The sequence below is a fragment of the Solea solea genome, chromosome 2 (assembly GCF_958295425.1).
Source record: "Solea solea chromosome 2, fSolSol10.1, whole genome shotgun sequence".
NCBI lineage: Eukaryota > Metazoa > Chordata > Actinopteri > Pleuronectiformes > Soleidae > Solea > Solea solea.
In genome coordinates, this window is record NC_081135.1 from 14,324,047 (window position 1) to 14,396,135 (window position 72,089).

At 37.2% G+C, this 72,089-nt stretch overlaps 2 protein-coding genes, 1 long non-coding RNA gene and 1 pseudogene across 4 annotated transcripts; 3 read left to right on the forward strand and 1 right to left on the reverse strand.

Moving 5' to 3' along the window:
- LOC131455268 (uncharacterized) overlaps window positions 1-499 on the forward strand; it is a 19,306-nt pseudogene extending 18,807 nt beyond the window's left edge.
- Window positions 500-12,405: 11,906 nt separating this feature from the next.
- On the forward strand, window positions 12,406-13,154 carry LOC131440859 (uncharacterized). Its single transcript, XR_009231548.1, has 3 exons — window positions 12,406-12,439; window positions 12,866-13,004; window positions 13,086-13,154. It is a non-coding gene; the product is annotated as an uncharacterized LOC131440859 (long non-coding RNA).
- Window positions 13,155-13,266: 112 nt separating this feature from the next.
- LOC131455275 (uncharacterized) lies at window positions 13,267-18,325 on the forward strand. Its single transcript, XM_058622809.1, has 13 exons — window positions 13,267-13,627; window positions 13,763-13,858; window positions 13,942-14,171; window positions 14,388-14,566; window positions 14,665-14,752; window positions 14,972-15,319; window positions 15,436-15,553; window positions 16,018-16,109; window positions 16,200-16,287; window positions 16,396-16,485; window positions 16,932-17,093; window positions 17,595-17,774; window positions 17,867-18,325. Exons 1-13 carry the CDS (start codon window positions 13,375-13,377, stop codon window positions 18,070-18,072), a joined length of 2,130 nt encoding a protein of 709 aa, XP_058478792.1. The 5' UTR covers window positions 13,267-13,374; the 3' UTR covers window positions 18,073-18,325.
- A 15,076-nt stretch (window positions 18,326-33,401) lies between these two features.
- On the reverse strand, window positions 33,402-42,629 carry LOC131476730 (uncharacterized). Of its 2 annotated transcripts, none has more exons than XM_058654780.1 (10): window positions 40,588-42,629; window positions 40,221-40,361; window positions 39,936-40,072; window positions 38,559-38,698; window positions 38,359-38,452; window positions 38,153-38,252; window positions 37,774-38,033; window positions 37,476-37,662; window positions 36,354-36,419; window positions 33,402-35,847 (listed from the first exon to the last, which is right to left on the reverse strand). In XM_058654780.1, exons 1-10 carry the CDS (start codon window positions 40,655-40,657, stop codon window positions 35,732-35,734), a joined length of 1,311 nt encoding a protein of 436 aa, XP_058510763.1. In that variant the 5' UTR covers window positions 40,658-42,629; the 3' UTR covers window positions 33,402-35,731. The 2 variants fall into 2 exon arrangements, 1 of the variants encoding a protein (XP_058510763.1); XR_009243109.1 differs by having other exon boundaries at window positions 35,817-35,847; window positions 36,354-36,471; window positions 40,588-42,628.
- Between the last annotated feature and the right edge of the window lie 29,460 nt (window positions 42,630-72,089).

The window sequence follows — 72,089 nt, forward strand, 5'->3', positions numbered from 1 at the left end:
ACATCAGAAGGATACGGCCTCTCCTAACCCAGAAGGCGGCACAGGTTCTGGTCCAGGCTCTTGTCATCTCACGCTTGGATTACTGCAACTCCCTCCTGGCTGGTCTCCCTGCGTGTGCCATACGACCTCTGCAACTGATCCAGAATGCAGCAGCTCGACTGGTTTTCAACTTACCAAAATTCTCCCACACTACACCGCTCCTCCGCTCCCTTCACTGGCTTCCTGTAGCTGCTCGAATCCGCTTCAAGACTCTAGTGCTTGCGTTCCACGCTACAAACGGATCCGGTCCAGCCTACATCCAGGACATGATCAAAACCTACACCCCAGCCCGCCCACTCCGCTCTGCATCGGCAACCGGCTTGCTGCCCCCTCACTGAGAGGATCGCAGAAGTATTCGCAGAACTCAAGACTGTTCACTGTCCTAGCTCCCAAATGGTGGAACGAGCTCCCCATCAACATCTGGACAGCGGAAAGCCTCGACATCTTCCGCCACCGACTAAAAACACATTTCTTCCGACTCTACCTCGACTAAGACGACGACGACGATGACAAAAAAAAAAATTATCACACTTGCACTTCATAGTTTGGCTTACTTGAAGCTCTTACTTACTTCTAGATCTTATTTGTACCCAAATGTTTAAATGCACTTATTGTAAGTCGCTTTGGATAAAAGCGTCTGCTGAATGACATGTAATGTAATGTCATGTAATGATACAGAGCACGTGTTGAAGGGCATGGACACTGTGTGTGATTGACAGCTCTGCATTTTATAGTTGCATAGTTGCAGTTATAGGTGGATGTGTAGTGGACAAGCTTTCAGGCTCCACCCCTTGTCTTCAAACTATGGTTGTTTCTGGTTTCAAAAACCAACATGGTGTTGCCCAAAATACTAATCTCTAACATTTAAACAGGGGAGTTTACCCATCAGTGACAACCCAGTTAGTTGACACTTCCCAACCTCATGAGAACCTGCCTCCCAAATGTGTGTGTGTGTGTGTGTGTGTGAGAAAGAGGAACCAACTTGGAATGGACTGCCTGATTTAAACAATGTTCAGGTCATTGTCACTTGAAAGTCTTTTCCCTGTTGGCTTTTTATTATATGTTTTGTAGTTAAATCATTTTTCTACATTTTCAAATGAAGCATGACACGGGTTAAAGTTTAAGAAAAAAGAAAGTTTTGATCACCAGCTTAGCCACTCCTCCCTCTCCTCCAGCAGTCGCCGCTCTAACCATACCCCACTGCCACAATGTGCAAAAAGGCAAAGTGCCAAACTCAACACAGCATTATCGGGCAAGTAATCACATACAGTCCAATATAAACACACATATGGCAAAACTCAACACCTAACCGATGAACTAAACCCCCCTTTTTTGAACTAGGAAGATCAGAGTAGACTGCCTTCACTTCCAGTGAGACCAGGGCGCATTCTTGCCCTCTATGAACCTAAGGACCCACCCCTAGCTACACTACACTCCTAACGAGAACTACAAATCTGGATAGCGTCTTGGCGGCCTCCCTCTGGTGAAACAGCCGGAGCAGAATGAACAGGCGCTTCATTCCTTGCTGACTGAACGTCGGAGCCGTCCAATCCTTGGAGATTGCCGGCCGACTTGGAATGCACGACTGGAGCCACGTCGCAGACCGGAGTCTGTCTCCCTTAGAGATGTAACGATATGAACATTTCATATCACGATTATTGTGACCAAAATTATCACGGTTATCAATATTAAAACAAGTTTTATTTAAAAAAATATATTTTATGTTATATGATGATTCATCAGTCATCATCTACCGCTTTATCCTCCGCCAGAGGGTCGCGGGGGGTGCTGTGCCAATCTCAGCTACATCGGGTGATAGGCGGGGTACACCCTGGACAGTTCGCCAGTCCATCGCAGGGCCACACACAGAGATAGAGACAAACAACCATTCACTCTCACACTCACTCCTATGGTCAATTTAGAGTGTCCAATTTACCTAATCCCCACATTGCATGTTTCCATAGTTTGAAGACAAGGGGTGGAGCCTGAAAGCTTGTCCACTACACATCCACCTATAACTGCAACTATGCAACTATAAAATGCAGAGCTGTCAATCACACACAGTGTCCATGCCCTTCAACACGTGCTCTGTATCATTACATTACATTACATTACATGTCATTTAGCAGACGCTTTTATCCAAAGCGACTTACAATAAGTGCATTTAAACATTTGGGTACAAATAAGAGCTAGAAGTAAGTAAGAGCTTCAAGTAAATCAAACTATGAAGTGCTAGTCATAAGTGCGATATATATATTTTATTTATTTATTTATTTTTTTTTTTTTTTTTGTCGTCGTCGTTATCGTCTTAGTCGAGGTAGAGTCGGAAGAAATGTGTTTTTAGTCGGCGGCGGAAGATGTGGAGGCTTTCCGCTGTCCAGATGTCGATGGGGAGCTCGTTCCACCATTTGGGAGCGAGGACAGTGAACAGTCTCGAGTTCTGTAAATGCCTCTGCGATCCTCTCAGTGAGGGGGCAGCGAGCCGGTTTGCCGATGCAGAGCGAAGTGGGCGGGCTGGGGTGTAGGTTTTGATCATGTCCTGGATGTAGGCTGGACCGGATCCGTTTGTAGCATGGAACGCAAGCACTAGAGTCTTGAAGCGGACAGTCTTGTAAAAACAATACATTAGCTAGTTGATCAGTTCTTATGTAAATCTAATTATTACGTTTTTAAAATATTAACGACAAAATGCTATGCTATTTATTTAAATTCTCTAAAACAAAAAATAGTGTAATAAATGAAGGGCTCTGATTACTTTTCAGATTCACTGTATTTTCACACACTTCACACATTTTGAATTTGAAAATACTCAGTGGGACCTGAGGAAGTGGACCTGAGGTGGACCTGCAAAGGGGAAAGTAATCATCACAGCAGGCTCCCTGCTAAATGAATGCTAAATTAAAGTAAATATTTTCTAGTTTCTGTAATTTTACAGCTTCTTAAATGTGAATATTTTTGACTTTCGGTTGCAATTAACTGAAAGTCTTTCCGGGCTGTCAACCGTCTCTCCAGTGGTCACTAAACTGTTCTTGGTTGTCAGTCAGTCTATTCCTAGGAGTGACTGGCTGTGCCAGGTATGAATGAGGCAAAAATTCAAAGTATGTGAGCATTTCACCAAAAATAAACGATGAAACAAGTTGAAAGCTTCTGTTAATCATTCTTTCTGATAATAAAGCTCCTTATTATCTCTCCAGTGTTAAGATATTCCAGTAATAAACGGTCCAGGTGTCTCTGTGGCACAGAACAGTATTTTTTATTGTCAGCATCGGAAAACAAATCATCACTCAACATTCAGAAATTCAAGGAGAATAGATGTTGCACACTTGAGTTATTGTTCTCTTTCTCTCTCTCTGTCTCCCTCTCTTTTTTCTAGGACCGGTTGTTCTTTGTGATGGAGTAACACACCTGAGTGACACAATACACCAGAGCGACACAACACACCTGAGCTACACAACACATCTGAGTAACACAATACACCAGAGCGACATAATACACCAGAGTGACACAACACACCTGAGTAACACAACACACCTGAGTAACACAACACACCTGAGCTACACAACACATATGAGTAACACAATACACCAGAACGACATAATACACCAGGGTGACACAACACACCTGAGCTACACAACACACCTGTAAAGGTTCTATCTTCTATGATCCAATGTAAAAGCTGAAATGTTCATGTTTTCATGTTTTTCATGTTTTCTCTCTGCTCTGTGATTGGCTCTCACTGACTCTCTGCTCTGTGATTAGCTCTTACTGACTCTCTGCTCTGTGATTGGCTCTCACTGACTCTCTGCTCTGTGATTGGCTCTTACTGAATCTGCTCTGTAATTGGCTCTTACTGACTCTCTGCTCTGTGAAAAGCTCTCACTGACTCTCTGCTCTGTGAAAAGCTCTCACTGACTCTCTGCTCTGTGATTGGCTCTTATTGACTCAACATTGAGTGGTCATCAAGACTAGAAAACCATTTACCATAAATACAACAGACATTTTAGCTGTTTCCTCATTCTCTGTTTTTATTCACATTTTTCTGGAAACAGTTTCACAGAAATAAACCGCTGCTATCGGGAAGATTCCTGTCTGGCCATAAATGGTCTTCATGTTAGAGTTGCAGCCAAAAAGCCATACCTCCGACGTGGAAACAAGGTCAAGTGACTCAAGTATGCACAAAAACATAGGACCTGGGGTGCAGAACAATGGCAGCAGGTGCTCTGGACTGATGAGTCAGTTGAAATATTTGGCTGTAGCAGAAGGCAGTTTGTTCGTCGAAGGGCTGGAGAGCGCTACAATAATGAGTGTCTGCAGGCAACAGTGAAGCATGGTGGAGGTTCCTTTAATGTTTGGGGCTGCATTTCTGCTCAGGATTAATGGTGTTGTCAATGCCGAGAAATACAGGCAGATACTTATCCATCATGCAATACCATCAGAGAGGCATATGATTGGCCCCAAATGTATCCTGCAGCAGGACAACCACCCCAAACATACATCCAAAGTCATTAAGAACTATCTTCAAGAAGTACTGGAAGTGATGGCGTGGCCCCCACAGAGCCCTGATCTCAACATCATCAAGTGTGTCCGGGGTTACATGAAGAGACAGAAGGATGTGAGAAAGCCTACATCCACAGAAGATCTGTGGTTAGCTCTCCAAGAGGTTTGGAACAACCTACCAGCCGAGTTCCTTCAAAAACTGTGTGCAAGTGTACCGAGAAGAATTGATGCTGAGATTTAGAGTTCTCTTTCGTTCATTCACTGTATTTTGTTGATCGATGAAAATAAATGTGTTATGTCCACAAATTCACATACACGACTGTGTGCTCAAGGAGATTTATTTACAACGTGCACTCATAACAAACTACAGGCTTCTCTCTATTATGACGTCACACTCATGCGACTTCGCTAACCTATAGAGTGGTTTCACCAGTCTAAGACGGCTGGCATGCCAGCGTGAACCATCAGCCAGGCGAAAGGTCGCTGGTCCCAGCTGTGCGGTGATTTGCTGCAGTGCAGACCAGAATGAAAGAAGCTTATGGGACCGACTGGGTCGACAGATCCGGACCCAATCTAACACACCAAGTGAAAGGCCCTTCACCCGATGCTTCCTGTCAAAACGCTGCTTCATGCAACGCTGCTGCTCTGCCACTCTCCTGCGTAGTGAGGGTGCTGCTGCTGGAGTGTCACCCCTCTGAGGACGTAGGCAATCCAGGGGAAGCTGCATTTCACGTCCCAGCATCAGGAGGGCTGGAGAACTGCCCATCGTGGCGTGCGATGTAGCCCTGTAATGAAGCAGGGTGCTCTGTAGTGCTGATAAGAACGGGAGGCCGCCTGCTAGGTGTGCTCTGAGCCCATTCTTGAGGGTCTGGTTGAACCGCTCCACGCCACCATTGGCCTGGGGGTGGTAAAAGGCCGTCTTAATGTGTTTAATTCCCCTCCCTGCCAGGAAGGAAGAGAAATCGGCCGAGATGAACTGGGGCCCATTATCAGTCGTGACGGTATCGGGCACACCCCAACGGGCAAATAGACAAGAGAGGAAACCGGTGACCACACTGGCAGTGACGGAACCTGTGGGCAGCACCTCAGGCCACTTAGAGTGAAGGTCGTAGACCACCAGGAGGAAGCGTTGGTGCTGAGGGACGCCGTGAAGTTCACCGCAGATGTCCACCTGGATGTGGGTCCACGGTGTTGGTGGCCACGGCAGGGGCTGCAGCGGCGGAGGCGGGGAAGGCCTGTCTTACCGCTGGTGAGGCAAGCTGTACAGTCTTTCACCATAGTCTCCACGTCCCTGTCGATGCCTGGCCACCAGACCAAGCCCCTGCATCGTTGCTTGACTCTGACAACACCCAGGTGACCCTCATGCACCATGGCAAGGATGTGCGCCCTCAAGGCGCTTGGGACCACTGTGCACAGCCCCCTTGCCACGCACACATCATTCCAGCACGAGAGATCGTCCTTGACGCGGTGAAAGGGTGCCAGTTCCTCTGAAACTTTGCTGGGCCAGCCCTCTCGAATGAAAGTGCGGAGCTGATTGAGGACGGAGTCCTGCGCAGACGCGTCTTGGAGCTCCCGCAGGGAAACGGCTCCTTGGAGGGGCGTGTGCAGCATGAGGACAAGCTCCGGCTCTGAAGGGTCCTGAGCAACGTCTCCAACAGTCTTAAGCTTGACTCTGGAGAGCGGGTCCGCCACAACGTTGTCCCGACCAGGTGTGAACTGTGTGGTGAAATTGTATGCCTGCAACCTCTCAGACCACCGGTAGAGGCGCAGTGGCTTGTGTCCCGATCCCGTCGTGGCCAGCAGGGCTGTAAGGGCCTGGTGGTCTGTCCGCAGCGTGAAATGACGTCCGTACAGGTACATATGCCACCGTTCACATGCCCAGACACAAGCCAGTGCTTCCCTCTCACCGACAGAGTACTTCTGCTCAGCTGGAGTGAGTGACCTTGAAGCAAACGCCACTGGGCGTTCGCCCCCTTGCTGAAGTTGAGACAGAACAGCGCCAACTGCAGCATTAGAGGCGTCACAGGTCACAAATGTGGGGCTCTGTAGATCAAAGTGGACGAGCACCGGTGGGGAAGTGAGCTGCGATTTGAGCCTAGAGACTGTGGTGGAGCAAGCAGGGGTCCAAGACCAAGCTGCATCCTGCTTGAGACGGGCACGCAGCGGTGCAGTGGTTTCGGAGTAGCGGGGAAGGAAGACCAGATAGAAGGCAGTCATCCCCAGGAATGATGATAGCTGTGCAGGGCAGGAGGGCTCAGGCAGGCGCAGGATGGCATCGACGTTTGAGTGGAGTGGGCTGAGGCCAGAAGCAGTTAGACGGAACCCCACAAACTTGATGACAGGCACTGCAAAGATGCTCTTCTCCCCGTTCACCGTGAGGTTCTGGCGAGCGAGCACATTAAGCACTCTGGAAAGGCGGTCCTCATGTGTTGCAGCTGTCTCCCCATGCACCACGATGTCATCCTGTTACATGACCACACCCGAGATGCCAGCGAAGATGGTGGCCATGATCGTCTGAAAGCAGCTGAGGGCGGAGCTGAGACCGAAGGGCATGCGGGTGTAGCGGAAGACCCCCATGTGCGACACAAAGGCAGTGAGGTTGCGTCTGTCAGGCTGTAGGGGAACTTGCAAGTAGCCCTGGCGAAGATCAAGTTTGGAGAAGACCTTGGAGCCATGGAACTGAGCAGACAGCTCCTTCATCGTAAGCAGTGGATATTTGTCTGGGATCACAGCTCTGTTTACCTCAGACAGGTAAACAGAGGTCGCAGTGTCCAACAACAGTGGCAGGCACACATCATCCAGCTCCACGGTGCACCACTTAAATGCCTTGACACTGGAGCCAACAGAGTGGATCGTGGATTGCTGGACGGGCGGGACAGACGAGGTCGGGGGTTTGTAGAGGTGGGCACAGAGCGGCACACTCTGGAGAAGTGGTTCAGTCTACCACAGCGTTGGCATCTCTGTCCTGTGGCTGGACAGGTTGGTGCGCGTGTGGGGTGAGAGGAAGAACCACAGTTACCACAGGGGCGACGTGCTGTGGCGCTCTGCCTTCCTGCGACATTCACCTCGAGGTCATCATGTGGAAAAGCGGGGCCTGAGAGCTGAGTTGCAGGCACCACGGCTTGTGCCAGTGAAGCAGAGTGTGAGGGGGCGGGGTCGGAGGCTGCCAGATGCGAAACCAACAGAGCGGCAGACTCCAGCTGGAAGGCAAATTCCACCGCCTTTGACAGCGGCAGGTCATCTGGGGACATGAGCAGCCTCTCCCACAACTTGGGATCAGTTGTGTGCTCTGCTAGCTGGTCCCGAATCATCTCGTCTTCAAACCGTTCAAATCTGCAGAGGCTAGCCAAACAGCGGAGATTGGCGATGTAATGCTGGACCGACTCACCTGGCTGTTGGCGGCGCCGCCGGAAGATAATCCGCCGAATGATAACGCTCTGTGGAGCAGCGAAATGTCCGGTCAGTAAGGCGACACAGTCTGCATATGTCTGCGCGGGTCCGAGAGTGCGGAAGATCCGTTGCCCCTCACTCCCCAAGCTGTGGATCAATATGGCTCGGCGTCTAGCATCGCAGCCGTAATGAACATCTCGAACGAGTCGTGCCAGCGGGGACGAAGGAACGAAGGTAACGGCAAAAAGGGAAGCTCCATCCTTGTCGCCAATGTTATGTCCACAAATTCACATACACGACTGTGTGCTCACAGAGATTTATTTACAACGTGCACTCATAACAAACTACAGGCGTCTCTCTATTATGACGTCACACTCATGCGACTTCGCTAACCTATAGAGTACAGCCGTATGGTACAAAATGATTAACACTTCCATTTTTGAAAGCATTCTTTGTTTACAGCATTTTTTCACAACTGCCTAAAACCTTTGCACAGTACTGTGTTTTTCTTTAATTATGAAAGTCAAACTGGTTTGACCCTGGAAGCGGTCTGCTGCAGGTCAGGTGCCATTACCTGTCTGTGTGCACCTTTCAGTCATAATATCATTGTCAACCAATAGCAAACACACAGTGGGTCCAATAAAAGCAACACACGGTGCAAATCATCACCCATTGTGATGGACAATGTAGTGCAGGCTCAGACTGTTTGCTCCCAGAAATAATTATGATGGAACAAAAGTCAGACTTTTATCTTTCCGCTGCGTTCTCTCCGTGAATTTTAGGTTTCAATCTGTGTTTGAGTTTTCTCGTCATGTAACCTGTGTGTGTGTGTGTGTGTGTGTGTTCATGTTCAATTTAGAATTAAGTTCAACGTACAAGGGTGGATGACGTTCATAGAATGACACAGAAATGATGGTCGGCTGTTGAATTAACAATGAAAATGTTTTGGGGTGTGTCTACATTTTCACTAAATAGTATCTTGGGAAATTGTATGCTAAAAGTGTGCAAATGTTCAACAAGAAATTATTACAGTACTCATTTTATTCAGTCAGACCTAAAACATGCATAACAGTAGCCTATAGAGTTTTGTACACAACCACGACCAATCAGTGGCCGACGTCACACATAGTATCGCCTCAGCTCGGAACCTCGACAGAGCAGGCAGTAAATTGTGATTTAGGTACTGATCCGTGTAGTGCTTTTTTATTCTCTTTTAATTCAAATATGCCCCAAATGTTTTTTTTATCACAAGCCCACACTGCTTTATTGCACAAAAGTGGTAGAGACTACGACACAATGTGATTGTGCAACCCTAAAACTATAATGGATGGCTGTGTTATCTGGTCAAATCATGTTATGCATCCAATATTATAGGATTGTCTTTTGACTGCTCAACTATGTGGGCCTTCAGACCACATATAAACAACAACAGCTGATTGGAAGGAACATTAACAACTTACACAACAATCAATCAAACAGGATTTTCTTCTCACCAGCTGCTGAAAAGAAAACAATCCAACTCCAGGTATTGATTCTTATTTTGTGTGTTAATATGAACTCAGGTTTTTTTTTTTTCAGTTAGTAAATAAGTAATAATACGTTTGAATATGGAAAGTTGATGACATTGTAATAATGTTTACCACTTAAAACAAACACTAGGTCTCAGAAGAAGCACAGGTCTCAACAGTGGTAACCATGGATAAGTAGCTGAAATACAACCCCACTTCAATAAACCGGCACTTTAACGGCGTGAAGAAAAGATGAACGAGAAGAATCGGAGTTTAAAGAGAGAGATAGGTTGCTATGGAAGCACTTCCACACCCATAGAGCCTGAACAGACAGAATATTTTATTTAGCTGAAGAAATTCAATCACTTCTAAACCATTAAAATAAATTCACATCAATATTTTGTGTGAAGTTTCTTTGGTTTTTTTTTAACTTGCTTTTTTAGTAAGAAGTTCAGTTTTTTTTGTTTTTTTTACTGGGCCTTGTGTAACAATTCTGACACCAGCCATAAAACATTAACAGTGTCATGTTAGAAAGTTGATGCCACCCACATTTGCTTTTGTCAAGTAATAGTCTACAAAATAATTTCTGTGTAAGTCACGTCTGTTGCATGTGTGAATTGATATCCAGAAGCCCACATTTTTCAAAAACAGAGAGCAAGAGTGGTTATTTATTTTTCCATCACTTAAGTTTCTCAGATTGCTGCTCTCTGAAATATCCAAACATCCAGTTCTGGTCTTGTATTACAATGTGTCTCATTCAGTGTGAATGAGACACATTGGATGTAAGGCATGGTGCACCCTGGACAGGTCACTGACAGGTCAATGTCGCTCCCACGTATATAGAAAAGAAGCCTTCACGTAAAACGAGCGCTGACAACGTAAAGGAAAGTAAGACTTCTTGAAGTGCGTGTAAAAGAAAGAACATAAAACAGATCATAAAAGATAAGCATTATAATCTATACATTAGAAATGATATGCACATACATATGGATTATAACATATACATATATAAATGACCCTGTAGCTATAAGCGGTGTGTCATCTTTTCCATTATGTACATTTCCACTACAATCTGTGTCCATTGATCCTGTGTAGGGGGGTCCTCTTTCCCCCATTTCTTTGTAATTTTACCAGCTATTATCAATATTTTAGCCAAATAACTGTATTTTATTTGGCTACAATAATATTTTCTTCAATAAAGTAATATAGGAATAACATAGGAATCGTATACAAAAGTATATTCAGTAATGAGTGATACATCATTTTCCAAAACTCTATTATTTTTATCACTTTCCCAAAAAAAATGTGAGAGACTTTCATTAAATTCTCCGCAGGCTCTCCAACAAGGTACATTTTTGTTGAATTGAATTTTTCCAGGAGAACTCACTCCAGACCCGAGAATTAGTGGATGTGTGATGTATTCTCCATATGTTTAGCCAATCTTCATCACTAATATTTATGTTAAATTCTGATTCCCATCTTTCTTTTATGTATTGAGTAGCAATTTTTTATATAGTTCCAAAATAATTGTAATTTTGGTTTCTTTGTATGCGTTGATTATGATCTGGATCACACTATTCACTTCTCAGGAGGGGTCCATCCTGATCTCTTTCATATAGTAGTCTCTAAGTTACAGGAATCCACAGAATTCATGATTGATTATCTCAATCCTATTTTTCTCTCATATTTTGGAAACGCTCCAGCTGTCCATCTTTCACAAACACACCATGCTGTGATTCCCTTGGTTGTCCACTGTTGAAATCCTTTATTGTACCTAGTTGATGTAAAATTGCTATCATATGATATCCACTTCAATAAATTAGTGTCTTTCTGTATCTTATATTTTTTATTATGCTGAACCATATTTTGTATGTGAACATTGTGATTGAGTCTATTTGGTTTTGAATCTTCTTGTATGTTTCTTCATCCCCAATTATATTCTGTACTGGGTTTTCTCCAAACTCTTTTCCATTTCTTTCCACTGTGCCATGTAATCTGGTTTGCACCAACCTACAATATATCTCAATTGGGCCGCATGGTAGTATTCCTTTAATTTCGGAAGTCCCATCCCTGCTTCTCCTTTTGGCAGCTGAGTTTCCAATCTTATTCTGGGTCTTCTGGCACCCCAAATAAACCTTGAATTTTATTCCAGCTCATAAATTGGGGTTTGGGGGACCTCTCTTGGTAGGGCTTGGAATAGGGCAACCCAGTCTCATAGAAAAACGTACCCTGGCTACGTTGGTCCACAGTGCAAAAACGTAGAGGGGTTACAATAATGGCCCTGGAATTGTATGACTGTTACATTTTTTTCTGCCTATTCTTTTGCGTCCAGGTCACGTGACTTTCAAGATTCCGGCCGTGAGAACAAAAACATGGCGGACATTTCTCTCATTTTTAGTGAAAGAAATCAATATTTTGAGTATGATTCTGCATAAAAATGCGTTTTGATTACATTTCTAGCGAGAAATATATATTTTAATTTCATAATATTCACTTAGTGAATGTACATAATCACTCGATTGCTCGTTGTTGCGAAGATTATTCAGATCTCGCCAGAAAAATGTGAAACTGATACGTTTTGGTTGTGGCCCCAGATTACACATAGGACACCCTTGCGATCTGACGGATCAAACCCTTGCGATCTGACGGATCAAACCCTCGACAACTACATGCCTTGCGTCTGAGGTTGATTTGCCGATCGACACATTATTCTGTGGCAGCGGGAGAAACTAATATTGACAAAGTGACGAGTTACGATCAAATGTCCGCTGTGTTTAATTTTGGAATCTACCGGATCCTGTAACTTCCTGTGTGGTGCGATCTCATTGATGGGGTTTGGCGCGTCATGGGCCTACGAAGAATAAGGGGACGAAGAAGAAGAAGACGACGAAGAAGAAGAAGACGAAGAAGAAGAAGAAGAAGAAGACGAAGAAGAAGACGAAGAAGAAGACGAAGACGAAGAAGAGGAAATATTCCTGGTTGATGCGTTCCTGGATGAATGCAAGGTAAATAACATCTCAGTGTCCCATGCTAATTACTTGCTAATTACAATGTCTAAGGCCGTAATAGACTCTGATGTATAGCAAGGAAAAAGTATCAAGGTACAAAACTGAAAACACTCCAAACAAATAACTATTCAGTACCTGGTTCAATGTCTTTATTCACATGCAAGCTATAGTGCTGAGCTGAGTTCATACTTAGAGCCAGTTAGAGATTCATTCAATATACTGACAAAATGTTTCACTTTCTTTTCTTTTTTTTCAATGTAGAAAGGGTTTTTTAGTCAGTACAGATCTTATCTGTCAGTACAGATCTGAGTTTTTACAATGTAATATCATTATATATAACATTGGTTATATAATAAGATGTTTGTAGTTGGTGATAAACCTTGGTGGGTGGTTGTTCATTCTGTGGCTCTATTGATTATTTAGGTGGATCAGCATGAACACACAAAAGAAGGATCAGAGAAATCCACAAAGTTGTGTGTTTGGCTTGATGAGGACAAAGATGGTCAACCTCTGCCAAAAAGAAGTAGAGCTGGGGAAAAACGAAAGCGAGATTCAGCCACTGGTTAGTAATTTTGTTTGTTTGTTCATCAGTAGTTGCATTAATTGATTGAGCAATTCTAAATGGATATTCCTATTTTTGCAGTTTCTTCAGCAAGTGAAAAACCCTCCTGTTCTCACTCTCAAGACACAACTGGAGAAAATGTGACCATCGGAAATTTAGGTTTTTCCTTTTTTCCCTTAGTACTTGTTTCCTCATTTGTTATGTGGTAATTGCCCCGATTTACCATTGCCTTCTCCCCTCTTCATTTTCAGATTCCCTCGTTCAAGATGTGCGAGACCTCTTAGGAAGTGGTCCTGAACAACCTCTGCCCTCGCACTGGAGGAACAGGCAAACTTCCTCTCTGGAAAATTGGACAGTGCTGAGGCCCTTCATGGTGAACAATATGTTGTCATCTGAGAAGCCCAAGGAGGGGGTTTGCCATCATTGTGGACACAACGCTGCAGTAGTGATGTGTAGGGACTGTTTACCACGATCACTCTACTGCACAGCCTGTGACCTTTCCACACATGAGGCCCTGGTGCTTCATAACAGAGCATCCATGGTGGAGGGGTTCTTCAGACACCTGCCACCATCCACTTTTGTTCAGCAGCATGAGGGAGGGAAATTCTCCTATCATGAAAAAGGTAGTTTTTAAGTCTCAGGTTATATAGGCTGTTTTACATTTTACACAAACCCTGGTTTACTCCAACAGGAACAATCCTCACTGTTGAGTTTTTGGTTTCATTTACTCTAATGTGTAAACTTATTCTGCTTTTTAGATTGCATGTTACCAATCGTTCCTCCCTGCTGTGACTGCTCCACTGGGCAAACAAGCTTTTCCAAGGGAAAGCCAGTTATTTTAATTGGAATGAATGGTAACATTTTTGTTATTATTTCTTCATATTGTGTTTTTTGTTTCTTGTGAACAAGAGATAATTGTTTTTCTCTGACATTACAGGAAGATACAACCTCTTCCTTCCATCAGTAAACTGCTCCTGTGGAAAAACCTTGTCAGTGACTATAAGCGATCTGGTTGAAAGTGGTTACTGGCCAGCCACTGTCAATTTTGAGACCTTGTACATGGTGGACTTGTTCACCACGTATGAGGATCTAAAAATCACTGCCCCAGGGATGTCACGACAAGCTTTTGTCAGCATGCTCGAGTGTCGAACGAAACTCTTCGGGCGAGTGAGTGAATTTGTCGTTTAAATTTGGATCACCTTTTAAATAACTGATTAATTGTTAGGACTTGTTCTTACAATCCTCAAAATTTCAGCACACATTTCTTGACAGAGCCCTTTTTTCGCCAGTACCACAGTCTGAAGCCAACCTTCGATATATCATCAGTTGTGTACTAACTGCGTACTGTTTGGTTTTGTTTTGTTTTTTCACTTTTGCTCTCAGAGTGGTAAGATATGTGGGGACACAATGCAGAGGGCCTTCCTCGAATGGGCCTATGCCAAATTTGAGGTTGAAAAGCTGTCTCAGGTCCAGCATTTTCAGTGCCCTGCAAGCACACCCTCCATGTTGGCAGTTGCAGTGGATGGGAACCGCAAATTATATCGTTTCAAAAGCCAACCAGGGTGTGTAACATTCATGTACAATGAAATGCTAGTGAGCCAAAAATTAAAAATGACTTTTATACTGTAAATGTAACCCACATCTATATATTTCTTTCAAGACCTGATGGGTTTTTTGATGGAGTCTTTTTGGCCAGTGATGCTGAGGTGTCCTCCTTTGTTGATTACATCCATGGAACAACTGGACATGTAAGCTAAATTTATATTTCTTCATGTGTAACACCACAATTTAAAACATTTATGAATGTTTGCCTGTTATTTTCAAAATTTAAACATTATTTGGTGTATTTAAGTAAGTGGAATTATTGCATCAAATGCCATAATACATAATATATACATAAAAGATTTACAGCTTATTTTGTATAATGTAACTGTATAAATGTCTGTATTTGCCCTCATCTGTTTAAGAATCCAGGGAAAGGGAGATGTGGTGCGGGTCAGTGGACAGCAGCACGAGAGTCTGCCAGCAAGTCTGCAAGCAAACTAGACGAGGAAGGTGTTGAAGTTGCTGTCTGCCGTCATGGGGTCTTGCTGAAGGGACTGAATATGTTCCGTGGAGAAATATTTGCATACCCATTATATCTCCAGAAACAGCTAGCTTCACAGACCGTCCAGTTTTTTTGCTCTGATGTGGTCTGCAAATATTGGCCATATCTGCAGAGAGTTGTGGACCACTGTCCAGAGTTGGAGGACTTGCTGAACATGCGCCCATTTCTCTCCATCATGCATGCAAAAGCGCATTCTTGGATGTGTGAGGTAATAATGACAATTAGATGTATTTCTTACCAATTTGTACCACACATTATGATTGTCTGTCCACTGCCCCTACTTTTTGTTTTCCAAATGATAACATTCATCTAAATGTATTACAGTTAAAATGGGGGGGACGCAATCAAGAAGGAGCTGGAACAACAATCGGGGAGGAGGTTGAACAGGTTAACAGCTTCCTCTCCCGAGCAGCCATCTGTTCCAAGTACATGTCAAAAGCCGGTAAGCATTCTTCATGTATAGTTGTGTCCAAATTGAGACCACAAGCCGACATATCATCTCCACATAGACCAAACCAGAAGGTGTAGCACCTCTCTACAATAGAGTGCTTCCTGGTGGTCAGGTGGAGTCAAATCTCTGCAGGTGTCCAACTCCAGAGAAGACAAACAGCACCAGACTTAAATATTTCCCATGTTCCCCCTTCTGAGAAGGGGTTTGAACACTGATGCTCGGCCTTTGCATTTTAGATTTCCATGCATAGGTGCTCCCTTAATAATTGAAAATAATTGTCTAGTCAGCACTTTTATACTGATCAAGATTCTCTTTATAATAATTTAACTTCTGACACATTAATTAAGTGTATTCTCTCCAGGTTTATGTAACAATATTAGAGAATGATCAATGTAGTATCTGACCTTTGGTCCTCACTGTGGACCTAAATTACTGCATATACATTGTGTGTCAAGTTCGCACAGACATGCTGACAATCCAGGCAAGTGGCTGGAACAAGCGAAAGGCGGAAAACCTTGACCGGACACTGGCCAAAAGATACATCAAGGTACTAACTAGGCAAATAGGCAAATATGTATAATAACAGTTTTTAAATTGTGTCTCAGCATTTGTTAACACAGAAATGTCTTTCGGACAGACTGTACAAAGGAAACTCACCGCAGAGTTGTCTATACAGCAAGACATAGTCCAGCAGTGGGTGTCTGATGTTCAGCAGTGGACCTCAGGTACTTTGAGAAAATATTTGATGGCTCTGCTCTTGTACAGCGGATCTGAAAAGAGGCTGATTGTAAACTGAGATGGGCATGAATTAATTTGTTTGTTGTCGTCCAAAGGAGCAACAACCCAAAATGACCTGCAGAGGACCATCGAGGGGTTATATTTGGGCATCAAACAGCGAAAATTTCAGCTGTATCGTCAGTCTGGTGAGAGCAGAAAAGGCCACTAGTAATGCAAATTTGTGAAAAAATGAATTCACTACTGACTTATACATAGTATAAACAGTCATTTATTTAAAAAAACAAACATCTTTTGAAGTAGGTTTACCACAAGTCAGAGCAGCATACTGAAAAACTGTCAAAATCATAATAAGTTTGAGTGCAATATCCAAATATTTCCAATATTTATGCAAAGTGCAGAGATGTCCTGACCTACAAATGTTGTAAAACACTTCATATTGTCTATTTCAAAAAAATATGAAGTGTTTTTACAATTTTTCAAATGATAATGAAACTTTTGATGCAAAAATGATCACACAGCATCTGTCACAATAATCATATACACATTCATGTATATTGAGAAGCCTTATTTTTTTATGGTGGTTTTGTGTGGTCATGGTGTGAGTGCACTCATTTTGTGTTTCTCATTGTAGGTGGGAATAAACGAAGGCATCAACTGAGAAAAAAGATTGCTCTTGAGAAAAAAGCCTTGGAAGTTGCCATCAATGACCATAATACTACTGTGGGGGAAGTTGGAAAACTCCCTCCTCCCAATGAACTCCTGGCTGTGGACAACTACTCCTGGCCATGGGAATGTAAGTACTTCCTCTGAAATGCACTGAATACCAATTGTTTGATGCACACATCTTGATGTACATATGGAATCTGATGTGAATCTTAAGACACTAGGCAATATGCAAAAAAATGAATGCAGTAATGTATAAATGGATGTTATCGAACCCCTTTTGCGAAGCGCTGAGGTACTATCACATCCTGTCAGGGTTTATTTCTCTATTGTAGGAATACACCCATAGCAGTAAGCAGTTTAGGGAAGGGTTGTGTATGAGTGGGTTCGCTGTTGGTGGATAAATAACACAAAGCATGATCATGAGATTATCACCTGTTACTAATGAATATGTTTAGGTGAATGATCCAAACAGGTGGTTTGGAGTTTTCAACAAATTTCCCCAGCTTGTTTGAAATTTGCTGCAGCCATCAAAATCACAAAAAAAACAATATGTATGCGAAATATCTTCTGTCACAATATTTTTATAGTAGTTAAGATGTAAGATAACACTTTATGTAATGTATTGCAGGTCATGGTGATATGGAGCGAAAAAAAAATGTTTTTGATAAGGTAATGCTGCTGGCTAGACTGAAAGAAGAAGAAGTCATTGTGGTTCGTGAAGTCAAACAGCACATGGAGTACATGAGGAGTGTTGCTGGACTGATTAAAGAGCTTACCTTTCAGCTCACTGAAGACACCAATGGCAAATGTAAGGACAATAAATAGTTTGTCCTTTTTTTCAATTTGCTTCTCTGGTAACCACTTGGCTTATTTATTTTTATTTTAATGTCACATTCTCAGGCAGTACAGAGGGATTGATGGAGAAAGGACATGAGGGACTACTCTGTGTGCTGAAGAAAAGATTGTGTGAAGTTGAAGCACAACTGGCCACAGCACGCACAACATACAATAGTATTCTTGGACTGCAAACATTGTCCTTAGATGACTTCTCTGAAGAGGAAGACTTGGAGAATACTTCTTCTACTGATGAGGAACTGGAAGACTAGTTATTAGGGACATGATGTGTATCAAACTAAAACAGTGCTGTAAATAACTTGTTTGTAAAACCTGAGGCAATTTTACTGCTGTTTACTGCAAATTCCTCTGAAACTGTAAACAACCATTATGTTAGTATTGTGCATCCTACATAGCTTCACTGTAGTTGTGTAGTTTACATAGCCTATGTATTGTTACTCTCTCCACCAGTGTGCTATTTGTGCTTATTTTTCCACATGTTAGTATATTAATTCTCTCTCTCTCTCTCTCTCTCTCCCCTTCACTCACTCACTCACTCTCACACACACATACACCTTCTCTATCTGAAGATATACAGTCTTTATTTTGAACAGGGCATAGTCTCTTGGTTTTAGAAAGCCTGCTTTATTAATTTCACCCAGTAAAGTGAACTGTTGTTTCAACTATAGTCATGTCTCTTTTGTTTGTTTCATGAATAGTTTTTATTTAAGCCAGTTTCCTGTTTTATCCCATTGTGTGAGTTGTTTCTTTCAGGTAAGTCTGTCGTAAGCATTAGGCCTATATTCTAAGGCAGGGCTCATCAACTACACTTGTCCAAGTGCTGGAATTTTTCTGACAGACACCATCAGGGCCAGACACTCTTTAATTTTACTATAATATAATAGGATATATAATTAAAATGAATATTGTACCCTAAGTAATATATTATTATTTCATATATCAATTTGCCTTTGAAAAAACAAGTTATTTTTTAGCCTTTGTCAGTGTTAACAGACTCATATTACCTATATGATAGCAAGCCACTAGTTGAGGCTGTCAACTGCTAATGTGGGGAAGGTGATTGTCGCTGGATGAGGTGGTCAATCACAGTGAACTGATTGACATCCAGGCCGCTGGTGACATGAAGGCTGCTCTCTATGGTACAGAAAGTTTTAGGGTGGCTTGTCCCCAAAAGTATGATATACAGAAGACATTGGCCATGCATGTGCTCACTTTGTTTGGATCAACATACATCTGTGAATTTGTGAAAAGTCAAGTAGGACTGCAGGCGCATAAGGCAAGCATAAAAGCTGTCAAGCCTGATGTTAAAAAGATAGTGTTGGAGGGGAAATGTCACTTGTCTTGCAAATAGTGTGATTATTGCCTATGTTTTGTCCTAATTATAAGCCTTCAAATATGCCCTGAGGTTAAGGTTCAAAGATCAATATCTCAAAGCAGAAATAATTAAGAGCCTTCAAATTGATATATGTTACTCTCAAGGTCAAGACAATTCCAGTGATGTATGACAAAGTTTATTTTTTTTACTTTTTGGACATGAGCCCTAACAGGCTCAGGTTCAGAGAGCACTTTGAAGTGTGTGTGTGTAAATAATGATCAAAATGAGGATTGGTTGAGTATTGTTTGTATCTTTATGATTTTGGAGGACTTTATGCCAGGATGAGGTAATACAGTAATTCAAATCATTTATATACATACATCAAAGGAGACAAAGGTAGAGTGACAATTAGTTAGACTAATAATAATAATTATGATAAGAAAGTAGGCCTTGATAGAGAGGCTACTAATTGGAAACAGTAGGCCACATCCAGTCTAGGTTGTCTGCATGCAAATTCACAAGTATTCCACTGTGTTTTCTATTAATTTGCTATTAAACATTGTGTTTCTGACATTCTTGACAGACCACCTCTATTTCAGTAGTTTTTGTTTTTTTACCTGGTTAAAAAATGACTGCAGTGCTGTGACTGTGCTCTTTTTCAGCCAAGTTACTCTGTCACACAATGCATCTAATGTTATAGTTAGATTTTAGTAGACAAAAAAGTGTGTGCAGTGCTTCATTGGAAAACATGGTTAACTAGTATTTTTGGATGACATAACCTCAGCTGCAGCCAGGCACCCTGCTGGAAATATAGCCTACAATGAAATAAATTATTATTTTGCAATCACAGATTATAATTTGCCCAAAAACAGAGATTATAGTGGTCTTTGGGTTCAGGTTATGGTAGATAGTCAACCTTTGAAATGGAATGACAACAGGTGATTCAGCCACAGCGGAGAGGAAGACAGAAGTGGGTGGAGGTCTGCCAGTATTTCTAAAAAGCATTATTGAGCCTGATGGAATGGTGTCAAATACAACTGCAAATTCTCATGGCATAACTGGAATATTATATGTTGATAGAAATTCTCAGTAAGAGAAAAGTCACCCCTCCCCGTTAAATAGCATAATCTGATTCTGTACCCAATTCTCAAAAAAGAGTGACTTGTTTTTATATAAAATATCTCTGTTATTCCAAATTAGATACGTGTGGGATGAGAAAGAAATAATAAATGAGATAAAAATAAATGAGAGACCATGCTAAAAGGACCTGTTTATGGAAAGTGGACAGTTCTACAGGGAGTTTGTCCAAGTTGTAATTGCAGTTCAAAATAAAGCTCAGACCACCAAAGTGAGAGAATATATAGTGGGGAATAAAATTCCCAATCGAGACAGGGTTTTGTAGAAAATACTTAGCCCAATTTATCTTAAAATCAGTGTCACAAAAGTGGCATCACGTTTTTACGCGTGGGTACATGGACGTGTGGGCAACGTAGCTGCGAGAGGTCGCTGATTGGCACGTGGGTTGCCCTATCACAGAGGCACAGAGGTCAGCAGATTGACAAGTGAGTGAGGGGTGTGTCCGCGCTCTCCGCCAACACCATTCATACTGTACATCCTCTAAGGTAGGTAATGAACACTCGTACTGATATCAACATGCTAACGGAACCTGAATTATAAAGTTAGTTAGCGCTGTCTAGGTCATAATTATTTAAACAACATGAATTTATAGTGATGTGGTCAATGACATAGGGGTTTATTATCCAGCATTATATTAGTCACCGCACTTAACGTTAGCTGCAGTTGGCGGCAATGTGCTAACCGAGGACAGAATGATGAGATTAGTTGAAAACTTTATTGATACCAAATTCACATGTCACTTCAGCAGAATCAAAATGAGATAGGAGCTATAGTAAGACAAGTGATAAAATCACATACACAAACAAAATACAGATATACCTAGATGAAAACAAAAATCAACTTGGAGCTATGTGAGACTATAGAGTATGGGTTAGGGTTGCATAGAATCTGTAGCCTTGTATTTGCTGCTAAGGATAATAGCAGTTAATTGGATGTGATGCTGTGATATGAACACCATTGAAACAGTGCTACATGAAGTGTTGATGTCTGACAAGACTAATAATGCTGAAGTAGGCCAAATTACAAACATTTGTAATGTGATAACACTTAAATAATGCAGTTCTTTTGTCACTTTAGTTATTAAATGTTGATTGTTTTATATTGTAGTTTGAAGATGCCACGAGGATCAACAACAACAACCTGTGTGACCTGCAGAGCAGCTATTGGTGTGGCCACCAAGACCTGCAAATATTGCCAGTCAGTACAACCCAGGAAGCAACGACTGGCAAAAAAACTCCAGAAATTTGAGGCCAGAAAGGAGATGTGGTTGAAAAACCAAAAAAAAAACCAAACCACCTCTCATGTTGTTGATGAGGCATCTGTCTTAGTATGTGTTTAAATTCTATAGTAATTATTTACATGATTACAGCCCATATAATTGCTTATATGTCTGTATGTTTTATATAATGTATATCTGTATTTTCAGGTAGAAAAGTTAAACACATTGGGCTACATGGCCGTAGTCTTTCTTGGAAAGAAAAGGAAGAAGCAGAACACCTGGTTCGCACAAGTCCTCCATCCAAAATGGCAGTTGTCAGAGCATTCTGACAAATGCCTTGACAGGATGAAGGCTCTATATGAAGTTTTACTTAATGGTAAGTGTGTGCGATTGTTTAAAATCTTACTCTACAGTCAACATAAATATAAATGTGCCACAGACACAGCAATTACAGTTGGGAATCTTCTTGGTACAGCTGTCATGGGGTAAACCACAGTGGGCCAAAAATAGCTTTTCACCTGTTGCTTCATTAAATTTTGTCTTTGCTTTATCCAATAGGTATTTCTTTCTGAGGTGCAATAATTAATTGATATTTGGGATTATTAATCAATTATACAATTAATCACCAACAAATTTGATAAGTGATGAATAGGTTTGAGTCATAAGTTAAGTTATGTCATAAGTAAAGTTAAGTTAAAAGAGTCTCTGCTTTCAGAGTCATACATATAAATATATATGTATACAGTATATACATCATCTTTGACTTTGGGAAACACTGGTCAGTATTTTTTAACATTTTTTTATGCCTTTTGGGCCAAACAACTAATCGATCCATTGAAAAAAAAAAAAAAATTGACAGATTGTAAAAATAACCATTGTTTGCAGTAGATCTGAAACAATTAATCGATTACTAAATGAATCAACAACTGTTTTAAATAATCGATGAATGGGTTCAAAGCTTTTTTCATGATTAAAACAAGATTTATGATTGTTTAAGCTTCTTAAATGTGAATATTTTCGTAATTTCTTTGCTCTTGATAACAAAGAAATCATTAAAAGTCAATCATTTTGGTTTGTGGACAACACAAGACATTTAACATAATCATTTCCAGGTTTGACGAACACTGCTCAGCATTTTTTAAGGTTTTCTGATATTTTATGGACCAAAGGATCAATAGATTAATCCAGAAATTATCGACAGATTAATCGATTATGAAAATAATTAGTTAGTTCCAGCTCTAGTTTGCAGACCTTGTTTCTTTTACTAGTCAGTGAGCCACATAGCTCACTGATTGTCTGCCATACATAGCAAAAGAGGCAACAGCAAGAGGCTTCAAAAAACTATAAACACATATCTCCACTTCACGAGAGCCTACAATTTGCATCAAAATCAGCCTCACCCCAGTTCAACAGAGAGCATAGATTCCATAGGGCAGCATTTATAGACAGAAGAATACAAAAGACATACATTTCCTTATGGATCACACTCACTGCTAGAAAAAAGAGGACATTTGTTCTTACTACAGGAGGTTAATACTTTCCTCTTTTTGTACCATTGAGGTTTTACTAAACAGCAGCCCACCACCAGTCCTCCAATGCAGCCCACCACCAGTCCTCCGATGCAGCCCACCATCCAGCTCAACACCAGTCCTTCCATCCCCACCATCCAGCCCACGACCAGTCCTCCGATGCAGCCCACCATCCAGCCCACGACCAGTCCTCCCATGCAGCCCACCATCCAGCCCACGACCAGTCCTCCCATGCAGCCCACCATCCAGCTCAACACCAGTCCTCCCATCCCCACCATCCAGCCCACCACCAGTCCTCCCATGCAGCCCACCATCTAGCTCAACACCAGTCCTTCCATCCAGCCCACAACCAGTTCCCCCATCCAGCCCTACCATCCAGCCCACCAACCACCTCAGCAGAAACATGGTAAATTCTGCTGATATTTTCAAATAGCATATAAATCATGATTCAATTACTGTTTCTTTTTCATATGTTGTTTAATCATGGTATACAAAACCATGTTAAACATCTAATCGGTCTCTCCTTCTTAATCTGAAATAATACTCTAAATGAAGAAATGTACCAGAACAGCTTCAATCTTTGGTGCCTCATTTTTAGCTGTATAGAATTCACTTCAGTCTACTGTATATATGGACAAGCTCAGTATGCGCACACACACACATCAAAATACATGGCCATAACAATTCACGTCCTATGCTGGTTTCTGTTATAAATGATAATCAACTCAAAATATTGTGTAACTTAGCAAGCTTTCATATTCTGTGGGGAGTGTGAATTTCTGTCATCATAATCAGTGTCTTATTTCTCAGTTTGTTCATATGTTTTTACATTTATAAATTAGGCCCCAGATGATCATACAAATCCCTATTCCAATTAATTTCCTATATTCAATGAATATATAACAAGATATTTATTGGTTTGTTTGCAAAGATTCACTCATTTTGAATGTCATGGGACATGGGTATGACATGGACACTATACACCCCATAGCATCACAGATGCTGGCCTTTGAACTTAGCGCTGATAACAATTTGGGAGGTCCTTTTCCTCTTTACCCAGAGGAACACGACATCCAAGATTTCCAAAAACTATTTTAAATGTGGTGACAGCACTTGTAGAACTTGTAATAGCGACAATCTGTGTTAACTGACAATTGTTTTCCAAGGTGTTCCTGAGCCCACATGGTAATATCCTTTACAGCAGTGATTCTGACTGTCACAAAGCATCGCCAGAAGGCTCAGTTATTCACAACCAAGGATGACTTGCTTGTGAATGAATTCCGGGGATGCCCCTTTTATGCCCAATCATGACACTCAAGTGTTTCCAATGAACCTGTTCACCTGTGGAATGTTCCAAACATTCCCAGTCTTCATCCTGTCCCAGGTTTTAAGGAGCATGTTGCAGGCCTCAAATTCAAAATCAGTTAATATTAGCTAAAAAACAATACATTTTATCAGTTTGAAGATTAAATGTCTTGTCTTTGTAGAGTTTTAAATTTAATATAGGTTGAAAATGATTAGCAAATCGTTGTATAATGTTTTTATTTTTGTTTTACAGTTGTCCCAGCTTCATTGGAATTGGGGTTTGTAAAACCCATTGAATCAGATTGACAGAATCTTCATACTTAGTAAATCATTCAGTGAGACCATGCAAGACACAACTCCCATCAATATTGAGATCATTATTATTATTGAGATAGTCTGTGTGGGAGGATCTACATTCATTGTTTTTCCCCTCATCTTTCAGTCTTTTCCTTCAATTGGTCACCTGTTTGTCCATCTTGTAGTCTATAACCCTTGGTAGAGCGAATAAGTGATCATACAGCATATGGTTAAACAATTTCCAAGTATTTCAATGGGTGCCCTGCAAAAGATTACAATATATATTTGAGCTGCAACTAACGATTATTTTCATAATCGATTTATCTGTTTATTGTTTTCTCGATTAATCGTTTGGTGATCAGAATATCAGAAAATCTTAAAAAAATGTTGATTGGTGTTCGTCAAACCTTGAAATGATGATGTTCTCAAATGTCTTGCTTTGTCCACAAACGAAAATGATTGACTTTTAATGATGTCTTTGTTATCCAGAGCAAAGAAATGTAGAAAATATTCACATTTAAGAAGCTTAAACAATCGGAAATCTTGTTTTAATCATGAAAAAAGCTTCAAACTGATTATTCGATTATCAAAATAGTTGTCGCTTAATTTAGTAATCGATTCATAATCGATTAATCGATTAATTGTTTCAGCTCTAATCTATATATTTACAATTGTAATGTTACATTTTATATTTGTTATTGGAATAGAGGTATTTAGACCAGTATTCATTGCAATAACAGCTCTTCACAGATACATTTCCTTAATCTCAACAGATGCAAAGAAAAAGAAGCAGAAGAATTCTGCAGCCTCAGTAGACATGTCTACAAGGAGGAAACTGAGGGGGAAAACATCACCCACAGGTTATTAAGCTTTCCTAGATTTACATTTCACCATTTCAAATCAGACTTCAGATACAGTAATAAGATATACCAGATATACTTAAGTCATATATATATCATGTGTTGTGTGTCAAAATAGCTTTTGATACATTGATGACGATGTATGAGGTCAAACTCAAGTACTATTTTGCTCTTTCAGAATGTAACCATGGGATCCTAGAAGGGGATCCTTACTACCCAGTGAAGGGGGTGATCCGCTGCAAATTGCTGAAGGTTAGCTTTACAATATTAAAAGTCTTAGATGTACTGGAATTGCAAGCACCCCAACTAGAAACCCCTTAAACTTTGATGTTTTTTCAGGGGATCCAAATGCAGTTGGTGGAGTGGGAGCCCTGTTCACTCTGGTATGTACAATTTCTCATAGTTTTGATTGGAATAGCCTAATTCTTAGTCCTTCAAACTTAGTAATAGCCTTGGCTTGTATTTGTGGGCGGCTGTGGCTCAATTTGTCGAGGTGTCCTTAGGCAAGACACTGAACCCACACTTGCCCCCCAGTGTGTCACTGGGTGTGTGAATGCGTGCATTGGGATGCTAAAGTAATAATAATAATAATAATGATAATAATAAATTAGATTTCACAAACACACATTGGTTTAATGACATTTACAAAAGTCCAATGACTTGGGACTATTATTGTGCAGAAAATTGCAGAGGTCTTTCACAATGGATACCTTCAGAGAAGAGGTATATGATTTAAAATAAACGGCTACACCGTAGGTAATGCATATACAAACCTTAACCAAAATATTACCATAGGCAGGTCATTTACTGTTAGGGTTAGGGTTAGTTTATAAACCTACTGAATGAAGTTGTGGCTTGCTGTTGCTCATTGCCCTTAACCTTGTCATGTTTTGAAATTAACTTATGGCTGATGTAAAGACCTAAATGAAAAATAATCTTTTTTTATTACAGTGGGAAAACTTGGCCGCCACAGTGGGTGAAGAAGGAGAACACCACAAATTAAGGAAAGAAAATATGTGTGTAATATGTGTGTGTGTATGTTGTTATAAAGTTTATTAAAAAACATTCAAAAGCCTGAAAGACTCCCACTTTGTAAGGAACCAGACAACACATACTGTTTGCAAAAGCTTGACAGATCATCTCAGATAGATAGATAGATAGATAGATAGATATTGCATATTTCCAATAATATAAGTACAATTAATTAACCTCCAAGCAGACAAAAACGTGATCATACAGAAATAAGTTATTACTAAGAACAGACACGTGGTGGCAGCACTGTGTATGTCATAAGAAACTTAATCAATGGAATGGAATATTTATTGAAATATCGTGATCGAGGAGTAATACCACAAATAACACGCTAGTCGTGAAAATATTCAGTTAACAATCAGACTCCATCAAGCAAGCTAAAATGACTTATTCTTCTTCTTCTTCTTCGTCTTCTTCTTCTTCTTCGTCCCCTTATTCTTCGTAGGCCCATGACGCGCCAAACCCCATCAATGAGATCGCACCACACAGGAAGTTACAGGATCCGGTAGATTCCAAAATTAAACACAGCGGACATTTGATCGTAACTCGTCACTTTGTCAATATTAGTTTCTCCCGCTGCCACAGAATAATGTGTCGATCGGCAAATCAACCTCAGACGCAAGGCATGTAGTTGTCGAGGGTTTGATCCGTCAGATCGCAAGGGTTTGATCCGTCAGATCGCAAGGGTGTCCTATGTGTAATCTGGGGCCACAACCAAAACGTATCAGTTTCACATTTTTCTGGCGAGATCTGAATAATCTTCGCAACAACGAGCAATCGAGTGATTATGTACATTCACTAAGTGAATATTATGAAATTAAAATATATATTTCTCGCTAGAAATGTAATCAAAACGCATTTTTATGCAGAATCATACTCAAAATATTGATTTCTTTCACTAAAAATGAGAGAAATGTCCGCCATGTTTTTGTTCTCACGGCCGGAATCTTGAAAGTCACGTGACCTGGACGCAAAAGAATAGGCAGAAAAAAATGTAACAGTCATACAATTCCAGGGCCATTATTGTAACCCCTCTACGTTTTTGCACTGTGGACCAACGTAGCCAGGGTACGTTTTTCTATGAGACTGGGTTGAATAGGTATAAGGGTCAGCGAGTCAGCAGCACCCAACTTTGGCTCTTTTTTCCCAAGAAAAATAAAAGAAAAGCTTGTAAAATGAATAATAAGCGTTTTGACGGCATTATGCTGAGATAAGGCTATTTCCGGATTTTTTTTCCATTTTTTACTGTCCCATAATATAAACCTCACAATTGAAGTGACCAACTACTAAGCCTTACTTCTGTACCCTCAGAGTGAGATTTTTTAATGATTTCATTGTTTGGAATTGTTTTTCTACTGATGTCCCTTTTGTGTGTGCATTACGCTGAGATAAGGCTATTTTCGTATTTTTATCTTTTTTGATGATTGGTGATTGGTTATGAATTTAGAACATTAATAATTAATTAATTATGGAATAATTAATCTCTTATAAAAAGTTGAGTCAAACTCAAATCGGGGCACCACTCCTCTCAAACAGAGGAGAACAATCGGTTCTGAATGAACCATTAATTCATAACCTCCAAAAACAGTCTCATAAATAAACGACTACCAATTTGGATTATGATTAATAATTAACTTAATAATTGGTAAATAACAATACTACATCAATAGTTAGGTGAATTGAAGGATTGGTGATAGTTCTACAGGGAAGAGGTTGGCAATATACACACTTGTTCAGTATTAATCAGACCAGACTGTATATTGTATAAAACATTTATTAAAAAGACATCAAAGATTTGAACAAGAATGTCTACTAAATAATAATAATAATAATACATTTAATTTAAAAGCGCCTTTCAGGTCACTCATGTAACTATATACAGTGTGTGTGTGTGAAAGAGAGAGAAAGAGGGAGTCTGTGTGTGTGCAGGTCAAATGGTCAAGTCAGATAGAGGTAGACTACAAATCAAGATGGCGGTTGATAAAGAAACTACAACAAGATGGCGGAATCAAAGATGGCTTCTTGACCGCATGGCTGCTGTGTTTCTTGGTTAACTACTTTTGTAAACTGAGATGCCAGGTTAGATGAGAGGTTAGAAGCATGCACATCTAGAGCTGAAAGCTAAGAGGAATGGACATCACCAACATCATATTAACCTTAATCTAGACATTGCAACGACACTTTATGTGAGCAAGTAGACTAAATACAACATTTCATCTATGCTTAGCCAAGTAGTGTAATGCTATGCTAGGCCCAGTTACCAAGTTACCAAGTCTTTAAAAGATGCAAAAGTGTCCGTTTGAGATGCTGTCTGTTGGTCCAGGAACGGTAGATGGTTGACTGTGTTTCAGGTGTCTGTGGCTCAGGTTCCTCCTTACAAAGTTTGCTACTTGGAGCTAACCTGGCTCTGGATCCTTGGTTGATCCTGAGGCAGGCTCTGGTGTCGCTGCCTCTGATGGGAGGATAGCAGGCTGCTGTGAGCGGGCTTGCTCGAAGATCAGCAGAGTGGATTCTCTTGCTGCTGGAACCTTGTTTAGCTCTGTGCTGAAGAGACTTCAGTTGAAGAGCTGATGTCTGTGTCCTTCCTGCACCCAGAAGGGCAGGGGAGAGCAGAGGAGCCTGTGTCCTCTGGTGAGATGGAGAAGAGAAGAGAAAGAAGGAGGGGAAACCTGGCTTTTGTATTGCCTGTTACATGGGGTCACATGTCATAAAGTGACAACTGAGGTGGGTTTCCCACTGATGTGTGGAAGATAAGGGATCTTTATTGACTAAGTTTTATGACACTCTTTGTCTTTGAGCAAGGGGCCATGTGTTCTCCATCCATCTTGAATGAGCTGATCCCCAACACCTATCATATAAACCTCACAAATTAAGTTAACATTTGATAAGATATACTTCTGTACCCTCAGTGTTTGATTTTGTAATCATTTCACTGTTTGGATGTGTTTTCCTATTGGTGTCTTTTTGTGTGCACATTACGCTGAGATAAGGCTATTTTCGTATTTGTATAATTTTTTACTGTCCTATAATATAAAACCCACAAATGAAGTTAACATCTTATGATATACTGTACTTCTGTGCCCTCAGTGTTTGATTTTGCAATGATTTCATTGTTTGGATTTGTTTTCCTACTGATGTCCCAACTCTGCCACAGACACCTTCTGTGGCAGTAGAGAGCTACTCTGTCCTCCTCTCTTGACTCTCTCTGTCCTCTTACTTCACGGCGGGTTAGTAAGTCCTCCCCAGCCCCGTGGTTGTCCGACTCAGTGCGTGCTGAGAGAGCCACGATACGGGCAGCAGAAAGGAAATGGAGGAAATCAAAACACCCTGATGACCTGCTTTCCTATCACTCTCTTCTCTCCACCTTCACTGCCTATATCTCTGCAGCCAAACAATCTTTCTATCAGACTAAAATTCAATCCACTTTCTCTAACCCCAAAAAACTTTTCTCAATCTCCTCTAACCTCCTTGACCCCCCCACCCTCCTCCCTTCTACCAATTCACTTTGTCAACTACTTCACAAAAAAACAAATTCAGCTCCTTCTCTATCCTCTTTCACCCCTCTATCTCAGGATCAAGTTCTTTCCCTAATAACCTCTGCCCGCCCCACCTCCTGCCCCCTTGACCCTATCCCCTCTCACCTTCTTCAGTCAATTGCTTCTGATCTTCTTCCTTTCCTCACCCACCTCATTAACACATCTCTATCATCTGGTTGCTTTCCGGACTCTCTTAAAGAGGCCAGAGTGACCCCCCTCCTCCTATCACAGCTACGCCGATGACACCCAACTCATTCTCTCTTTTCCCAGCCCCGACACACATGTAGCAGAACGGATCTCCGCTTGTCTGACCGACATCTCTCAGTGGATGTCTGACCATCACCTGAAACTCAATCTCGACAAGACTGAGTTTCTTTTTCTCCCAGGAAAGGGCTCTCCCACCACAGACCTAACCATCACCTTCGACAACTCTGTGGTAACTCCTTCTCATACCGCAAGGAACCTGGGTGTGTCACCTGAAACTCAATCTCGACAAGACTGAGTTTCTTTTTCTCCCAGGAAAGGGCTCTCCCACCACAGACCTAACCATCACCCTCGACAACTTTGTGGTAACTCCTTCTCATACCGCAAGGAACCTGGGTGTGACACTTGATGACCATCTCTCCCTCACTGCAACAGCTCGATCTTGCAGATACATGTTGCACAACATCGGAAGGATACGGCCTCTTCTAACCCAGAAGGCGGCACAGGTTCTGGTCCAGGCTCTTGTCATCTCACGCTTGGATTACTGCAACTCCCTCCTGGCTGGTCTCCCTGCGTGTGCCATATGACCTCTGCAACTCATCCAGAATGCAGCAGCTCGACTGGTCTTCAACTTACCAAAATTCTCCCACACTACACCTCTCCTCCGCTCCCTTCACTGGCTTCCTGTAGCTGCACGCATCCGCTTCAAGACTCTAGTGCTTGCGTTCCATGCTACAAACGGATCCGGTCCAGCCTACATCCAGGACATGATCAAAACCTACACCCCAGCCCGCCCACTTCGCTCTTTATCGGCAAACCGGCTCACTGCCCCCTCACTGAGAGGATCGCAGAGGCATTCGCAGAACTCGAGACTGTTCACTGTCCTCGCTCCCAAATGGTGGAACGAGCTCCCCATCGACATCCGGACAGCGGAAAGCCTCCACATCTTCCGCCGCCGACTAAAAACACATTTCTTCCGACTCTACCTCGACTAAGACGATGACGATGACAAAAAAAAAAAGAAAAAAGAAAAAAAAAAAACTTATACATCGCACTTATGACTAGCACTTCATAGTTTGGCTTACTTGAAGCTCTTACTTACTTCTAGCTCTTATTTGTACCCAAATGTTTAAATGCACTTATTGTAAGTCGCTTTGGATAAAAGCGTCTGCTAAATGACATGTAACATGTAACATGTCCCTTTGTGTGCGCATTACACTGAGATAAGGCTAACATCTTAGAAGATATACTTATGTACCCTCAGTGTTTGATTTAGTAATGATTTCACTTTCTGGATGTATTTTCCTTTTGGTATCTTTTTGTGTGCGCATCACGCTGAGATAAGGCTATTTTTGTATTTTTATCTTTTTTCTACTGTCCTATAATATAAACCTCACAAATAAAGTTAACATCTTAAAAGATATACTTCTGTACCCTCAGTGTTTGATTTTGTAATGATTTCACTGTTTGGATGTGTTTTCCTATTGATGTCTTTTTGTGTGCGCATTACGCTGAGATAAGGACAGCTAGGGAAACTTGGCTTCGCCAACAAAAGGGGGACCATTGACCATTGCGTCCACCAGAGGGAAAAGGATGAGAAGTGAGCTCCGTCTTGGGGTGGATTCGCAAATGAGACAATTGACCCAACTCACGGGAGACTTTGTTAATGAGACAATTGACCCAACTCACGGGAGACTTTGTCAATGAGACAATTGACCCGACTCACCGGAGAATTTGTCAATGAGACAATTGACCCAACTCACGGGAGACTTTGTCAATGATAATTGACCCAACTCACGGGAGACTTTGTCAATGAGACAATTGACCCCAGTGGACGGTATGGTAACTAAAATTCAAAAGTAAAAAAGGCAGGAAAGGCTTTTCTTCAATAGTTCATATAAATGCATTGAGCCAGGGTTCTGATCTTTCAGTATGATTATCGGGAACTAAGTCAGAGTTACGGACTGTTCTGACCTTCGGAAGGGTCAAAGGTCAGCCATTTGGGTGTGTTTTTTGTAATAATTCATAAATGCATCAAGCCAGGAAACTTTTCTGACTTTTTGGATGACATACCAAGGTATGACATTTTTGTCACATTTTGGACAACCAACTGAACTATGACATTTTTGTCACATTTTGGACGACATACTAAACTATGACATTTTGGTCACATTTTGGACAACATACTAACCTATGAGGTTTTTGTCATATTTTGGACGACATACTAAAGTATGACTTTTTTGTCACATTTTGGACAACATACTTAACTTTGACATTTCTGTGACTTTTTGGACGACATACTTAACTATGACATTTTTGTCACATTTTGGAAAACATACTAAACTATGACATTTTGGTCACAATTTGGACGACATACTAAACTATGACGTTTTTGTCATATTTTGGACGACATACTAAAGTATGACATTTTTGTCAAATTTTCGAAGACATACACAGTAAATTTTGAAGTGTTAAAGTAACACTAAAAGAGTTAAATTTAACACTATTTCTGAGTGTATTTGGTCCCACTCAGAATTGGAGTTAAATGAACTCTTTTCAAAGTGTTAAAATTTTAGAGTTAAATTAACTCCAAATAGAGTTAAAAATTAACACTCGTATACACTGTATAGTGTTATTTAAATTTAACACTGAAGGTTAAACAACTCTCTAGAGTGTTAATATTATTCCCAGCAGTGTTAATAAATAACTCTTCTGTGATAACAAATCAACTCTGATGGTGTTAATTTGAATGCTGATTGACACTGTATTGAGTTATTTGAAGGTAACACTGGGCAGTAAAATAACTCTGGCTAGTGTTGATGTTACACACTACTGTGTTGTTAAGTTACTCTATTGCAGTGACAAAGTAGCTCTGGCTAGTGTTGATGTTACACACTACTGTGTTGTTAAGTTACTCTATTGCAGTGACAAAGTAGCTCTGGCTAGTGTTGTGTTACACACTACTGGGTTGAAAGGTTACTCTCGTGCAGTGAAAAAACAGTAAAAGTAGAGTAAAATAATGACACTAACACAGCAGTGTCATTACAACTTCTGAATGTTCTAGTTTAAATTTAAAAAACAGAATATTTAAAAATGACAAATTATCAGAAAATAATGCAGTTCAACTTCTTTATTTTAGTGCAAACTGTCAGGCGGGCATGCTTAAATCTCATGGCGGAAACAGACATTCAAAATCATCAAGGGCTACATAAAATGGCAATATGGAATAATGTACTTTGAGGAATCTATTTTTCCATAAGTCATTTGAACATTAAATGGTTTAAAGTAACATCGCTCATCAATGTGCAACACTTTTCGAACATTGTCTGGATGCAGTGAGACCTTAATGCATGGTAATGATTCTCAAAACAAACAGTTTCCATCAGTTTTCCACAGAGTAATACATTTTCATCCTTCACAGCAATAGACTCTATCTTACAAAACACAGGCATCTCAAATGCTACCTCAGTACAGATAATGAAGTCACGGCGGTACTCGGTACCATGGTATTTAATCCATTTGGCAGAAAAAATACTGGTTGACAATTCAGCTCCAAATTTGGAAGCAATGTATGGGCTGTTTTTGAGCTCACTTAGTGGAAGCATTTTTCCTGGGACTAAAGTTAGTCTTTACTTGGTAAAGGATTCTCGATAGAATGCCATACAACTCTGGTGCTTTTTGGCTAATGTTTGTGTAATGTTTTTAAAGTTTTTTAATTGTTTCTTAAAGAAATTATGTTTGGCTTCATAACGCATGCACCACATGTGCAGAATTGGGCCAATGGTCCTTATAATAGGAGGGTAATGAATCATGAAATGATGCTTTGGTAAAAGATTGAGCTGAGGAAATAACTGCTTGAAGAGTTGATGATGATCAATGATTAAGTGTTTGAGGTATATGGTCATGCCCTCTGAGAGGACAGGTGATAAAACAATGTTAACAATCTGTAGAAGCAAAAGTAGAAGACACCAATAACCATCACCTGTCTGAAATAAATCACCAAAAAGCAACGGCATGTTGCGTAATATGCACCAGTATTGTATAGCATTCAGTCCAAAATCATTACTTACATCAAGCATTTTTACTCTAGGTGGTCGATTTCGCTGTTGATTATAACCATAGTCAAAAGCATGTATTCTACCAGCCAGTTGTTCGGCATTCAGGAAGTTGCCCTGAATGTACTGTAAAACAAGTTTGACCTCAAACTGAGCAACCCCTTCTAAGAAAAGAAAAGTTGTTTGATGTGTTGAAATACTGCAGTGTATTCAACAGACAAGTGCGTTTCACACCATATGTATGAGGTAGCGTAGAGTTAGTTTGTAAAGTTTGACAGTTTGACAGTTTGCTGGGTGTGCATCTCAATAGTTCTTAATACAACTTCAGGATTATCTTCACAGAACACAGTTTGAAAACAAGTTTTCTCAAGGAGACAGAAACGACAGCAATAGCGAGCACTAAATGATTCCACAAAGCCAAACAGACAATGCAAACCCAAATTATCCCCAGTGACCTGGACAATGGTACCATAAATAACACTTTCAGACATGGAAATGTGAAGTCCCTCTGTCTCAAGTACTTTTATATCATTCACCAGTGGTTCAAGTATCAGATTAAAACCATAACGTTTGATGTCCTGTGCGTGGAAAAGAGCACATAAATGAATATTAATCAAAGCCGAATTAAAGATTGGGGGAACATTTCTCAGAGTAAAATATATAGCCCCTAATTTATGCATACCCTTTTTAGAGCCCAAGGGATTTGCTGTCTCAAAGTCGTCATAAAACAGTTGAATCTGCAATGCATTGTTCTCTTTAGAAAATAACAGATTTTCTTTAAAATAGTTGGCATCTTTTATGTCTGTATAAACACCTTCTTTGGGAATGTGCCTGGGCTTGAACATGTTGGTCAGTTCTAGGTTATCAAAAATGTTCTTAAGCGTTTCTAGGATGGGAACATATGAAAACTTATCTGTTATAATGACCTGGTCATATGTCCCAGTAGATTTGTTTCTTCTGCTGTCAAATCTTGTGCCGAGCACCTTTTCAACAGGTTCAACGTTTCCCCATTTCTCTTTGAAGTTTTTGTTTCGTTTGGTTTCTGTATTCAAAAAAAGTACCGAACACAGATCCACATCCAGTCTGAACACATTTAAGGCGAAGGTTTCTTCCAGGCAAGTAACCATGAACTAAACGTAAGTGCCTAACAAGCATACTGGAACTTTTTAATTCAGCCTGACAAACAAAGCACCTCATGATGGAGGAAAAAGCTCAAGCACTAATTGAGTAACCTTGCCCTTACTTCAGCAACACGAGGACTCTCCTTGACTTTCCCAACATCGATGTTGTACACCGTGGTCTGGATGAACATGTACATGTTATGGAGCATGGAGTTGTATGATGTGCCGAACACAAAATGTGCCTTAAACAGCTCATCGAAAGCCCCTAGAGGAGAAGTTGACCTGCAAGGTATGGCACTCCTATCCAGAATGATGAAGAACTGGTGGACTGCATCCTTCCTTAATCCAACAGCCAGGAGATATGGTTGAGCGCTGGTAGTAATGGTGTCGAGATGTTCTTGGATGCTTGTTCCAGTCTGAGAAGATACACATACACAGACAACAAAATTAACTTGGTTGTTATGTAATAATTAAATATTTTGTATATATTATTGGGAAGAAATATGCATATATAGATGATTAAATAAACATGGTAGTAACTTCAGGCAGTGTTTTCTTGCCCTGTGGACTATATGTGTAATTTCACTCTTTGACCACAAGGTGGACTCTAGTAGTATTTTGTAAATGTACCTGTTGCTTTGTTTCTTTGATTTACCCTTTGATTATTCCCTGGAAGCTTCCAGAAGTTAGTTTGAGCTAATTGTATGTCTGTATTTTAGTCCTATGGTGTTTGGGTGTGATGATGTCATGGTGAAACGTGTTGGCAAGCTGAAGAATGCAAGAATGCAGCTGTTTGAAGACGACAAGTGCGACATTAAACATCTGTGAAAAGAACCGAGTCTTGCGTGTATCAATGGACGTTACAATGGATGCAATATTATAATAATGAATAATCTTTATATTAATTAGGAAAAATATTAACCTTCTTGAAGATGACAAGATGCTTCTCTGCTTGGGACGCGGACACTTTCCCTGGTCTCTTCCGTCCCTGGGCAGACGGTGGAATCAGGTGTGACAGCAGTAAAACCGATGAGAGGTCACTGTCCCAACATGTAACACCAGTTTTATGTTTACAGGCTTGAATTGTGTGAACTCTTTACATTACAATTCATCTGCAATGTAAGCATTTTCACAAAAAAGAATGGATAGCCGTTTTAAATCGGCAGAAAAAGCTGCCACAGACTAGAAATCTTGCCAACTCTTTAATTTGAAACTTTGTTGAATATACTGTACCAGTCAAAAGTTAGAATGCATTTTCTCATTCAAGGGAATGCCATTTTTGACTTTTACTGTATAGAAAAATGTCTGACATTTTTTTATAAAGGCATTGCTCCTTAAAATGATTGCGCTTGTCGCTACACGAAGTGAGGAGCCTGCACGATATGAGGTGCGCATGCGCAAAATGGCCACCATCTTTGACAGTCCACTAAGGCTTTTATATGTACATGTTATATCTCTATATGTCCATTGGCAACAGCATATGCTCTTTATGCCTAATACTTTTATTTACCGCAGCGCTTTCTAGACAGTCGCCTAGGCAACGCTCGTCTGCGTCCTCGGCTTACCCCTCCCCCCTCGGACACACACATACAGTCCGTGGGTCAGTGGCCCAAAGTGTTTGAGAGATACAGACTGCACTAAAAACAGACTGTAACTCGCTGAATTCTGAACCGATTTTCATGAAATTTAGTTTGTTATGAGGATAGAAAAATTAAACATGATACTGATTACATGTTGGAATTAAATTCAGTTACGGGGCCGCTGACCCACGGACTGTGTGTGTGTGTGTGTGTGCTCACGGGGAACTTTAGTTGGGGTGAGGACGCTGACTTGCGTTGCCTAGGCAACCGCGGGCTTTCCAAGATGGCGGCCGTTCTGCGCATGTGGTCCTCAGATCGTGTAGCGACAGCGCTGACTGCCATCTCCCATAAGGTAAAATACTAACTATGCATAAGTGCCCTATGCAACACGAAAAATACTGAAGTATCCTTTTAAGCCTACAAGTCTAGTACACTCAATACCAGTATGTTTACAGATAACTTACCTAAGTCATCGTCCAAGTCAATGCCATCCAGAGGAGGATCAGCTGCCAGCAGGAGTTCTTCAAGCTCACTGATGTTGGGAAGCTTTCTGCATTGTTGGATGATCTTTTCCTTGAATGTGCCTGGACATCGCTCCAGAAACTTGTCGGACCCCCCCTTACCCAACATCAGAACAAAATCCTGTTCAACCTGGATTGGGGCAGTGGGTGAGAATTTTAGGACCTCATAGGTGCTAGTTGTTTGACTATGAAATACAATTTATTTGTTATACTCCTGTCAACAGTAATAATGGATAATTACCAAGCCTTTGACGTCTTTGAAACGTGGAAAGTCAGATAGTATGTTGCTTGACTGCTGGGGGTCGAGGAGCATGTTGCGGCGATGGAAAAATGTCAGCTTCATCTTCTTCTTGACTAAGTCCTCGTCAGCTGAATGTCTCATCAGTGACATTACTTCCTGGCACTCATCTTCACTTACGGATGCCTCAGGAACAAATTGGGTCTGTCTTCTGACCGTTGGTCCTCCAGACATGTCTTTACCTGATGATCCTTCCACTGATTCTATGTATGTTTAAACAAATGGAAAAATATGTATCTTGAGAAATAATGTACAAAGAGGCAATAACTCATCTTGTGATTATTTCTGTTTACACATTTAGCCAGTTTTATTACAGGTTTACCTCCAAATGATGATCGTCTGTCTTTAGCAGTAGATCTTTGAATGGTTTTAATCCTCCAAGCCAAGTACCCAGTGCCACTCTCCCCATCATAGTAATGCTCCTTGGCAGAGGAAAGGATAACAAAAATACAATTAATAAAAGCTGGTAGGATTTAAACTTTAATACACTATTTTACATTGCAAAAACTATGACTGTACACAACTCACATAGCCATTCTTAGCGTATGGGTCACTGAGGTAGGGGAATAATGTCACAATTCCTCTGGCGTACTTTTCTTTCAACTGTCTGGGAGGTGATGTTCTACAACAACAAAAAAGATTTGTTACTCATATTCCCTAGGTTCAACTTACCCCCAGAAAACTAGATAAAGGACATAAGGTCTGACTAAAAACAATCATCAAATTACCCATTCTTCTCAGTCAAGTCAGCTGCCAGTATGTTGACCATTTTCCTCCTGGTTTTCGTCCACCAAAGACTTGGTTCGATTGTATTCTTGTAGTATACATTCCCCTCCAGGTTTTGTGGAAAGGATGGACTCTTAAACAACTTAAAACACAATGCAAAATTCAGCAATATTGGAAAATATCGACTTGAATTCAAAGTTAAATCTTAATGCTTTAAATAAATAACATTATTGCTTCTACAAAGTCTTCAACCCATGTAATATACAACCTCCATTTGTGCTAATCTGAACTAAACTCTAAAAAAATATTCAATAACAGACCACACTGTTTCACAAGAAAGTTTGTGTGTCAACTAGAGTTGTTCCGATTCCGATACCGGTATCGGAAATGCCTCCGATACTGCCGAAAATGTGGGTATCGGTATCGGCGAGTACTGGAGTCCATGCACCGATCCGATACCACGTTATTTAATAGAGCTCCGTTAGCTCTGACGCAGTTCTTCTTCGCCGCTCTTGAAACAGTTGCGCTGTGCTGTTTTAGAGGCGTGAAGAAGAACGGATCACCCGACACCTGTAGACAAGGAGCTAACGTTAGCTCATCATGTCGGCGGTTTGGCAGTATTTACCAGTTAGCTCCGTTAGCGTTGTTAGCTGCGCTAGCTCCGTTAGCGCGTCTAACGTCAAACTGGAGCGGCCCGTTTATTAAACGAAAAGAGCAGCGCTACATTTTGGTCATGTCAGTTAGATCACTCATCATCACACATCATCTTAGTGTAGTTTAAACAATACACATAACCAAAAGGGAAAGCCGGAGAAGCAAAAGCTTATCTAGTCCCGTCTCCATTACCCACAGAATACATATTTTCATCATACAATACATCATTTTTCTTTTTCTTATGACATTTTGACAAAAACATGTTTCAGCATCAGGTAGCACTCAGAGATGCAGTCTAGCTCTAGACAGTCAATCAGACTCCATGTATGTCAGCTGTTGTTTGGTTACATTTGCTTCCACTGCCGTATCCTCACGGTGTCTACAGATTTCTGTCTCTGACCTTTGTCATACTTTCCTCCTGGGTCATTCTGTATCGATTAATGGTCATCTCTACATACTTCTTTTTAAATACACTCCGTTTTGCTGATTTTTTCATCTCCTCATCCAGATTATTCCACTGTCTGACACCCGTGACTGATACGGTAAAGGATTTGGTGATGATAATCATATCACAGTCATGCAGGCGTAGTATGATATATATTTTTTTATAACACACTGGTATCGGTATCGGTACTCGGTATCGGCCGATACCCACAGCACAAGTATCGGAATCGGTATCGGGAGGGAAAAAATGGTATCGGAACATCTCTAGTGTCAACTGTTACTTGTTTAGCTTCTGTATCAACCCTCTGGTGTTTTCTGGAAGGGCTCTCTGTAAGGATAACTGTATCCTGCGAGTCAGACAAATCGAGTGATGATGGTGGGGAGGGCTCAGAAGAGGATGCCACTGTGTGGACAGGTTCTAACCATGATTGGAGAAGCAGAATAAAGAAAGAAAATTACACACTTTTTTCGTAGAGCCTTACCATATCTAATCAATAATATAAGCTTCACATTACAAATACATAACTTGTGAATTATATATAGATTAATGTTTTACTGAAACAAACCTGTGTCATACTTGATGGTTAGTACCCCTGTTGAAGGATCCTTTAGTATGTCCTCAAACACATCTTCATCCAATTCAGTGCCTGAACTGTCAACCACTTTCACACCTTCCGTTGCTGGAGGAACACCAAACTTCGCAAAAGCTAGGAAACAAAAATAAAAGCTTTTGTAAAGAGAGGGTTATTTCAAATGAATCTACTATTCACTTTCACTAAATCTGTAACAGTTTCAGGTGAAATAAAACGACTTAATTGCTAAAATGTAGCATCATAACTGCAGAGCAATGTGTGCATCCAAAGCCATGTAGATATAAATTTAAGTCACTTAAAGCTGATCACAAATATCAATTCCATTAAGTCAAAAGCTTACCTGCAATCAGAAACTCTCCAGTTTGATTGCCAAATTTTTGGCAATCACCCAGTTTTACTTTCAGTAACATTATCCCTGCAGAGAAAAAATAAACATTTCCCAATTAATGTCTCAGGCTTATTATTACAATCAAAATACATAATTGGCTGCAATTTTTGACACACACAATGTTAAGGTCCATAATATATTTCAGCATCATTGCAAAGTTTAGTCGTTATAAACTTTATATTTTAGTGCAACCTGAAATGTATTATAGCATAGCTGTGTGTCCAAAATGCACAAAAATGTATATATATTATAAAAATGTATAGAATAATATGCATTCATACAGAACTGTTTACTTTTTGGTAACCAAGTATCCTTCACCGCAAATACCCATGCAATGTAAAGCAAACGGCTTGAAAATCGGTTGAAAATTCAGCAAGTAATGATGATTTAGATTATTGATAAATGTCTGCCTCCACCGATGGCTATCCTGTGACAAAGTGACAGGCAAAAGCAGCGCGTTGTACTTGGATGTGCTGTTCCCGATGGCGGACAAAGCAAAATGGTGGACTTTGGCGCGCGCGGAACGTGAGCACAAGACAGTGACCATAAACTGAAGACAAGCACTGTGGCTGCAAACCATGTTCTTTGACGTGCAATAAGCCTGTTTCAAACTGTCCGGTAACTGCACCAAAATCATACGTTAAAAACGGTCAAGCATCAGAAAGAGAATGCCTACACTTTAAGCAGAGGTGAAAGTAATTAACAGTAACTTTATTTGGATAACTTTTACAGTAACTTGAAAATCCGAAATTAATTTACAAAGTTAATATTAGAGTGGCTAGGCTAGTAAGGCTACACAATTGCCCGCGCAATTTGGTCCACTTCCCACATATGCGTCTTCCCATTTTACCTACCGGAGTCTAAAACTATTACAGGATAACCACCAATGCACTTTTTATAAACCTTCATAATATTAAGGTAACCTCTTACCGACTAAATCCTGTTTATGGTAGCAGGTTAGCCGAAATCAGAAGCTAGGTACTGCTTATTTGTTCAGCGAGCCACAACTGGATTTTCTAGTTTTACATTACAAAACTAACTGCAGTACATGGTAAATGACAATAAGGCAGTTTAAAACATTAGTCATGTAGATATGCTAAATGTTTGGTTAAATGAAAGAAGAGGAGAAACTTACCAGACTTCCTCGACATGACGAAAGCTGCTGAAAATGGCGGACTGCAGAGTCGGGGAATTTTGAAATGAGACAGGGGTGGCTTTATAGAGGTGGCTTTATAGAGTACTTTTACACCCCGTCTTTTAACTACCGAAATTGACACCAACACTAGGGGGCATTCTACTCCAGCTGTTGTTATATTAACTCAGATAGAGTTAATGGAGTTTGACACTGCATATTTAACACTGGGGAATTTACTGTGTACTAACCTATGATGTTTTTGTCACATTTTGGACAACATACTAAAGTATGACTTTTTTGTCACATTTTGGACAACATACTTAACTTTGACATTTCTGTGACTTTTTGGACGACATACTTAACTATGACATTTTTGTGACTTTTTGGACGACGTACCTAACAATGACATTTTTGTGACTTTTTGGACGACATACTAAACCATGAATTTTTTGTCACATTTTGGACGACATACTAAAGTATGACATTTTTGTCACATTTTGGACGAGATACTGAACTTTGACATTTTTGTGACTTTTTGGACGACATACTAAACTATGACATTTTTGTGACATTTTTGTTGACAATACCCAACGATGACATTTTTGTGACTTTTTGGACAACATACTAACCTATGATGTTTTTGTCATATTTTGGGCTACATACTAAAGTATGATTTTTTTGTCAAATTTTGGGCTACATTCTAACCTATGACGTTTTTGTCACATTTTGGACAACATACCAAAAAAACTTTGACATTTTTGTGACTTTTTGGACAACATACTAAACTATGAAATTTTTGTCACATTTTGGACAACATACTAAACTATGAAATTTTTGTTACATTTTGGACGACATACTAAACTATGATATTTTTGTCACATTTTGGGCCACATACTTAACTTTGACATTTCTGTGACATTTTGGACGACATACTAAACTATGACATTTTGTGACTTTTTGAACGACGTACCTAACAATGACATTTTACTCAAATTTTGGAACGACATACTAACCTATGACGTTTTTGTCATATTTTGGACAACATACTAAAGATGACATTTTTGTCAAATTTTCGAAGACATACTAACCTATGACGTTTTTGTCACATGTTGGACGACATACTTAAACTATGACATTTTTGTCACATTTTTGACGACATACTAAAGTATGACATTTTTGTCACATTTTGGACGACATACTAAAGTATGACATTTTTGTGACTTTTTGGACGACATACTAAACTATGACATTTTTGTGACTTTTTGGACGACATACTAAACTAGGACATTTTATTCAAATTTTTGATGACATACTTAACTTTGACATTTTTGTGACATTTTTGACGACAATAACAAACCAGGACATTTTTCTGACTTTTTGGACGTCATATGAAATTTTGGTCACATTTTGGACAACATACTAACGTATGACGTTTTTGTCACATTTTGGACGATATACTAAAGTATGACTTTTTTGTCTCATTTTGGACGACCTACTGAACCATGACATTTTGTTCACATTTTGGACGACATACTAACCTATGATGTTTTTGTCACATTTTGGGCCATACTTAACTTTGACATTTCTGTGACATTTTGGACGACATACCAAACTATGACATTTTTGTGACTTTTTGGACGATATACTAAACTACGACATTTTTGTAACCTTTTGGACGACATACTAAACCATGACATTTTTGTGACTTTTTGGACGACATACTAAGCTATGACATTTTTGTCACATTTTGGACAACATACTTAACTATGACATTTTTGGCAAATTTTGGACGACATAGTAAACTATGACTTTTTTGTCACATTTTGGACAACGTACCTAACAATGTCACTTTACTCAAATTTTGGATGACATACTAAACTATGACATTTTTGTGAGTTTTTGGACGACATACTAAGCTATGAAATTTTTGGCAAATTTTGGACGTCATACTAAGCGATGACATTTTTGTCACATTTTGGACAACATACTAAACTATGACATTTTTGCCAAATTTTATACAACATACTAAACTATGACATTTTTGTGACTTTTTGGACGACATACTTAACTATGACATTTTTGTGACTTTTTGGACGACATACTTAACTATGACATTTTTGTCACATTTTGGACAACATACTAACCTATGACATTTTTGTCATATTTTGGACGACATAGTATGACTTTTTTTGTCTCATTTTGGACAACATACTAAACTATGACATTTTTGTCACATTTTTTTTTGGGCGACATACTTAACTTTGACATTTCTGTGACTTTTTGAACGACATACTAAACTATGACATTTTTGTGACTTTTTGTACGACATACTAAACTAGGACATTTTATTCAAATTTTTGATGACATACTTAACTTTGACATTTTTGTGACATTTTTGACGACAATAACAAACCAGGACATTTTTCTGACTTTTTGGACGACATACTAAAGTATGAAATTTTGGTCACATTTTGGACAACATACTAACGTATGACATTTTTGTCACATTTTGGACGACATACTAAAGTATAGCTTTTTTGTCTCATTTTGGACGACCTACTGAACTATGACTTTTTGTTCACATTTTGGACGACATACTAACCTATGAGGTTTTTGTCACTGTTACGACTGTCGTCGTTATGGTGCTGTGTGTGTGCTTTGTGTGTGTGCCCTGTGTTTTTTTCTGTCAATCTCCTAGGGAAGTTGCTGTGTGTCCTAGCCGTGCCAGGATTGGTGGACTGTTTTGGGCCCTGCCGCTCGATTGGCTGCACTTGATTACCACCTGGTACATAAGGAGCCAAGATGGTGGACGACGGGGGGCAAACGCGCAGCATGGCAGACGGCAGCACAGACACTTCCTCATCCTCCTCATCTCCCAACCGGCCACACTTCCACCATAGTTTTGTCTTTTGTATAGTTTAGTAGTTTTTGCAAACAGTAGGGGTGGACTGCCATTTTTGTTACAGCGTTTTCTCCTGTTTATTTAGTTAGGGAGGTAAGTTCCTGTTATTTGGTTTGTTCAGGTTGATTAGGTAAGATTTATTGTTTTCTAGACAGGGACCTTTTTGTTTGTTGTTTTGGCCTAAGTCCACCCTGAAGCCTAGACCTTAGTTCAACCATTTTGGAGTAATTTATCTTCCTTTTGTAAATAAATCGTTCTTTTTGTAAATACAACACTAAAAATCGTTTGTGGTCACTTGGGACTTGGGGAAGATGAGGCCTTATCAGGTTATGTCCTAGGCCCCCTAGACTGGGGCATAACAGTCACATTTTGGACGAAATACTGAACTATGACTTTTTTGTCACATTTTGGGCGAAATACTAAACTTTCACATTTTTGTGACTTTTTGGACGACTCACCAAATTATGAAATTTTTGTCAAATTTTGGGCGACATACTAAAATATGACTTTTTGTCACATTTTGGACAACAAACTAAACTGTGACTTTTTTGTCACAATTTGGACAACATTCTAAACTGTGACTTTTTGTCACATTTTGGGCCACATACTTAACTTTGACATTTCTGTGACATTTTGGACGACATACTAAACTATGACATTTTGTGACTTTTTGGACGACGTACCTAACAATGACATTTTACTCAAATTTTGGACGACATACTAACCTATGATGTTTTGTCATATTTTGGACAACATACTAAAGATGACATTTTTGTCAAATTTTCGAAGACATACTAACCTATGACGTTTTTGTCACATATTGGACGACATACTAAACCATGACATTTTTGTCACATTTTGGACGAGATACTAAGCTATGACATTTTGTCACATTTTGGACATGATAAACTATGACATTTTTGTTACCTTTTGGACAAATGACTAAAGTAAAGACTGTTTTGTCACATTTTGGGTGACATACTAACCTATGAAGTTTTTTACAAGTTTTGGACGACATACTAAAGTACGACTTTTTTTGTCAAATTCTGGACGACATATAAAAGTATGCCTTTTTTTACAAATTTTGAACGACATTAAATATGACTTTTTTGTCAAATTTTGGACGACATACTGAACTATGACATATTTGTGACTTTTTAGACGACCTACTAAACTGACATTTTTGCCAAATTCTGGACGACATAGTAAACTATGATATTTTTGTCAAATTTTGGGCGAAATACTAACCTATGACTTTTTTGTCACATTTTGGACAACGTACCTAACAATGTCATTTTACTCAAATTTTGGACGACATACTAAACTATGACATTTTTGTCAAATTTCTGACGACATACTAAACTATGACATTTTTGTCAAATTTCTGACGACATACTAAACTATGACATTTTTGTGACTTTTTAGACGACATACTAAAAACTATGACATTTTTGCCAAATTTTGGACGACATAGTAAATTAGGTCATTTTTGTCAATTTTTTTGCGAAATACTATGACTTTTTTGTCACATTTTGGACAACGTACCTAACAATGTCATTTTACTCAAATTTTGGACGACATACTTAACTATGACATTTGTCAAATTTGTGACGACATACTAAACTATGACATTTTTGTCACATTTTGGACAACATACAAAACTATGACATTTTTGTGACTTTTTGGCGACATACTTAACTATGACATTTTTGTGACTTTTTGGACGACTTACTAAACTATGACATTTTTGTGACTTTTTGGACAACATACTTAACTATGACATTTGTCAAATTTCGGACGACATCCTAAAGTATGACATTTCTGTCACATTTTTGCTGCCATACTAAACTATGACATTTTTGTGACTTTTTGGACGACATACTAAGCTATGACATTTTTGTGACTTTTTGGACGACATACTAAAGTATGACATTTTGTCACATTTTGGACCACATTCTAACCTATGAAAGTTTTGAGACTTTTTGGACGATGTACAAAGGACATTTTACTGTAAGACCTGAGCAGCATGGTGGCGTTATGGTTAATACGTCTTAACTGCAGTACTGTTGCTGGGTTCAATCCCAGGTCTCACATGTTTCCGGTGTGGACGACAAGTATGATTTTTTTTCTCAAATTTTGGACGACATGCTTAACTATGACATTTTTTGTCACAAAAGTCTGAATTTTTTATATGTCGACCTTACCTAAGACCCTTATCAGTGTACCAGAGTCCCAACTCTGTAGACCCTCAACAAATATAACTAGCTCTGTGGAGTACCTATCCCAACAGGATAAAAAATCCTAACAGGAGGCTCTGTGGCACAAAACATAGTCACAAATCAGACTCCTGGCTTGATGCGTTTATAAATTATTACAAAAAACACACCCAAATGGCGTTGACGCTTCCGAAGGTTAGAACAGTCCGTAACTCTGACTTAGTTCCCGATAAACATACCGGAAGATCAGAACCCTGGCTCAATGCAATTATATGAATTATTGAAGAAAAGACAGTTTCCCGCCTTTCTTACATTTGAATTTTAGTTACTATACCACCCACTGGGGTCAATTGTCTCATTCACAAAGTCTGCCGTGAGTTGGGTCAATTGTCCCATTGACTAAGTCCCCCGATCGAGGTGGGGGGGTGCCTGTCTGACTTGACCCCAAACCACACAGTCTTGTCCACTGGGTCAATTGTCTCATTGACAAAGTCTCCCGTGATTTGAGGGTGCATAAGTATGTCTTATAAGATGTTATTTGTGTGGTTTATATGATAGGACAGTAGAAAAAAGGTAAAAATACAAAAAATAGCCTTATCTCAGTGTAATGCGCACACACAAAGAGACCTAAAGGAAAATACATCCAAAAAGTAAAAAAATTACAAAATCAAACACTGAGGGTACATAAGTATATCTCATAAGATGTTAACTCCATTTGTGAGGTTTATATAATGGGACAGTATAAAAAAGATAAAAATATGAACATAGACTTATCTCAGTGTAATGCGCACACAAAGAGACATCAATAGAAAAACAAATCCAAACAATGAAATCATTGCAAAATCAAAACTGAGGGTACAAACGTTTAGATGTTAATTTCATTTCTGGTTTTATATTTTAGGACAGTTGAAAAAAGATAAAATTACGAAAATAGCATTATCTCAGCGTAATGCGCACACAGAAAGACACCAATAGGAAAACACATCCAAACAGTGAAAAAATTACAAAATCAAACACTAAGGGTAGAGAAGTATATCTTATAAGATGTTAACTTCATTTGTGAGGTTCATATTATAGGACAGTAGAAAAAAGAAAAACATCTGGAAATAGCCTTATCCCAGTGTAATGGGCATACAAAAAGAGAACAAAAGGAAAACACATCCAAACAGTGAAATCATTACAAAATCAAACACTGAGGGTACATAAGATGTCAACTCAATTTGTGAGTTTTATATTAAAGGACAGTAGAAAAAAGATAAAAATACGAAATTAGCCTTATCTCAGCGTAATGCGCACAGAGAAAGATTGATGTCTTTCTCTGTGCGCATTAGGCTGGGATAAGGCTATTTTTGTATTTTTATGAAAACACATCCAAACAGTGAAAAAATTACAAAATCAAAAACTGAGGGTACAGAAGTTTATTTTATAAGATGTTAACTTCATCAGACTTAATTCCTGATGAACATACTGAAAAAATCAGACTCCTGGCTCAATGCCTTTATGAATTATTACAAAAAACTAAGGTTTAAGGCTGAATATCACAGATTGCCACCAAACCGGCTGACCTTTAACCTTTCCGGTGGTCGCACAAGTCCGAAACTCTGCACACTGAATTAGCCTTAGTTCCTACAACACATACTGAATCAAGAAAATCATACTAAATGTAGATATAGTTTTGTTTTTATGGACGCCATACTAAAGTATGACGTTTCTATTGGGCGACATACAAACCTATGATGTTTTTGTCACATTTTGGACAACATACTAAACTATGACGTTTTTGTCAAATTTTAGACGACATACTAAACTATGCTATTTTTGTTACTTTTTGAACGATATACTAACATATGACTTTTTTTCAATTTTTAGACGACATACTAAACTGACATTTTGTCAAATTATGGGCAACATACTAACCTATCACGTTTTTTTCACATATTGGACAACGTACTAAACTATGACATTAGTACATAGTTTAGTACGTTGATAATGCTATTTTCGTATTTTTATCTTTTTTCTACTGTCCTATAATATAAAACCCACAAATGAAGTTAACATCTTATGAGATATACTTATGTTTTATTTTTCCATTATTTACTGTCCCTTAATATGAACCTCACAAATGAAGTGACCAACTACTAAGACTTACTTCTGTACCCTCAGGATTTGATTTTGCAATGACTTCATTGTTTGGATGTGTTTTCCTGTTGGTGTCTGTTTGTGTGCGCATTCAGCTGAGATAAGGCTGTTTTCGGATTTTTTTCATTTTTCTACTGTCCCATAACATAAACCTCACAAATGAAGTTAATATCTTAAAAGATATACTTCTGTACCCTCAGTGTTTGATTTTGCAATGATTTAACTGTTTGGATGTGTTTTTCTATTTGTGTCTGTTTTTGTGCGCATTCAGCAGGGATACGGTTGTTTTCTGATTTTTTTCTTTATTTTTCTACTGTCCCATAACATAACATCACAAATAAAGTTAAAATCTTATAAGATATATATTTCTGTACAGTCAGTGTTTGATTTTGCAATGATTTCACTGTTTGGATGTGTTTTTCTATTTGTGTCTGTTTTTGTGCGCATTCAGCAGGGATACGGCTGTTTTCTGATTTTTTTCATTTTTCTACTGTCCCATAACATAAACCTCACAAATGAAGTTAACATCTTAAAAGATTTATTTTTGTACTTTGTGTGTTTGATTTTGCAATGATTTCACTGTTGGGATGTGTTTTTCTATTGGTGTCTGTTTGTGTGCGCATTCAGCTGAGATGAGGCTGTTTTCAGACTTTACTCATTTTTCTATTGTCCCATAACATAAACCTCACAAATGAAGTTAACATCTTAAAAGATTTATTTTTGTACTTTGTGTGTTTGATTTTGCAATGATTTCACTGTTGGGATGTGTTTTTCTATTGGTGTCTGTTTGTGTGCGCATTCAGCTGAGATGAGGCTGTTTTCAGACTTTACTCATTTTTCTATTGTCCCATAACATAAACCTCACAAATGAAGTTAACATCTTAAAAGATTTAGTTTTGTACTTTGAGTGTTTGATTTTGCAATGATTTCACTGTTGGGATGTGTTTTTTTATTGGTGTCTGTTTGTGTGTGCAATACCCTGAGATAAGGCTGTTTTCGGATTTTTTTCATTTTTCTACTGTCCCATAACATAAACCTCACAAATGAAGTTAATGTCTTAAAAGATATACTTCTGTACCCTCAGTGTTTGATTTTGCAATGATTTCACTGTTGGGATGTGTTTTTCTATTGGTGTCTGTTTGTGTGCGCATTCAGCTGAGATAAGGCTGTTTTCGGACTTTATTCATTTTTCTACTGTCCCATAACATAAACCTCACAAATGAAGTTAATATCTTAAAAGATATACTTCTGTACCCTCAGTGTTTGATTTTGCAATGATTTCACTGTTGGGATGTGTTTTTATATTGGTGTCTGTTTGTGTGCGCATTCACCTGAGATAAGGCTGTTTTTGGACTTTTTTCATTTTTCTACTGTCCCATAACATAAACCTCACAAATGAAGTCAACAACTTAAAAGATTTAGTTCCGTACCCTCAGTGTTTGATTTTGCAATGATTTAACTGTTTGGATGTGTTTTTCTATTTGTGTCTGTTTTTGTGCGCATTCAGCAGGGATATGGCTGTTTTCTGATTTTTTTCATCTTTCTACTGTCCCATAACATAAACCTCACAAATTAAGTTAACATCTTAAAAGATTTAGTTTTGTACTTTGTGTGTTTGATTTTGCAATGATTTCACTGTTGGGATGTGTTTTTCTATTGGTGTCTGTCTGTGTGCGCATTCAGCTGAGATGAGGCTGTTTTCAGACTTTACTCATTTTTCTATTGTCCCATAACATAAACCTCACAAATGAAGTTAACATCTTAAAAGATTTAGTTTTGTACTTTGAGTGTTTGATTTTGCAATGATTTCACTGTTGGGGTGTGTTTTTCTATTGGTGTCTGTTTGTGTGTGCAATACCCTGAGATAAGGCTGTTTTCGGATTTTATTCATTTTTCTACTGTCCCATAACATAAACCTCACAAATGAAGTTAATATCTTAAAAGATATACTTCTGTACCCTCAGTGTTTGATTTTGCAATGATTTCACTGTTGGGATGTGTTTTTCTATTGGTGTCTGTTTGTGTGCGCATTCAGCTGAGATAAGGCTGTTTTCAGACTTTATTCATTTTTCTACTGTCCCATAACATAAACCTCACAAATGAAGTTAATATCTTAAAAGATATACTTCTGTACCCTCAGTGTTTGATTTTGCAATGATTTCACTGTTGGGATGTGTTTTTATATTGGTGTCTGTTTGTGTGCGCATTCACCTGAGATAAGGCTGTTTTTGGACTTTTTTCATTTTTCTACTGTCCCATAACATAAACCTCACAAATGAAGTCAACAACTTAAAAGATTTAGTTCCGTACCCTCAGTGTTTGATTTTGCAATGATTTAACTGTTTGGATGTGTTTTTCTATTTGTGTCTGTTTTTGTGCGCATTCAGCAGGGATACGGCTGTTTTCTGATTTTTTTTCTTTATTTTTCTACTGTCCCATAACATAAACATCACAAATAAAGTTAAAATCTTATAAGATATATTTCTGTACAATCAGTGTTTGATTTTGCAATGATTTCACTGTTTGGATGTATTTTTCTATTTGTGTCTGTTTTTGTGCGCATTCAGCAGGGATACGGCTGTTTTCTGATTTTTTTCATATTTCTAATGTCCCATAACATAAACCTCACAAATAAAGTTAAAATCTTATTAGATATAGTTATATACCTTTAGTGTTTGATTTTGCAATGATTTCACTGTTTGAATGTGTTTTCCTATTTGTGTCTGTTTTTGTGCGCATTCAGCAGGGATATGGCTGTTTTCTGATTTTTTTCATCTTTCTACTGTCCCATAACATAAACCTCACAAATAAAGTTAACATCTTAAAAGATATACTTCTGTACCCTCATTGTTTGATTTTGCAATGATTTCACTGTTTGGATGTGTATTCTATTTGTGTCTGTTTTTGTGCGCATTCAGCAGGGACACGGCTGCTTTCTGATTTTTTTTTATTTTTCTACTGTCCCATAACCTAAACCTCACAAATAAAGTTAAAATCTTATACGATATAGTTATATACCTTCAGTGTTTGATTTTGCAATGATTTCACTGTTTGGATGTGTTTTTCTATTTGTGTCTGTTTTTGTGCGCATTCAGCTGTGATACGGCTGTTTTCTGATTTTTCTAATTTTCTTACTTTCCCATAACATAAACCTCACAAATAAATTTAAAACCTCATAAGATATAGTTATATACCTTCAGTGTTTGATTTTGCAATGATTTCACTGTTTGGATGTGTTTTTCTATTTGTGTCTATTTTTGTGCGCATTCAGCAGGGATACGGCTGTTTTCTGATTTTTTAATTTTTCTACTGTCCCATAACATAAACCTCACAAATAAAGTTAACACCTTATAATATATACTTCTGTATCCTCAGTGTTCGATTTTGCAATGATTTCACTGTTTGGAAGTGTTTTTCTATTTGTGTCTGTTTTTGTGCGCATTCATCAAGGATACGGCTGTTTTCTGATTCATTTTATTTTTCTACTGTCCCATAACATAAACCTCACAAATAAAGTTAAAATCTTATAAGATATACTTCTGTACAATCAGTGTTTGAATTGCAATGATTTCACTGTTTGAATGTGTTTTTCTATTTGTGTCTGTTTTTGTGCGCATTCAGCAGGGTACGGCTGTTTTCGGATTTTTTTCATTTTTCTACTGTCCCATAACATAAACCTCACAAATGAAGTTAATATCTTAAAAGATATACTTCTGTATCCTCAGTGTTTGATTTTGCAATGATTTAACTGTTTGGATGTGTTTTTCTATTTGTGTCTGTTTTTGTGCACATTCAGCAGGGATACGGCTGTTTTCTGATTTTTTTCATTTTTCTACTGTCCCATAACATAAACCTCACAAATGAAGTTAACATCTTAAAAGATTTATTTTTGTACTTTGTGTGTTTGATTTTGCAATGATTTCACTGTTGGGATGTGTTTTTCTATTGGTGTCTGTCTGTGTGCGCATTCAGCTGAGATGAGGCTGTTTTCAGACTTTACTCATTTTTCTATTGTCCCATAACATAAACCTCACAAATGAAGTTAACATCTTAAAAGATTTAGTTTTGTACTTTGAGTGTTTGATTTTGCAATGATTTCACTGTTGGGATGTGTTTTTTTATTGGTGTCTGTTTGTGTGTGCAATACCCTGAGATACGGCTGTTTTTGGATTTTTTTCATTTTTCTACTGTCCCATAACATAAACCTCACAAATGAAGTTAATGTCTTAAAAGATATACTTCTGTACCCTCAGTGTTTGATTTTGCAATGATTTCACTGTTGGGATGTGTTTTTCTATTGGTGTCTGTTTGTGTGCGCATTCAGCTGGGATACCATTTTTCTACTGTCCCATAACATAAACCTCACAAATAAAGTTAAAATCTTAAAAGATATAGTTATATACCTTCAGTGTTTGATTTTGCAATGATTTCACTGTTTGGATGTGTTTTTCTATTTCTGTCTGTTTTTGTGCACATTCAGCAAGAATACGGCTGTTTTCTGATTTTTTTCATTTTTCTACTGTCCCATAACATAAACCTCACAAATAAAGTTAATATCTTATAAGATATAGTTATATACGTTTAGCGTTTGATTTTGCAATGATTTCACTGTTTGGATGTGTTTTTCCATTTGTGTCTGTTTTTGTGCACATTCAGCAAGAATACGGCTGTTTTCTGATTTTTTTCATTTTTCTACTGTCCCATAACATGAACCTCACAAATAAAGTTAACATCTTATAAGATACACTTCTGTACCCTCAGTGTTTGATTTTGCAATGATTTCACTGTTTGGATGTGTTTTTCTATTTGTGTCTGTTTTTGTGCACATTCAGCAAGAATACGGCTGTTTTCTGATTTTTTTCATTTTTCTACTGTCCCATAACATAAACCTCACAAATGAAGTTAAAATCTTATAAGAAATAGTTATATACCTTTAGCGTTTGATTTTGCAATGATTTCACTGTTTGGATGTGTTTTTCTATTTCTGTCTGTTTTGGTGCGCATTCAGCAAGAATACGGCTGTTTTCTGATTTTTTTAATTTTTCTACTGTCCCATGACCTGAACCTCACAAATAAAGTTAACATCTTATAAGATATACTTCTGTCCTCTCAGTGTTTGATTTTGCAATGATTTCACTGTTTGGATGTGTTTTTCTATTTGTGTCTGTTTTTGTGCACATTCAGCAAGAATACGGCTGTTTCCTGATTTTTTTCATTTTTCTACTGTCCCATAACATAAACCTCACAAATAAAGTTAACATCTTATAAGATATAGTTATATACCTTTAGTGTTTGATTTTGCAATGATTTCACTGTTTGAATGTGTTTTCCTATTTGTGTCTGTTTTTGTGCGCATTCAGCAGGGATATGGCTGTTTTCTGATTTTTTTCATCTTTCTACTGTCCCATAACATAAACCTCACAAATAAAGTTAACATCTTAAAAGATATACTTCTGTACCCTCATTGTTTGATTTTGCAATGATTTCACTGTTTGGATGTGTATTCTATTTGTGTCTGTTTTTGTGCGCATTCAGCAGGGACACGGCTGCTTTCTGATTTTTTTTTATTTTTCTACTGTCCCATAACCTAAACCTCACAAATAAAGTTAAAATCTTATACGATATAGTTATATACCTTCAGTGTTTGATTTTGCAATGATTTCACTGTTTGGATGTGTTTTTCTATTTGTGTCTGTTTTTGTGCGCATTCAGCTGTGATACGGCTGTTTTCTGATTTTTCTAATTTTCTTACTTTCCCATAACATAAACCTCACAAATAAATTTAAAACCTCATAAGATATAGTTATATACCTTCAGTGTTTGATTTTGCAATGATTTCACTGTTTGGATGTGTTTTTCTATTTGTGTCTATTTTTGTGCGCATTCAGCAGGGATACGGCTGTTTTCTGATTTTTTAATTTTTCTACTGTCCCATAACATAAACCTCACAAATAAAGTTAACACCTTATAATATATACTTCTGTATCCTCAGTGTTCGATTTTGCAATGATTTCACTGTTTGGAAGTGTTTTTCTATTTGTGTCTGTTTTTGTGCGCATTCATCAAGGATACGGCTGTTTTCTGATTCATTTTATTTTTCTACTGTCCCATAACATAAACCTCACAAATAAAGTTAAAATCTTATAAGATATACTTCTGTACAATCAGTGTTTGAATTGCAATGATTTCACTGTTTGAATGTGTTTTTCTATTTGTGTCTGTTTTTGTGCGCATTCAGCAGGGTACGGCTGTTTTCGGATTTTTTTCATTTTTCTACTGTCCCATAACATAAACCTCACAAATGAAGTTAATATCTTAAAAGATATACTTCTGTATCCTCAGTGTTTGATTTTGCAATGATTTAACTGTTTGGATGTGTTTTTCTATTTGTGTCTGTTTTTGTGCACATTCAGCAGGGATACGGCTGTTTTCTGATTTTTTTCATTTTTCTACTGTCCCATAACATAAACCTCACAAATGAAGTTAACATCTTAAAAGATTTATTTTTGTACTTTGTGTGTTTGATTTTGCAATGATTTCACTGTTGGGATGTGTTTTTCTATTGGTGTCTGTCTGTGTGCGCATTCAGCTGAGATGAGGCTGTTTTCAGACTTTACTCATTTTTCTATTGTCCCATAACATAAACCTCACAAATGAAGTTAACATCTTAAAAGATTTAGTTTTGTACTTTGAGTGTTTGATTTTGCAATGATTTCACTGTTGGGATGTGTTTTTTTATTGGTGTCTGTTTGTGTGTGCAATACCCTGAGATACGGCTGTTTTTGGATTTTTTTCATTTTTCTACTGTCCCATAACATAAACCTCACAAATGAAGTTAATGTCTTAAAAGATATACTTCTGTACCCTCAGTGTTTGATTTTGCAATGATTTCACTGTTGGGATGTGTTTTTCTATTGGTGTCTGTTTGTGTGCGCATTCAGCTGGGATACCATTTTTCTACTGTCCCATAACATAAACCTCACAAATAAAGTTAAAATCTTAAAAGATATAGTTATATACCTTCAGTGTTTGATTTTGCAATGATTTCACTGTTTGGATGTGTTTTTCTATTTCTGTCTGTTTTTGTGCACATTCAGCAAGAATACGGCTGTTTTCAGATTTTTTTCATTTTTCTGCTGTCCCATAACATAAACCTCACAAATAAAGTTAACATCTTATAAGATATAGTTATATACCTTTAGCGTTTGATTTTGCAATGATTTCACTGTTTGGATGTATTTTTCTATTTGTGTCTGTTTTGGTGCGCATTCAGCAAGAATACGGCTGTTTTCTGATTTTTTTCATTTTTCTACTGTCCCATAACATAAACCTCACAAATAAAGTTAATATCTTATAAGATATAGTTATATACGTTTAGCGTTTGATTTTGCAATGATTTCACTGTTTGGATGTGTTTTTCCATTTGTGTCTGTTTTTGTGCACATTCAGCAAGAATACGGCTGTTTTCTGATTTTTTTCATTTTTCTACTGTCCCATAACATGAACCTCACAAATAAAGTTAACATCTTATAAGATACACTTCTGTACCCTCAGTGTTTGATTTTGCAATGATTTCACTGTTTGGATGTGTTTTTCTATTTGTGTCTGTTTTTGTGCACATTCAGCAAGACTACGGCTGTTTTCTGATTTTTTTCATTTTTCTACTGTCCCATAACATAAACCTCACAAATGAAGTTAAAATCTTATAAGAAATAGTTATATACCTTTAGCGTTTGATTTTGCAATGATTTCACTGTTTGGATGTGTTTTTCTATTTCTGTCTGTTTTGGTGCGCATTCAGCAAGAATACGGCTGTTTTCTGATTTTTTTAATTTTTCTACTGTCCCATGACCTGAACCTCACAAATAAAGTTAACATCTTATAAGATATAGTTCTGTCCTCTCAGTGTTTGATTTTGCAATGATTTCACTGTTTGGATGTGTTTTTCTATTTGTGTCTGTTTTTGTGCACATTCAGCAAGAATACGGCTGTTTCCTGATTTTTTTCATTTTTCTACTGTCCCATAACATAAACCTCACAAATAAAGTTAACATCTTATAAGATATACTTCTGTCCTCTCAGTGTTTGATTTTGCAATGATTTCACTGTTTGGATGTGTTTTTCTATTTGTGTCTGTTTTTGTGCACATTCAGCAAGAATACGGCTGTTTTCTGATTTTTTTCATTTTTCTACTGTCCCATAACCTGAACCTCACAAATAAAGTTAACATCTTATAAGATATACTTATGTCCTCTCAGTGTTTGATTTTGCAATGATTTCACTGTTTGGATGTGTTTTTCTATTTGTGTCTGTTTTTGTGCACATTCAGCAAGAATACGGCTGTTTTCAGATTTTTTCATTTTTCTGCTGTCCCATAACATAAACCTCACAAATAAAGTTAACATCTTATAAGATACACTTCTGTACCCTCAGTGTTTGATTTTGCAATGATTTCACTGTTTGGATGTGTTTTTCTATTTGTGTCTGTTTTTGTGCACATTCAGCAAGAATACGGCTGTTTTCTGATTTTTTTCATTTTTCTACTGTCCCATAACATAAACCTCACAAATGAAGTTAAAATCTTATAAGAAATAGTTATATACCTTTAGCGTTTGATTTTGCAATGATTTCACTGTTTGGATGTGTTTTTCTATTTCTGTCTGTTTTTGTGCGCATTCAGCAAGAATACGGCTGTTTTCTGATTTTTTTCATTTTTCTACTGTCCCATAATATGAACCTCACAAATAAAGTTAACATCTTATAATATATACTTCTGTCCTCTCAGTGTTTGATTTTGCAATGATTTCACTGTTTGGATGTGTTTTTCTATTTCTGTCTGTTTTTGTGAGCATTCAGCAAGAATACGGCTGTTTTCTGATTTTTTTAATTTTTCTACTGTCCCATAACCTGAACCTCACAAATAAAGTTAACATCTTATAAGATATACTTCTGTCCTCTCAGTGTTTGATTTTGCAATGATTTCACTGTTTGGATGTGTTTTTCTATTTCTGTCTGTTTTTGTGCGCATTCAGCAAGAATACGGCTGTTTTCTGATTTTTTTAATTTTTCTACTGTCCCATGACCTGAACCTCACAAATAAAGTTAACATCTTATAAGATATACTTCTGTCCTCTCAGTGTTCGATTTTGCAATGATTTCACTGTTTGGATGTGTTTTTCTATTTCTGTCTTTTTTTGTGCGCATTCAGCAAGAATACGGCTGTTTTCTGATTTTTTTCATTTTTCTACTGTCCCATAACATAAACCTCACAAATGAAGTTAAAATCTTATAAGAAATAGTTATATACCTTTAGCGTTTGATTTTGCAATGATTTCACTGTTTGGATGTGTTTTTCTATTTGTGTCTGTTTTTGTGCACATTCAGCAAGGATACGGCTGTTTTCAGATTTTTTTCATTTTTCTACTGTCCCATAACATAAACTTCACAAATAAAGTTAACATCTTATAAGATATAGTTATATACCTTTAGCGTTTGATTTTGCAATGATTTCACTGTTTGGATGTATTTTTCTATTTAAGTCTGTTTTGGTGCGCATTCAGCAAGAATACGGCTGTTTTCTGATTTTTTTCATTTTTCTACTGTCCCATAACCTGAACCTCACAAATAAAGTTAACATCTTATAAGATATAGTTATATACCTTTAGCGTTTGATTTTGCAATGATTTCACTGTTTGGATGTATTTTTCTATTTGTGTCTGTTTTGGTGCGCATTCAGCAAGAATACGGCTGTTTTCTGATTTTTTTCATTTTTCTACTGTCCCATAACCTGAACCTCACAAATAAAGTTAACATCTTATAAGATATACTTCTGTCCTCTCAGTGTTTGATTTTGCAATGATTTCACTGTTTGGATGTGTTTTTCTATTTCTGTCTGTTTTTGTGCGCATTCAGCAAGAATACGGCTGTTTTCAGATTTTTTTCATTTTTCTACTGTCCCATAACATAAACCTCACAAATAAAGTTAATATCTTATAAGATATAGTAATATACGTTTAGCGTTTGATTTTGCAATGATTTCACTGTTTGGATGTGTTTTTCTATTTGTGTCTGTTTTTGTGCACATTCAGCAAGAATACGGCTGTTTTCAGATTTTTTTCATTTTTCTACTGTCCCATAACATGAACCTCACAAATAAAGTTAACATCTTATAAGATACACTTCTGTACCCTCAGTGTTTGATTTTGCAATGATTTCACTGTTTGGATGTGTTTTTCTATTTGTGTCTGTTTTTGTGCACATTCAGCAAGAATACGGCTGTTTTCTGATTTTTTTCATTTTTCTACTGTTCCATAACATAAACCTCACAAATAAAGTTAATATCTTATAAGATATAGTTATATACGTTTAGCGTTTGATTTTGCAATGATTTCACTGTTTGGATGTGTTTTTCTATTTGTGTCTGTTTTTGTGCGCATTCAGCAAGAATACGGCTGTTTTCAGATTTTTTTCATTTTTCTACTGTCCCATAACATAAACTTCACAAATAAAGTTAACATCTTATAAGATATAGTTATATACCTTTAGCGTTTGATTTTGCAATGATTTCACTGTTTGGATGTATTTTTCTATTTGTGTCTGTTTTGGTGCGCATTCAGCAAGAATACGGCTGTTTTCTGATTTTTTTCATTTTTATACTGTCCCATAACCTGAACCTCACAAATAAAGTTAACATCTTATAAGATATACTTCTGTCCTCTCAGTGTTTGATTTTGCAATGATTTCACTGTTTGGATGTGTTTTTCTATTTCTGTCTTTTTTTGTGCGCATTCAGCAAGAATACGGCTGTTTTCTGATTTTTTTCATTTTTCTACTGTCCCATAACATATACCTCACAAATAAAGTTAAAATCTTATAAGATATAGTTATATACGTTTAGCGTTTGATTTTGCAATGATTTCACTGTTTGGATGTGTTTTTCTATTTGTGTCTGTTTTTGTGCACATTCAGCAAGAATACGGCTGTTTTCTGATTTTTTTCATTTTTCTACTGTCCCATAACATGAACCTCACAAATAAAGTTAAAATCTTATAAGATATAGTTATATACGTTTAGCGTTTGATTTTGCAATGATTTCACTGTTTGGATGTGTTTTTCTATTTGTGTCTGTTTTTGTGCACATTCAGCAAGAATACGGCTGTTTTCTGATTTTTTTCATTTTTCTACTGTCCCATAACCTGAACCTCACAAATAAAGTTAACATCTTATAAGATATACTTCTGTCCTCTCAGTGTTCGATTTTGCAATGATTTCACTGTTTGGATGTGTTTTTCTATTTCTGTCTTTTTTTGTGTGCATTCAGCAAGAATACGGCTGTTTTCTGATTTTTTTCATTTTTCTACTGTCCCATAACATAAACTTCACAAATAAAGTTAACATCTTATAAGATATAGTTATATACCTTTAGCGTTTGATTTTGCAATGATTTCACTGTTTGGATGTATTTTTCTATTTAAGTCTGTTTTGGTGCGCATTCAGCAAGAATACGGCTGTTTTCTGATTTTTTTCATTTTTCTACTGTCCCATAACCTGAACCTCACAAATAAAGTTAACATCTTATAAGATATAGTTATATACCTTTAGCGTTTGATTTTGCAATGATTTCACTGTTTGGATGTATTTTTCTATTTGTGTCTGTTTTGGTGCGCATTCAGCAAGAATACGGCTGTTTTCTGATTTTTTTCATTTTTCTACTGTCCCATAACCTGAACCTCACAAATAAAGTTAACATCTTATAAGATATACTTCTGTCCTCTCAGTGTTTGATTTTGCAATGATTTCACTGTTTGGATGTGTTTTTCTATTTCTGTCTGTTTTTGTGCGCATTCAGCAAGAATACGGCTGTTTTCAGATTTTTTTCATTTTTCTACTGTCCCATAACATAAACCTCACAAATAAAGTTAATATCTTATAAGATATAGTAATATACGTTTAGCGTTTGATTTTGCAATGATTTCACTGTTTGGATGTGTTTTTCTATTTGTGTCTGTTTTTGTGCACATTCAGCAAGAATACGGCTGTTTTCTGATTTTTTTCATTTTTCTACTGTCCCATAACATAAACCTCACAAATGAAGTTAAAATCTTATAAGAAATAGTTATATACCTTTAGCGTTTGATTTTGCAATGATTTCACTGTTTGGATGTGTTTTTCTATTTGTGTCTGTTTTTGTGCACATTCAGCAAGAATACGGCTGTTTTCAGATTTTTTTCATTTTTCTACTGTCCCATAACATAAACTTCACAAATAAAGTTAACATCTTATAAGATATAGTTATATACCTTTAGCGTTTGATTTTGCAATGATTTCACTGTTTGGATGTGTTTTTCTATTTGTGTCTGTTTTTGTGCGCATTCAGCAAGAATACGGCTGTTTTCAGATTTTTTTCATTTTTCTACTGTCCCATAACATAAACTTCACAAATAAAGTTAACATCTTATAAGATATAGTTATATACCTTTAGCGTTTGATTTTGCAATGATTTCACTGTTTGGATGTATTTTTCTATTTGTGTCTGTTTTGGTGCGCATTCAGCAAGAATACGGCTGTTTTCTGATTTTTTTCATTTTTATACTGTCCCATAACCTGAACCTCACAAATAAAGTTAACATCTTATAAGATATACTTCTGTCCTCTCAGTGTTTGATTTTGCAATGATTTCACTGTTTGGATGTGTTTTTCTATTTCTGTCTTTTTTTGTGCGCATTCAGCAAGAATACGGCTGTTTTCTGATTTTTTTCATTTTTCTACTGTCCCATAACATATACCTCACAAATAAAGTTAAAATCTTATAAGATATAGTTATATACGTTTAGCGTTTGATTTTGCAATGATTTCACTGTTTGGATGTGTTTTTCTATTTGTGTCTGTTTTTGTGCACATTCAGCAAGAATACGGCTGTTTTCTGATTTTTTTCATTTTTCTACTGTCCCATAACCTGAACCTCACAAATAAAGTTAACATCTTATAAGATATAGTTATATACCTTTAGCGTTTGATTTTGCAATGATTTCACTGTTTGGATGTGTTTTTCTATTTGTGTCTGTTTTTGTGCACATTCAGCAAGAATACGGCTGTTTTCAGATTTTTTTCATTTTTCTACTGTCCCATAACATAAACTTCACAAATAAAGTTAACATCTTATAAGATATAGTTATATACCTTTAGCGTTTGATTTTGCAATGATTTCACTGTTTGGATGTGTTTTTCTATTTGTGTCTGTTTTTGTGCGCATTCAGCAAGAATACGGCTGTTTTCAGATTTTTTTCATTTTTCTACTGTCCCATAACATAAACTTCACAAATAAAGTTAACATCTTATAAGATATAGTTATATACCTTTAGCGTTTGATTTTGCAATGATTTCACTGTTTGGATGTATTTTTCTATTTGTGTCTGTTTTGGTGCGCATTCAGCAAGAATACGGCTGTTTTCTGATTTTTTTCATTTTTATACTGTCCCATAACCTGAACCTCACAAATAAAGTTAACATCTTATAAGATATACTTCTGTCCTCTCAGTGTTTGATTTTGCAATGATTTCACTGTTTGGATGTGTTTTTCTATTTCTGTCTTTTTTTGTGCGCATTCAGCAAGAATACGGCTGTTTTCTGATTTTTTTCATTTTTCTACTGTCCCATAACATATACCTCACAAATAAAGTTAAAATCTTATAAGATATAGTTATATACGTTTAGCGTTTGATTTTGCAATGATTTCACTGTTTGGATGTGTTTTTCTATTTGTGTCTGTTTTTGTGCACATTCAGCAAGAATACGGCTGTTTTCTGATTTTTTTCATTTTTCTACTGTCCCATAACCTGAACCTCACAAATAAAGTTAACATCTTATAAGATATAGTTATATACCTTTAGCGTTTGATTTTGCAATGATTTCACTGTTTGGATGTGTTTTTCTATTTGTGTCTGTTTTTGTGCACATTCAGCAAGAATACGGCTGTTTTCAGATTTTTTTCATTTTTCTACTGTCCCATAACATAAACTTCACAAATAAAGTTAACATCTTATAAGATATAGTTATATACCTTTAGCGTTTGATTTTGCAATGATTTCACTGTTTGGATGTGTTTTTCTATTTGTGTCTGTTTTTGTGCGCATTCAGCAAGAATACGGCTGTTTTCAGATTTTTTTCATTTTTCTACTGTCCCATAACATAAACTTCACAAATAAAGTTAACATCTTATAAGATATAGTTATATACCTTTAGCGTTTGATTTTGCAATGATTTCACTGTTTGGATGTATTTTTCTATTTGTGTCTGTTTTGGTGCGCATTCAGCAAGAATACGGCTGTTTTCTGATTTTTTTCATTTTTATACTGTCCCATAACCTGAACCTCACAAATAAAGTTAACATCTTATAAGATATACTTCTGTCCTCTCAGTGTTTGATTTTGCAATGATTTCACTGTTTGGATGTGTTTTTCTATTTCTGTCTTTTTTTGTGCGCATTCAGCAAGAATACGGCTGTTTTCTGATTTTTTTCATTTTTCTACTGTCCCATAACATATACCTCACAAATAAAGTTAAAATCTTATAAGATATAGTTATATACGTTTAGCGTTTGATTTTGCAATGATTTCACTGTTTGGATGTGTTTTTCTATTTGTGTCTGTTTTTGTGCACATTCAGCAAGAATACGGCTGTTTTCTGATTTTTTTCATTTTTCTACTGTCCCATAACATAAACCTCACAAATGAAGTTAAAATCTTATAAGAAATAGTTATATACCTTTAGCGTTTGATTTTGCAATGATTTCACTGTTTGGATGTGTTTTTCTATTTGTGTCTGTTTTTGTGCACATTCAGCAAGAATACGGCTGTTTTCAGATTTTTTTCATTTTTCTACTGTCCCATAACATAAACCTCACAAATGAAGTTAAAATCTTATAAGAAATAGTTATATACCTTTAGCGTTTGATTTTGCAATGATTTCACTGTTTGGATGTATTTTTCTATTTGTGTCTGTTTTGGTGCGCATTCAGCAAGAATACGGCTGTTTTCTGATTTTTTTCATTTTTCTACTGTCCCCTAACCTGAACCTCACAAATAAAGTTAACATCTTATAAGATACACTTCTGTACCCTCAGTGTTTGATTTTGCAATGATTTCACTGTTTGGATGTGTTTTTCTATTTGTGTCTGTTTTTGTGCACATTCAGCAAGAATACGGCTGTTTTCTGATTTTTTTCATTTTTCTACTGTCCCATAACATGAACCTCACAAATAAAGTTAACATCTTATAAGATACACTTCTGTACCCTCAGTGTTTGATTTTGCAATAATTTCACTGTTTGGATGTGTTTTTCTATTTGTGTCTGTTTTTGTGCACATTCAGCAAGAATACGGCTGTTTTCTGATTTTTTTCATTTTTCTACTGTCCCATAACATGAACCTCACAAATAAAGTTAACATCTTATAAGATACACTTCTGTACCCTCAGTGTTTGATTTTGCAATGATTTCACTGTTTGGATGTGTTTTTCTATTTGTGTCTGTTTTTGTGCACATTCAGCAAGAATATGGCTGTTTTCTGATTTTTTTCATTTTTCTACTGTCCCATAACATATACCTCACAAATAAAGTTAAAATCTTATAAGATATAGTTATATACGTTTAGCGTTTGATTTTGCAATGATTTCACTGTTTGGATGTGTTTTTCTATTTGTGTCTGTTTTTGTGCACATTCAGCAAGAATACGGCTGTTTTCTGATTTTTTTCATTTTTCTACTGTCCCATAACCTGAACCTCACAAATAAAGTTAACATCTTATAAGATATACTTCTGTCCTCTCAGTGTTCGATTTTGCAATGATTTCACTGTTTGGATGTGTTTTTCTATTTCTGTCTTTTTTTGTGTGCATTCAGCAAGAATACGGCTGTTTTCTGATTTTTTTCATTTTTCTACTGTCCCATAACATAAACTTCACAAATAAAGTTAACATCTTATAAGATATAGTTATATACCTTTAGCGTTTGATTTTGCAATGATTTCACTGTTTGGATGTATTTTTCTATTTAAGTCTGTTTTTGTGCACATTCAGCAAGAATACGGCTGTTTTCTGATTTTTTTCATTTTTCTACTGTCCCATAACCTGAACCTCACAAATAAAGTTAACATCTTATAAGATTTACTTCTGTCCTCTCAGTGTTTGATTTTGCAATGATTTCACTGTTTGGATGTGTTTTTCTATTTCTGTCTGTTTTTGTGCGCATTCAGCAAGAATACGGCTGTTTTCTGATTTTTTTAATTTTTCTACTGTCCCATAACATGAACCTCACAAATAAAGTTAACATCTTATAATATATACTTCTGTCCTCTCAGTGTTTGATTTTGCAATGATTTCACTGTTTGGATGTGTTTTTCTATTTCTGTCTTTTTTTGTGCGCATTCAGCAAGAATACGGCTGTTTTCTGATTTTTTTCATTTTTCTACTGTCCCATAACATAAACCTCACAAATGAAGTTAAAATCTTATAAGAAATAGTTATATACCTTTAGCGTTTGATTTTGCAATGATTTCACTGTTTGGATGTGTTTTTCTATTTGTGTCTGTTTTTGTGCACATTCAGCAAGAATACGGCTGTTTTCAGATTTTTTTCATTTTTCTACTGTCCCATAACATAAACCTCACAAATGAAGTTAAAATCTTATAAGAAATAGTTATATACCTTTAGCGTTTGATTTTGCAATGATTTCACTGTTTGGATGTATTTTTCTATTTGTGTCTGTTTTGGTGCGCATTCAGCAAGAATACGGCTGTTTTCTGATTTTTTTCATTTTTCTACTGTCCCCTAACCTGAACCTCACAAATAAAGTTAACATCTTATAAGATACACTTCTGTACCCTCAGTGTTTGATTTTGCAATGATTTCACTGTTTGGATGTGTTTTTCTATTTGTGTCTGTTTTTGTGCACATTCAGCAAGAATACGGCTGTTTTCTGATTTTTTTCATTTTTCTACTGTCCCATAACATGAACCTCACAAATAAAGTTAACATCTTATAAGATACACTTCTGTACCCTCAGTGTTTGATTTTGCAATAATTTCACTGTTTGGATGTGTTTTTCTATTTGTGTCTGTTTTTGTGCACATTCAGCAAGAATACGGCTGTTTTCTGATTTTTTTCATTTTTCTACTGTCCCATAACATGAACCTCACAAATAAAGTTAACATCTTATAAGATACACTTCTGTACCCTCAGTGTTTGATTTTGCAATGATTTCACTGTTTGGATGTGTTTTTCTATTTGTGTCTGTTTTTGTGCACATTCAGCAAGAATATGGCTGTTTTCTGATTTTTTTCATTTTTCTACTGTCCCATAACATATACCTCACAAATAAAGTTAAAATCTTATAAGATATAGTTATATACGTTTAGCGTTTGATTTTGCAATGATTTCACTGTTTGGATGTGTTTTTCTATTTGTGTCTGTTTTTGTGCACATTCAGCAAGAATACGGCTGTTTTCTGATTTTTTTCATTTTTCTACTGTCCCATAACCTGAACCTCACAAATAAAGTTAACATCTTATAAGATATACTTCTGTCCTCTCAGTGTTCGATTTTGCAATGATTTCACTGTTTGGATGTGTTTTTCTATTTGTGTCTGTTTTTGTGCACATTCAGCAAGAATACGGCTGTTTTCTGATTTTTTTCATTTTTCTACTGTCCCATAACATGAACCTCACAAATAAAGTTAACATCTTATAAGATACACTTCTGTACCCTCAGTGTTTGATTTTGCAATAATTTCACTGTTTGGATGTGTTTTTCTATTTGTGTCTGTTTTTGTGCACATTCAGCAAGAATACGGCTGTTTTCTGATTTTTTTCATTTTTCTACTGTCCCATAACATGAACCTCACAAATAAAGTTAACATCTTATAAGATACACTTCTGTCCTCTCAGTGTTTGATTTTGCAATGATTTCACTGTTTGGATGTGTTTTTCTATTTCTGTCTTTTTTTGTGCGCATTCAGCAAGAATACGGCTGTTTTCTGATTTTTTTCATTTTTCTACTGTCCCATAACATAAACCTCACAAATGAAGTTAAAATCTTATAAGAAATAGTTATATACCTTTAGCGTTTGATTTTGCAATGATTTCACTGTTTGGATGTGTTTTTCTATTTGTGTCTGTTTTTGTGCACATTCAGCAAGAATACGGCTGTTTTCAGATTTTTTTCATTTTTCTACTGTCCCATAACATAAACCTCACAAATGAAGTTAAAATCTTATAAGAAATAGTTATATACCTTTAGCGTTTGATTTTGCAATGATTTCACTGTTTGGATGTATTTTTCTATTTGTGTCTGTTTTGGTGCGCATTCAGCAAGAATACGGCTGTTTTCTGATTTTTTTCATTTTTCTACTGTCCCCTAACCTGAACCTCACAAATAAAGTTAACATCTTATAAGATACACTTCTGTACCCTCAGTGTTTGATTTTGCAATGATTTCACTGTTTGGATGTGTTTTTCTATTTGTGTCTGTTTTTGTGCACATTCAGCAAGAATACGGCTGTTTTCTGATTTTTTTCATTTTTCTACTGTCCCATAACATGAACCTCACAAATAAAGTTAACATCTTATAAGATACACTTCTGTACCCTCAGTGTTTGATTTTGCAATAATTTCACTGTTTGGATGTGTTTTTCTATTTGTGTCTGTTTTTGTGCACATTCAGCAAGAATACGGCTGTTTTCTGATTTTTTTCATTTTTCTACTGTCCCATAACATAAACCTCACAAATAAAGTTAACATCTTATAAGATACACTTCTGTACCCTCAGTGTTTGATTTTGCAATGATTTCACTGTTTGGATGTGTTTTTCTATTTGTGTCTGTTTTTGTGCACATTCAGCAAGAATATGGCTGTTTTCTGATTTTTTTCATTTTTCTACTGTCCCATAACATATACCTCACAAATAAAGTTAAAATCTTATAAGATATAGTTATATACGTTTAGCGTTTGATTTTGCAATGATTTCACTGTTTGGATGTGTTTTTCTATTTGTGTCTGTTTTTGTGCACATTCAGCAAGAATACGGCTGTTTTCTGATTTTTTTCATTTTTCTACTGTCCCATAACCTGAACCTCACAAATAAAGTTAACATCTTATAAGATATACTTCTGTCCTCTCAGTGTTCGATTTTGCAATGATTTCACTGTTTGGATGTGTTTTTCTATTTGTGTCTGTTTTTGTGCACATTCAGCAAGAATACGGCTGTTTTCTGATTTTTTTCATTTTTCTACTGTCCCATAACATGAACCTCACAAATAAAGTTAACATCTTATAAGATACACTTCTGTACCCTCAGTGTTTGATTTTGCAATAATTTCACTGTTTGGATGTGTTTTTCTATTTGTGTCTGTTTTTGTGCACATTCAGCAAGAATACGGCTGTTTTCTGATTTTTTTCATTTTTCTACTGTCCCATAACATGAACCTCACAAATAAAGTTAACATCTTATAAGATACACTTCTGTACCCTCAGTGTTTGATTTTGCAATGATTTCACTGTTTGGATGTGTTTTTCTATTTGTGTCTGTTTTTGTGCACATTCAGCAAGAATATGGCTGTTTTCTGATTTTTTTCATTTTTCTACTGTCCCATAACATATACCTCACAAATAAAGTTAAAATCTTATAAGATATAGTTATATACGTTTAGCGTTTGATTTTGCAATGATTTCACTGTTTGGATGTGTTTTTCTATTTGTGTCTGTTTTTGTGCACATTCAGCAAGAATACGGCTGTTTTCTGATTTTTTTCATTTTTCTACTGTCCCATAACCTGAACCTCACAAATAAAGTTAACATCTTATAAGATATACTTCTGTCCTCTCAGTGTTCGATTTTGCAATGATTTCACTGTTTGGATGTGTTTTTCTATTTCTGTCTTTTTTTGTGTGCATTCAGCAAGAATACGGCTGTTTTCTGATTTTTTTCATTTTTCTACTGTCCCATAACATAAACTTCACAAATAAAGTTAACATCTTATAAGATATAGTTATATACCTTTAGCGTTTGATTTTGCAATGATTTCACTGTTTGGATGTATTTTTCTATTTAAGTCTGTTTTTGTGCACATTCAGCAAGAATACGGCTGTTTTCTGATTTTTTTCATTTTTCTACTGTCCCATAACCTGAACCTCACAAATAAAGTTAACATCTTATAAGATATAGTTATATACCTTTAGCGTTTGATTTTGCAATGATTTCACTGTTTGGATGTATTTTTCTATTTGTGTCTGTTTTGGTGCGCATTCAGCAAGAATACGGCTGTTTTCTGATTTTTTTCATTTTTCTACTGTCCCATAACCTGAACCTCACAAATAAAGTTAACATCTTATAAGATATACTTCTGTCCTCTCAGTGTTTGATTTTGCAATGATTTCACTGTTTGGATGTGTTTTTCTATTTCTGTCTGTTTTTGTGCGCATTCAGCAAGAATACGGCTGTTTTCAGATTTTTTTCATTTTTCTACTGTCCCATAACATAAACCTCACAAATAAAGTTAATATCTTATAAGATATAGTAATATACGTTTAGCGTTTGATTTTGCAATGATTTCACTGTTTGGATGTGTTTTTCTATTTGTGTCTGTTTTTGTGCACATTCAGCAAGAATACGGCTGTTTTCAGATTTTTTTCATTTTTCTACTGTCCCATAACATGAACCTCACAAATAAAGTTAACATCTTATAAGATACACTTCTGTACCCTCAGTGTTTGATTTTGCAATGATTTCACTGTTTGGATGTGTTTTTCTATTTGTGTCTGTTTTTGTGCACATTCAGCAAGAATACGGCTGTTTTCTGATTTTTTTCATTTTTCTACTGTCCCATAACATAAACCTCACAAATAAAGTTAATATCTTATAAGATATAGTTATATACGTTTAGCGTTTGATTTTGCAATGATTTCACTGTTTGGATGTGTTTTTCTATTTGTGTCTGTTTTTGTGCGCATTCAGCAAGAATACGGCTGTTTTCAGATTTTTTTCATTTTTCTACTGTCCCATAACATAAACTTCACAAATAAAGTTAAAATCTTATAAGATATAGTTATATACGTTTAGCGTTTGATTTTGCATTGATTTCACTGTTTGGATGTGTTTTTCTATTTGTGTCTGTTTTTGTGCACATTCAGCAAGAATACGGCTGTTTTCTGATTTTTTTCATTTTTCTACTGTCCCATAACATAAACCTCACAAATAAAGTTAATATCTTATAAGATATAGTTATATACGTTTAGCGTTTGATTTTGCAATGATTTCACTGTTTGGATGTGTTTTTCTATTTGTGTCTGTTTTTGTGCACATTCAGCAAGAATACGGCTGTTTTCTGATTTTTTTCATTTTTCTACTGTCCCATAACCTGAACCTCACAAATAAAGTTAACATCTTATAAGATATAGTTATATACTTTTAGCGTTTGATTTTGCAATGATTTCACTGTTTGGATGTGTTTTTCTATTTGTGTCTGTTTTTGTGCACATTCAGCAAGAATACGGCTGTTTTCTGATTTTTTTCATTTTTCTACTGTCCCATAACCTGAACCTCACAAATAAAGTTAACATCTTATAAGATTTACTTCTGTCCTCTCAGTGTTTGATTTTGCAATGATTTCACTGTTTGGATGTGTTTTTCTATTTCTGTCTGTTTTTGTGCGCATTCAGCAAGAATACGGCTGTTTTCTGATTTTTTTAATTTTTCTACTGTCCCATAACATGAACCTCACAAATAAAGTTAACATCTTATAATATATACTTCTGTCCTCTCAGTGTTTGATTTTGCAATGATTTCACTGTTTGGATGTGTTTTTCTATTTCTGTCTTTTTTTGTGCGCATTCAGCAAGAATACGGCTGTTTTCTGATTTTTTTCATTTTTCTACTGTCCCATAACATAAACCTCACAAATGAAGTTAAAATCTTATAAGAAATAGTTATATACCTTTAGCGTTTGATTTTGCAATGATTTCACTGTTTGGATGTGTTTTTCTATTTGTGTCTGTTTTTGTGCACATTCAGCAAGAATACGGCTGTTTTCAGATTTTTTTCATTTTTCTACTGTCCCATAACATAAACCTCACAAATGAAGTTAAAATCTTATAAGAAATAGTTATATACCTTTAGCGTTTGATTTTGCAATGATTTCACTGTTTGGATGTATTTTTCTATTTGTGTCTGTTTTGGTGCGCATTCAGCAAGAATACGGCTGTTTTCTGATTTTTTTCATTTTTCTACTGTCCCCTAACCTGAACCTCACAAATAAAGTTAACATCTTATAAGATACACTTCTGTACCCTCAGTGTTTGATTTTGCAATGATTTCACTGTTTGGATGTGTTTTTCTATTTGTGTCTGTTTTTGTGCACATTCAGCAAGAATACGGCTGTTTTCTGATTTTTTTCATTTTTCTACTGTCCCATAACATGAACCTCACAAATAAAGTTAACATCTTATAAGATACACTTCTGTACCCTCAGTGTTTGATTTTGCAATAATTTCACTGTTTGGATGTGTTTTTCTATTTGTGTCTGTTTTTGTGCACATTCAGCAAGAATACGGCTGTTTTCTGATTTTTTTCATTTTTCTACTGTCCCATAACATGAACCTCACAAATAAAGTTAACATCTTATAAGATACACTTCTGTACCCTCAGTGTTTGATTTTGCAATGATTTCACTGTTTGGATGTGTTTTTCTATTTGTGTCTGTTTTTGTGCACATTCAGCAAGAATATGGCTGTTTTCTGATTTTTTTCATTTTTCTACTGTCCCATAACATATACCTCACAAATAAAGTTAAAATCTTATAAGATATAGTTATATACGTTTAGCGTTTGATTTTGCAATGATTTCACTGTTTGGATGTGTTTTTCTATTTGTGTCTGTTTTTGTGCACATTCAGCAAGAATACGGCTGTTTTCTGATTTTTTTCATTTTTCTACTGTCCCATAACCTGAACCTCACAAATAAAGTTAACATCTTATAAGATATACTTCTGTCCTCTCAGTGTTCGATTTTGCAATGATTT

What these genes read in the sequence shown, in the direction of transcription:
- LOC131455275 (XM_058622809.1), top strand. Translation starts at nt 13,375, where the DNA reads ATGGTGAACAATATGTTGTCATCTGAGAAGCCCAAGGAGGGGGTTTGC. An exon ending in TCCATGGAACAACTGGACAT is followed by an intron (nt 14,753 to 14,971) that starts GTAAGCTAAATT and finishes CATCTGTTTAAG; the next exon opens with AATCCAGGGAAAGGGAGATG. An exon ending in CTACTCCTGGCCATGGGAAT is followed by an intron (nt 17,094 to 17,594) that starts GTAAGTACTTCC and finishes AATGTATTGCAG; the next exon opens with GTCATGGTGATATGGAGCGA.
- LOC131476730 (XM_058654780.1), bottom strand. Translation starts at nt 40,657, where the DNA reads ATGTTACTGAAAGTAAAACTGGGTGATTGCCAAAAATTTGGCAATCAA. An exon ending in GACTTGACTGAGAAGAATGG is followed by an intron (nt 38,453 to 38,558) that starts GTAATTTGATGA and finishes TTGTTGTTGTAG; the next exon opens with AACATCACCTCCCAGACAGT. An exon ending in CATACGCTAAGAATGGCTAT is followed by an intron (nt 38,253 to 38,358) that starts GTGAGTTGTGTA and finishes TCCTCTGCCAAG; the next exon opens with GAGCATTACTATGATGGGGA.